This window comes from Microcebus murinus, chromosome 10 (genome assembly GCF_040939455.1).
Source record: "Microcebus murinus isolate Inina chromosome 10, M.murinus_Inina_mat1.0, whole genome shotgun sequence".
In the NCBI taxonomy this organism is placed as follows: Eukaryota; Metazoa; Chordata; class Mammalia; order Primates; family Cheirogaleidae; genus Microcebus; species Microcebus murinus.
Window position 1 is genome coordinate 33,310,246 of NC_134113.1, and position 72,089 is coordinate 33,382,334.

General features: G+C 34.7%; 1 protein-coding gene across 3 annotated transcripts; it reads left to right on the forward strand.

The window, feature by feature from the left end:
- The first annotated feature begins 2,783 nt into the window (after window positions 1–2,783).
- On the forward strand, window positions 2,784–53,645 carry SLC6A15 (solute carrier family 6 member 15). 3 transcript variants are annotated; one of them, XM_012740823.3, is made up of 12 exons: window positions 2,784–2,870; window positions 21,022–21,492; window positions 24,511–24,668; window positions 24,990–25,116; window positions 26,134–26,315; window positions 32,613–32,723; window positions 37,374–37,615; window positions 37,923–38,115; window positions 39,681–39,873; window positions 45,002–45,161; window positions 48,307–48,469; window positions 49,598–53,645. In XM_012740823.3, exons 2-12 carry the CDS (start codon window positions 21,204–21,206, stop codon window positions 49,967–49,969), a joined length of 2,190 nt encoding a protein of 729 aa, XP_012596277.1. In that variant the 5' UTR covers window positions 2,784–2,870; window positions 21,022–21,203; the 3' UTR covers window positions 49,970–53,645. The 3 variants fall into 3 exon arrangements, with proteins under 3 accessions (XP_012596277.1, XP_020143537.1, XP_075863244.1); XM_020287948.2 differs by lacking the exon at window positions 2,784–2,870 and adding an exon at window positions 12,857–16,835; XM_076007129.1 differs by lacking the exons at window positions 2,784–2,870; window positions 24,511–24,668 and having other exon boundaries at window positions 21,405–21,492.
- The last annotated feature ends 18,444 nt before the right edge of the window (window positions 53,646–72,089 follow it).

Below are 72,089 nucleotides of genomic sequence, written 5' to 3' on the forward strand. Positions count from 1 at the left end.
TCTCTTTTATCAGATTTTTTTCAACTGATAAATGTAATAATAATTACTTAAAAGTTGAGATCAAATTCAAAAAATGATTTAAATGGGAGCCATTTTTAAAAAACAATATCTAACAGATGCCTCCTGATTGTGTGATCTTGGACAATCGAAGTCTCAGTTTTTTCTTCTGCAATGTATGGCAATAAACTAGACCTATTTTATAGGGTTGGTATAAGGATTAAGAAATATACAATATATAAATTATTGTGCACACTGCAAATATACATAATTAACATCAAATCAATACTTGCTAATATTAATAAATATAGTGTGGCCAGAAAGACTAGTCTCCCTTGTGAGCTGAAATATTCTTCCAAGTTCTGTTTTTTCCCTTTGGTGTGCTACCTCCTTCTTCTATACCAATACCATGTGGTCATTTTTTGACACTGTGACAGACAAAGCACTCCATAATCACTAACCTAAAGGATATTAGCAGTTGAAATTTAAATCGTTGAAGACTCGTTGTTTAAATTTAAAAATGGATACAATTCACCATGACTGGAGTTCCCAGCCACTCTGTTTTGGGTCTTTCTTGTCCCTCTCCACTTATTGTTTTCAAAGTTGCCAAGTCCTTGTATTGATATTCTACCCTGTCCTCCTGTTAAAAATCTATACATTCTTTAAAGGCTTACAAGATATTATGAAAAATCATGAACTCAGGCCAGCAGATCTGAGTTTAATTCTCCATTCTGTCATTGAAATAGCAGTGTGATTTTTTTACAATTTTTTTCCCTGAGAATCACCTCTCCCTAATCTCTAAATTAGGAAAAATTCACCTCATTAATTAGCCAAGAAGATTAAATAAGATATTATAAAACCCCAGGTACTTAGTGGGAAGCTTAATACAATAGTTGCTTTCACCTACTTCAGTCCGTAGGCATCAAGACATAAATTAGTATCAGTCATTATTGAGGGCATCACTCTACAAATATTTTGAGAATTGCAGCTGTGGGTATGCATTTGAGATAGGGGTCAGATATTAGTGAAAAAGTGTAAAAGGGAAATGCCTTTCATATTAATACTTCTTGGTACTACTGTAAACTATTCCTGCAAGTGTACAGATAACTTTGTTTCCTACAGATAAGTCTAATCCTGACTGTGGAGGAGATACATAGCTGTACTTATGTTCTTAAATTATTGGTAATATATGTGCTGTATTGCAGTTTCTATATATATTTATGTTGAGATATATATATATATATCTCAACATAAATATTTGCCTGTCCCAAAAGTGAAGTACAAAGCAAATTATGTAAGATATTCTGTAAGAAGTTTATTGTAACTGTTTTTACTTTTTCCTGTGGTACATCAAAGAGCATTTATTTACCTGTGGGGGGGGCATCATAATTTATTTTTTCGACTTTTAATTTTTTTTCAACTTTTAAATTTTTAAAGATAAGATTGGAAGAGAGGCTGGGCAAAAAAAAAAAAAAAAAAAAATCTTTCTTGGCTGCTTTAAAAGCTAAGGATTAGTAGCAATGTTCTGACCTGAAGTTTAGGTCTTGTGATTTCTTTCCAGGAGATTTTTCACTGCCTGTGAAACCTGTCTGCAATGGCCTTATTATTTAATTCAATCTTAATTGGATACAAACTGTCAAAAATCTAAGGGATTGTTGGAAGGCCTCAAAGTGCTTGTATTTTTCAAATGGTAATATAAATTAATCATTTGGAAGTGAAAAATGCACTTCACCTTTCTGCTGTAATATGTTCTAGGATCATTTCGCATTTCTTTCAAATTTTGAAAGTTTCAAGGACGGGAAATTTAATTCCTAGAGTATAGTCCTGTTGAGGGGACAATTCAGCCATTTTCAAAAGGAGGCTAAGCTTTGTGTTTAGCGATGTATATTTTAGGAATTCTCCACGTGGCTCAATTATGCGCACGCCTTAATTGCCAGAAGTCAGTCAGGCTTCATCTCGTAAAGTGACCCGGTGGAGAAGAGTGGGATGCTGAGGGATCCACATAGGGTGGGGGAGGACCAGCTCCCTAAAACCGTCTTTCATAACCTGGCCAGAATCACCGAGCACTATCAGGCCACCGCCTGAAGAAGCCAAAGCCCGGAGGCTTTTCTTTTGCAAGGGATGTAAATGGCTGGCTTGGGAGAGGACGCTGGGGGAAAGGGTTCTTTGAGTCACCCACTTCTAGTCCCGTTCCTGACTCTTGGAGAATACGCGAGGACGCGAGGTAGGACCATTCCTATTGTTACTCTCTCTGAGACAAAGGCTGGGCCGCCAACTGGTGCCCATCCTTCCCACTGAGTGCGCTGGGGGAAGATCGGGTGGCAGGGGGAATTTATTTTGTTTTGCTTTGGAGCGGGCTTCCCCAGGTCCATCCAGCATTTCCCCGGCCCAGCCCCGGGCGCGGGGAGGACGCGGCGGGGCAGCCGCAGCGGCCTCTGCGTCAAGGGGTGTGGGGCGGGGAGGTGCGGTGCCCAGCCCGCGCACCCTGCTCCCTCCTCCGCGCCCCGCCGCCGCCCACAACCTCTCCTCCCTCGCAGCTCGGCGGCGGCCGCGGCGCGGGCGGGCCGGGCACGTGGGCGCCTCCGTCACACCCTCACTCACACACACTCACACATGCGCGCGCACACGCGCACCCGCGCGCCCGCATCCCGTGCTGCTCCCCTGGCAGACACACAGGCGCTCACTAGTCTCTCCGTGCCAGGCTGCAGGGCAGCGACCTCCTAAACCCAGCCCCGGGGCCCGCCCTTGGCAAGCAGCTGCTTCTCTCCAGATAGCTCCTTTGGGGCCTCGGCCACAGCCACCTGGACCCTTTCGCGACTGCTGCAGCCAGGACGTGGAAGCAGCGAGAGGCTCTGGGTCAAGACACACTCACGGTAATGACAAGCTCCTACGCTAAAGGCACGGCTCGGGGCGAGGTGGGGCTCGCCATTAGCCACCTGGGATCCCGGGGACCCAGACTGGGAACGAATTGACGGATGGATCCCGTGCTCCGTCCTGGGGCGGATGGAGGGAGAATGGCTCAAAAGCCCTGGGAGGGAGAAGCTGGGCTCGGCGAGCGACCCTCTAGTCTCCGCGTTCTGCATCCGTGCACAATCGGGGGCGGGGGGGTGCAGAGGCTGCACATCTAGGAGGAAGCACATGGGTCGAAACGTGCCGCCATCCTCCCTTCCTTCCCGTCGTGGAAATTACCCACGGCATCCCCAGAGACCTACTCATTTCCAAGTCAAGTCGAGGTTGTAGGGTGGGGTCCGACGCCCGGGAAGTCCGAGAGGAAAGTTGGGAGGGTCAGGGTGGAAACAGGCGCTTTCGAGGTGATTGGAAGCCGAGCCTCGTGCAGGTGGGCGGTGGGGCGGGGAGAGCAGCGAGCCTCATTCCTCATTCGCTTCTGGTTGCTTTTGCAACTGCAGAAGGCGACCACGGAAGGCAGAGTGTCTTCACGTGACCACCATTCCCTTTTTGCTTGGGGCAGGCATCCTGTGATAAAGGGTCCGAAAGTGGGCCTTTCGCCGCGCACCAGGCACGTGGCTGCTGGAGAAATCGCGGCTTGCGTGTCTCTGCCCATCCTGGACTGTGAGAGTGGGACGGCGAGGGCGGTGATGCTGGGGCTTTAAGGAGAGGATGGGAAGCAGTTGGAAACTTAGGTGGTTTCTACCTTCCATTCGCTTGGCTGGTCTGTGCGTGGCGGGACAGAAGGCGGTTTTGAGCACAGGCAAAGGCTTTCAGTCTCAACCTGCGCACCAGCCTTGTTGTGCATATGAATGAATCAAAACGCCCGACGCGTCCCGGGAGTACGCGAGACCCACCCAGTGGCAGAGGCCTCAGTGGCGGGAGTTCTTTCCCACTGAGCCAAGAAGCGGCGCCTGACGTGCGTTCTAGGAGGGCGAAGCCCCCAGGTGCCAGCTCTCCAGCGTCCCGCTTTCCCTTTCCACCCTCCTCGCTCGCGGGGAAGGGCTGGAGTAAGACGGGGCGGGGTCCGGACTCGGGCGCGGTGACGTCGGCAGTGTTTGGGTGCTTATGCAAATGAGACTGCGACCGTTTCTTCTGGTCCGGCCGTTTTCCCCGCCAGGTCTTAAAGGTAGACCCGATCTTAGACTGCACCATCTTGGCGGTTCACTACCCTAAGCAGTACGGGAGGAATGAAGGGGGTCTGCTCTGTGTGCTTCATGTGGGCTCCTCATCGCCCCTTCTGCAAAAGCGATTTTATACCTGTCAGTGCCAGCTTGCTTTTCCGGGATGCCGGGCACGAGATGTTTGCTGTGGGGGATTATTCTCTGCAGACGCAGCCCCACGAAGCTCTCCGCCCCACCCAGCCGCGTTTCTGCGAGAACAGTCCTGAAATACAGACCTACTTATGTCTCAGGCGCCTAGGACTCGACCTAACTTGTACATAATACTTGATGATGGGCTGAATTTTCTTTGAACAGTGTATTTCTCTCCTATTAAATTCGAGGTATTTTGACCATAGAATCAGACGATTTTATTTTTGTGCGTTGGCTTTTCCATGTACATTTGTTGGAGTAAACTATATTATACCAACAAATTCAATTTCAAGTTAAATTCATTGACCAATTTTTTTTACTGAAGAAAACTTTCTATGCGTTCTTTTCTCGGACAGAAATTAGAATTTTGAAAGAGTAATATTTTACTGTTTGTTGATAAGCTTTTCTTTTTCTGATTGCACATCATGTACTTGATTCAATATTATTTTATAATTCCAATCTAACTCAAGATGAAGTATTTTAATGGAACTAAGAAAGGTATTTATATATGTTTCTGGTTTAGGAGATAAGTACTCTGTCATTAATGAATAAGAAATAGTAAAGAATTTGAAAATTGGATAACTTAGGTATTCGGGATACCAATAATCAGATGAGATGCCTTACTTGTCAATTATTGAAACATTTAAAATAAGCCAGAATAGTTACTAAAACCTAAACTCCATATTTATAATCATTACTTTACCTAATGATCACAGTTCAAATTGTACTGTGTGCATGTTAGACAATATACTTCTCCTGTGATAAAATAAACTTTATATGTGAATAAGTAAGAAATTTACATTCCTTTTAACTCTGGGGTTTTCATTCAGGCAATCACAAGAACCATTGACTTAGAATGGCAGACCTGAAGGAGACCTTTGTGGCTATCAAAATCTCACATAAACTTTGCTTTCACTTCTTAATTTCTCTCTCAACTTCTTGTAGAGAGTATGTTAATTCTTTATTACCACATCCCTATGCATGATTGGATATATTAATATATTCATATGCAAAGTAGATTTTGAAATGGCTTCTGAGCAGATGGCATTATTAACAAAAGTCCACAGACATAGTCTGATACATGAAAAACATTCACGGTTACATGGCAGCAATTTTCAGATTTATTTCCAATTTGCTTATAGTACTACTCTTCTGGCAGTCTTTAGTAAATACTTTTTTGATATATTTATCTGCTTAAATATTAACTTTGACCAATAATTATCATCTTTTTTGCTGTGAATAAGAAGCCCTAAGGATAAACTGGGATATAGGATAAGTTTAAATGCATGATATCTCTTGATATAGGATAGGACTGTTTTCAGCCTGGAAGATCACATAATTTCCTTATAATTAATGTGCTAAGGTATTTTTTCACATAAGATTAATTGATTGTTGTCTTTAAATAGAATGTTTACTCTGGGAGCTTTTTCACCCAGCAGATTGGCAGAGATCAGAGATCACTTATTGTATTGAAGAGGGCAGAAGGAAACAGGCAATCCATATTGCTTGTAGTAGTGCAGATTGACACAGTTTTTATAAAGGGTCATTTGGCAGTATTTGTCAAAATTATGAAAGCACATACTCTTTGATCAAGCAATTCCACTTCTAGTGATTTATTCTACAGATATGGAAATGCAAGATATACAGAGTAAATTGTTGGAATGTTGTAGTAGCAAATTATCAGAATCAGATCTAAATATATGGTGCACTTACACCAATGAATACCATACAGTTATCTAAAAAAAATTAAGCTATTGTATTGAGATAAAAGGTTACTGAAAAAATTTTTGAGTGAAAAAACTGAGATATAGAATTATGTATATAGTAATAGTTGTGTAAATAAAGGCAGGTAGGGGGTGGGGAGAAAACACATTAACTTGAATATATATACAGTATATATATATATTAACTTGAATGTACATAAAAAATCTTTGGAAGACTTTGTTTACTTATAGCAAGCTAGAGATGGTACTGTATGTGCTGGGAAGAAGGGCAGGAAGATATTTTTCACTCTGTGTCCTTTAAAACCATATTATTGTGTTATTTATTCAAAATATACATTTAAAATATTCTAAAGTGAAAACAACAGCAAATAAGCACCCTTAGTATAGTAGAAGTCACGCATCAGATCCTGTCAAATTAGTAAGGTACAAATGCCAATGGGTATTTTGACTCCATTATTTTTGTTGTTGTTTACATATTTACAAGAAAGTTTCCTCTTTCAATATTTTTAGTAATAAAATTAGAGAAGTAGCTTAGTGGATTCACTAATTTGGCCAGTTATGTCAGCATAAAAATGGATAGGTTTCTGGTTTTTTTAATCTTAATTTTGAGATGATTGTAGAATCATGTATAGATGTTAAGAAATAACACAGAGAGTTCTTGTGAGCTGTTGACAAAATTTCCTACTAATGTAACACCTTGCAATAACTATACTACAGCATCCTAATCAGAATATTGACATTAATGCAGTGAAGTTACAGAACAGTTCCATTACTAAAGAATTCCCTGTGTTACCATTTTATAACCATAACCACTTCACTTTTGCTCTCAGGATCTCCTTAACTCCTAGTCACCTCTAGCCTGTTCTCCATGTTTATTAGTCATTTCAAGAATGTTATATAAATGAAAGGATATGGTATTTGACCTTTTGGAATTGTCTTTTTTTACCCAGCATAATTTTCTGTAGATTCATCTAAGTTGTGTATATCAATTAGTAGTTTATTTATTTTTCTGAGTTATACTCTGTGGTATGGATGTGCTAGAGTTTGTTTACCCATTCACCCATTGAATGACATCTGGGTTATTTATATCCACAAAGCCATATGAATACTCCTGTATAGGTTTTTATGGAGCATAAGTTTTCATTTATCTGGGATAAATGCCCAGGAGTGCAATTACTTGGTTATATGACAGTTGAATGTTTAGTTTTTTAAGAAACTGCCAAAGTCTTTTTAAAAGTGGTTGTAAAATTTTATATTCTCACCAGCAGTGAATAAATGATTCATTTTCTCTGTATCCTTGTCAGAATTTGGTAGTCACTGTATTGTAACCATTCTGATGATATATAGCAACAATCTTACTGTGGTTTTAATTTGTATTTCCCTGAAAGCTAATAATATTAAATCTCATTTTATATGCTTATTTGCTATTCATAAGTAATATTCAATGAAATGTCCCTTTATATTCTTAACAAATTTTCTAATTTTAATAGTTTAGTTTTAAGAGTTCTTTATATATCCTATATACTAGTACTTTGTGGTCTTTGAATATTTTCTCCCAGTCTTTAGCTTGTTTTTCATTCTCTTAATAGGTTCTTTCAAAGAGCAAAAGTTTTTAATTTTGAGCAAAAATAATTTTTTGCTTTGATGACTATTGCTTTTGTCATGTCTAAGAACTTTTTGCTTAGACCTAGATTTCCAAATCATCTCTGATGATTTTTTTCTAAAAGTTTTATAGTTTTATGTTTTACGTGTAAATCTGTGATCCATTTGAGTTAATTTTTGTATAAGGTGTGAGGTTTGGGTAGAGGTTATATTTTTGCTTAGGGATGTCTAATTGTTTTGAGAACCATTTGTTAAAAGAGCTATCTTTCTTCATTGAAATTGCTTTTGTACCTTTATAACAAATCAGTTGGACATATGTGTGTACACTTCTTTCTGGGCAGTATCTTCTGTTCCATTGATTTATGTGTCTCTCTTCCTGCCAACCCCATATAGTCTTTGTAACTGTAGCTATATTAGTCTTGAAATTGGGTAAAATCATTCCTCCTACTTCAATCTTATGCTTTAAAATTTTTGTAGCTATTCTAGTGTTTTGCCTGTTTATGTACATTTTAGAATAATCTTGTTTAAACAAAAATTTTCCTTGGATTTTGATAGGTTTTGTACTAAACCCATATATCAATTAAGGGGAATTGACATATTTACTATGTTGATCTTGAAATCCATGAATGTGGTATGTCTGTCCATATATTTAGATCTTTCATTTCTTTTACCAGTACTTTATAGTTTTCAGCAAAAACAATACTGTCCATGTTTTGTTACATTTTCATGTATTTCATTTTTTTAGAGATGGTAATGCTATTGTATTTTTAATTTCTGTGTCCACTTATTGCTAATACAGAAATATAAATGATTTGTATATGTTTATCTTGAATCCTATGACTTACTTTGTTGAAACACTTATTCTAGGAGGTATTTTTGTAGATTCCTTAGGATTTTCAACATCAGAATGTCTGCAAATGTGAAAAGTTTTATTTCTTCCTTTTTCATATATATGCATTATACAGTCAGCCCTCCCATATCCAAGGTTTCAGCATCTATGGATGCAACAAATGCAGGTGGAAAATATAGTATTTGTGGGATGGAGAACCCATGAATACAACTTTTTGTAGCCAAAGATTCCTCAGGGCTGACTGTGGGACTTGAGAATCTGAGGATTTTGATATTCATGGGAGGTCTTTGAACCAAAATCTCAACAATACTAAGGGATGACTGTACTCCTTTTTTCTTGCCTTTTCCCACTTATTAGAACTTAAATAGTATTTTGAATAAGAGTGTGAAAGTAGACATTCTTGTCTTTTCCTCATTCTAAAGGAAAGGCATTCAATCTTTCAGCAGTGGCTGAATTGGTCCCTTTATCATTATATAATGACCATTTTTGTCTTTTTTTACTGTTGTTGATTTAAAGTCTGTCTTATCTGATATAGAAATAGTTACTTCTGCTTACTTTGGTTTCCATTTTTGTAGAATGTTTTTACTCCTGCCTTTGCCTTGAATCTATGTGAATCCTTACCAGTTAAATGGGTTTCTTGGAGACAGCAGATATTTTGGTTGTGGTTTTTTATCCATTCCACTAATCTATATCTTCTAATGGGCATTTAGACCATTTATATCCAATGTTAATATTCGCATGTGAGATACCATTCTAGTCATCCTGTTGATGGTTACCTAGTGGCTTTATGTTCTCCCTTGTGTTACAGTTTTATAAGAGCAGTGAATTTTTACTTTTGAGTGTTTTTACTTTGGAGAGTGTTCAATGTTTAGAGCATGTCTGAGCATTTCTTGGAGGACAGGTCTAGTGGTGACAAATTCCTTTAGTGTTTGCTTGTCTGGGAACAAATTTATTTCTCCTTCAATTACGAAGCTTAGTTTTGTAAGATACAAAATTTTGGCTGACAGTTGTTTTGTTTAAAAATACTAAAGATAGGACTGCAGTCCCTCTGGCTTGGTTAGTTTCTGCTGAGAATTCTGTTGTTACTCTGATGGGTTTTCCTTTGTAAGTTACTTGATGCTTTTGTCTCGTAGCTTGTAGGATTTTCCCCTTCACTTTGACTTTGCACAGTCTGTGTGGTTTGGTGATAACCTATTTGCAATGAATCTTCCAGGAGTTTGATGACCTTCTTGAATCTGGATGTATAAATCTCCAGCATGACCAGGGAAGGTTTCCATACTTTTTGCTTTTTCTTCTTCTCTGTCGGGGATACATATAATTCTCATGTTTGGGCATTTTAGATAATCTTATATTTCTCAAAGACTTTGTTAACAATTTCTTTTAATTCTTTTTTTCTCTGTTTTTGACTGACTGGGTTAATTCAAAATCTTTGTCTTGAAGCTTGTAAAATTTTCTCTTCTTGTTCTAGTCTGCTGTTGAAACTTTCCACTGTATTTTGCAATTCTCTAAATAAGTCTTTCATTTAGGGAAGTTCTGTTGCTGTTTTAAAATATCTGTCTTTTCCATGAATTTTTCATTCATGCTCTGAATTATTGTTTGTTATCTGACATTTCAAATTTTTCCTTTTGTTTGCAGTCCCTTATGAGAGAGCTAATATGATTCTTTGGAGGTATCACTGCACTGTTTTTTCATATTGCCAGAGTTCTTGCACTGATTCCTTTTTATCTAGAGAGGCTATCACTTCTTGTTTTTGATTTTACTCTTGTTTAGATGCCACTTTTCCCCCCTCATAAGGACGTAGCTGTAGCATATGCTAAGTATGGATCTTTGACTTTGCTTGTGGGTACTTTTAGGGGGGTTAGGTTCTACATGACTACCTCAGTTATAAATAGCCTTAGTGTGGTGTTTTTCTCACTTGGTAGTTATTTGTAGGCTGTAGCAATGATGTACTATGTGTATGGGCAGATTCCCAGCTTCCTGTTGAGAAGAGGAGATGGAGGTCTCTGAAATCTTGTCATTTGCTGCAGCCCTGTAGACTTCTAACAGTATGAATGATATTGGGATGTCCAGTTTAATCTCCAGGTCAGTAGGTGGTGCTTGCAGGTACAAGTCAGCCAAGAAATGGACTGTGCAAGTTGACCTCCCTGCCAGTAGGTGGCATTTGCAGGAGAAAGCCAGCTACAGAAGTGTTTGTGGGACTTATATCTGGGCCTAGTCAATCAGGAGAAGCACTCAGGCAATGGACAGTGCCTTTGAACTCCCAAGGGCCTACCAACAGGAATGGGTGGGTGAGCCTAGGAGGGGCTGGGTGTGGAAGGCTTGTGTTTAGGCTCCCCAAAGGTGGTTGCAAGTGCTATCTCAGCAGGGGTCAGATTTTGACTCCTGGGCCACTAGAGAAAGCCTTCAGGGAGGTGTTGAAGAAGATCCACCATGCCAAAGAACCTGCTTGTGGAGGAGGGGCAGTCTGGAATTCACAGTCCAGCAGATGGAAGTGAGTTTCACTCTTCTCTCACACCCCTGGCCTGATGAATCTCCCTCTGACATCTGGCTACCTATAGCAGCCCAGTCTGGCCAGGAGAGTCAAAAGGCAATGACACTCACGTGGCAATGTCTCTGCAGATTATGATCCTCCCCACCAAGAATCCTAAGACTAAAAGCTTGCTTTCTCAGCTTTACTGCTGGGGGAGGGGTTTCTCTGTGCATTGGCTGCAGCACAGGTCCCACACCACACTCTCCTCTTAGTTCTGCCCACACAGGCTCATTCTTCACTTGAGATCTTCACACATCTCTCTTCCATGCCCCTTAACAATGCCACAGAGTCCTGAGAGCATGGGATTGGACCACAGGAAAAGTCCTCAGGTCCCTTGAGTTATGGTTCTAACCAAGACAGGTAGATGCAGGCTGGTCCCAGGCTGCCACAGAACGCTCAAGCAGGCCAATCATTGTTGTTCTGTGGATCAGCCATGGGGTGGGCAGGGTATGTCTCACTCTGCAGGAGCAGTGAGCTCAGTCTGAACACTCCTTGGTCCAATAATGGCCTACAGATGCAGTGGCAAAACTTGACCTTGAGGTGTGAGAGACTGCCCAAGTTCTCCCCTCCCTCTTTGGCTCAGCATGGGAGAGAAGCATTCTCAGGGAAAGATTTGAAGCATGGGGATAAGGGCTCCCCATTTTGCTTGGGGAGCAGATGCCCAGGATTCCAAAGCCAGTGCCTCAGTGTGATATCTCAGCAACTCACCATGCCTCTCTGTAGGCCTATGGAGGTTGAGAAGTTATGCTGTAGCACAAACTGCAAAGGTCCAAGACACGAATGCAGAGCCCTGAAGGTCTGTTGCTTGCTTCTTCCTTGGGTTTGGGTCCAGGGGCTGCTCAAGGCTCTCAGTAGCCCTGCACTGGAAGTCCATCTTCTGTCTCTACCCTTGGTGTCTCCTCGTCAGTTCTCTGCTACTTTCAAGTGTTTTATTTTTCTCCAATGATCTGTTCAAAATATGGGTATTTGATGAATATACTGATTGCTCTCTGAAGAAGAGACGAACACCAGCTGCTTCTAGTCAGCCATCTTGAAAACTCTCCAGGAGTTGTTTTTCAGTTGTCATGAATCCCTACATTACAAGTTATGTAAACTCAGCATGCCTAAATGAGCCAAGCATTGAACCACAGGCAGAATCTCAGTGCTTGGACCAAGGAATGGGGACTGAATTAGGAAGGTGACACCACATGGCATAATCCATGATCCAACCAGGTGGAGCCCTAATGTGACACCATGGCATGATCCAGTCAGATCACATCTCCTGGCATGATCTCATTGCAAGATCCAATCAGATCACGCCTCATTACCCTCTGACTATAAAACCTGTCCTAGCCCTTAACTCAGGGAGGCATTTGAGTCAGACTCCTTGTACATTTCTCTCTATAAAAAACCTGGTGCTTTGGTGTTTGGCTTTCCATTAACATGTTGGCAACCAGACCCAGTTTGGTTCCGTAACAAAAGTAACTGCCAACTTTTTTTTTTTTCAGGGTGGCTATAACTCTTTTACATTTCTACTAGCAGTGTATGATTGATTTAGTTTCTTCACGTCCTCTTCGATATTTAGTGTTACTACTTTTTATGAAAATTTTAGCCATTCTGATAGGTGTGTTATAGTTCACCTTTTTGGGCAAAATATATATTTAATGAAGTATAAATTATGACTTGATATTGTCATTTGTAAAAATTTCCCTCCCTTTTGATTAGCTCTGTGATTTTTATCTTTTTGCTCAATGCAAAAAGTTTATATAAAGAGAGATATAATTTACAAAAGAAATTTTTGTGTTAAATTTGATATTATTGAAAATATTTTGTACTATTTGTCAAGATCATTATTTTAGTTTTTCATCAAGTCTCCTGTCTTTTTCTTTTTGCAATTATTCCATAACTATAAACTAATTGACATGTTGTGCTAGTTTTTCTTCAGTGTTGCCATATTTCTATTTTATTCAGATATGCCTTACTTTCTATCCTATTGGAAATTAGAAATATATATTTTGTTTGCATCCACAATAAATTTAAGATTCAATGTTCAGAACAGTTCAAATTTTTTAAAAAAAATTTTCTTCAGTAAAATTTGAATTGTCAAGGTCATGGAGATAACCTTGGTGTTTTAGTGCTTTACTGGTGTTTTAGTGCTTTATTAGAGAATATTAACCTTATGGTAAGTGCCAAAACTTAGACAGCACAGGCAAGCGTGTTTGAGTCATCCCACATTTCTAAGATGCAAGTACCTGCCTGCTATTTCAGTCTTTGCATACTTTCACTGGAAATGTTAATTAAAATTTACTATAATATAATTTCAAAACAGATTATAACAATAGTTTGGGAACCAAAACATTTTGAAAGATGGAGCAAGAATTACAGAAAGAAAGTATTGTTAATTTTATAGTGAAAAATATTAGCAAGACTGGTCAAAACAAAATCAGCAACAAAAAGTGGGATATGACTACAAATCCTACATATATTTAAAAAAATGTGGAATATTAATGAAACATTTTGTGTCAGTAAATTTGACCCCTTCATGATGAAATAGAAAAATTACTCAAAAAAAGATAGCTTACCAAAACCAACATAACAAGAAAAAGAAAATCTAAGTAGCTGTGTATCAATGAAAGAAATTTAATTTTTAATTAAAAATATATTCAGAAAGAAAACTCCAGGCCCAGATGGCTTTATTGGTGAGTGCTGCCAACTATTTAAAGAAGAAATAAAAGCAATCCTACACATATTTTCTGAGAAAATAAAAGGGAAATCATTTCAAAAGTTTTTTTTTATGAAGTCACCCAAACCAGAGAAACAAAATACAGGAAAAAACATTGCAGATCCACATTCACATAATTGTAGTTGAAAAAAGTCCATAACAAAATATTAGATTTATTTCAGTGATATATTAAAAATGTAACACATTATGACTAAGTGAGGTTTATCCCATATATGAAACATTGGTTTAAGATGCAAAATTAATTAATATAATATGCTATATGAACAGACTAAGAAGTTACATAATTATCTTAATAAAGGCAGAAAATTATGTGTAAAAATTCAACAGATTCATAATTCAAAATAAAAACCTTGCTGAACTAAGAATTAAAAGTAACCTCACTAAACTGATATCTATGTAAAAGTTTATAACTAACTTTTTCTTTACTGAAATATTGACTACTTTCCTATCAACACTGTGACATAAATGAGGATGTTTGCTCTTAGCACTTCTATTCAACATTTTAGTAGATGTCCTAGCCTGAAAAATAAGTCAAGGGAAAGAAATTAAAGGTAAATAATTTGAAAAGTACAGGTTAAATTATCTTTATTTACTGTTGGCATGATTGTATAAGTGGAAATTCTAAAGAATCTTTAAGAAAATACAATACTTGATTTATCATCATTGTAGGAAAGTCTGTGATAAAAACAATCAATTTTATTCCACATACCAGCAAAATACAACTGCAACCTAAAACTAAGAAGAAAAGTAAATCATATCCAAGAACATAATTAAAACTAATTAGGCATATAAATTTAACAGAAGATGTGCAAGACTAGTATACTGACATCTTTGAAACATGTTTGAAAGAAAGTAAAAAAGACATAAATAAAAGCTATACCAACTACACAGATTGGAAAATTCAGTTTTTTAGATGTCGGTGCTCCCCAAATATTAATAGATCCATAAAATTAATGCAATCTCATTTAAAACTCCAGCAGGCTGGTTTTTATGGTTTTGTGGAAAATTGTGAAGCTTATTTCAAAATTTATGTGGAAAGAAGAGCCTAGAACAAGTGAAACAATCTTGAAAAAGAACACATAAAATGGTTGGGGTTGAAGACCACTGATTTAGAAATTTATTATGTTGATTTCAAAAAGTTTTGGATCTAATTTCAATAGTTTCAAAATAGATTCCTTTTGAAAAATACATGAAGATAGCTAAAGCAACACAAAAATAGGAGAATGCAAAGAATGTAAATATAAGTCCAATGTTAAATAATGTAAAGTTGTCAACATTTTTTGTATATTATTGTTCATACACAGAGATAGATGAATGAAAAGATAACAATGTTTTTTTCATTTATAATTGGTGTCTTACTTAGGGTTCTTTGTTTGTAGGCTGTAGAAACTGATGCTAGGCAAAAGAAAAATAACATTAGCAGAGTCACAGGCACTCAAAGAAACAATGAGGTGCTTGGCAATGAGACGGAAAAGGGCAAGAATGAAAATAGTTCTGAAAACCAGGAACCAGGATCCATGACTACGGTAGTGGTTGCTGGGCATAATACTTTTCATGGAATTGGATGAGATGCCAACTTTTGATCTCTTTGTTTCTTTCCTCAAGATTCAAACTCCGGGGCAGGGGGGAAACTAACTGGGCAAATGTGGAAAATTATTTGTAAAAAGGTTGAAAATATTTTTCTCTTTCCTCTACTTATGTCCTTTGCAATATGCCTTTGTTGCTCCTTCCATCAAGAAGTGGAGTTTATCTCTCTAGTCTTGAATCAATGTGGACTTGACTTTGAGACTTGCTTCGGCCAGTGAAACATTAACAAATGTGACACAAACAGAGGCTTCAATAGCACTAGTGTCTTGGGCTTACCTTCTTTTGGCTCCTGTTGGAAATCTATAGAATGAGTTTATGATGTAAAAAAGGTGGAGCTAACATTTTGGAGAGACTACACGTTGGAGAACCAAAGTGCCCTGGCTGATAGCCTGCCTTTTACCAGAATGTGAGCTAGATCATATTTAAGACAATATAATCTAGACAATATCATCTAAACCTAGCTGCACACTGCTCCTCTGCCTCACTTGCTTCTTGGAGATTCCTGCTTCATTTCTTATTCTACTCACAGATGTAGCAATTGCAATACACTTTTGGCAATAATCAACTTTTCTTCTTAATCTCTTTTTAGTTTATGATTATGGCCTACACTTATGGACTAATACCTAAGTTATTTAGGACATTGAAACTACTCTGTATGATACTATACTGGTGGATACATGTCATTATATATTTGTCCAAACCCACAGAATTTACAGCACCAAAAGTGAACCCTAATGTGAAGTATGGACTTCTGGTGACAATGATGTATCAGTATAGGTTCATCAGTTGTAACAAATGTACCACTGTGGTACAGGATGTCAATAGTGGGGGAGCTTTGCATGTGTGGGGTGACAAGGGTGTATGTGGGAACTCTCTGTATTTTCCATTCTCTTTTGCTGTGAACCTAAAAATGCTCTAAAATAATTAAGTTTATTGATTTTTTTAGAAAGCACTATGACATTCAAATAGTAAAATATGCCTGATTAGACTTTCATGTCCTGTATTTATAAAAATGTTGGTGATGTATTTCCTCAGTGCAAATTATCTTTGGCTTTTATTTATATTTATGAATATAATACAGTCCATATGGAAAAAAAAAAGAAATAAAGAGAGCCCATGAACTTCAGAAAAAAAAAAGGCAGTTCTTGAAAATTTGAAATTAATTTGGCTTCCAAATTGTCTCTATACTAAGTTTTTACAAATATCACTAGAAACTCAATATATTAATATATCTTTACTTTTGGCTATATGAAGCTGTGTATAAGAAACAAATGGCTCTGATCAGTGGGTGCAGGGTCTTGAGGCAAAAAGACAAACAAAACCAAAAAATACATGTTTAGTTATAGAATATTATACTTTTAAATTTCTTTGTTTGTTCATCTGATAGACAAGTTTAAACTTTGAGAATATGAGTGTAAGATAAAGTTATTCTCCAGGCAATGACATTTCCCCCCTTGACTTACAGGTTATTGTGAAAACTTCATTGTTTATTTATGTTCCTTCCCCACATCTCCTGAAAACTATCCCAGACAAGATCAGGAAGTAGGAGAAAGTAAGAAACACAGTAAGCAAAAAGAGTTTAAATTATTTACTTATAACATTAATATTCTGACACATTTTTTTGCTTATAATAGTAAAGGAGCTCTAAATTCATGCAAAAACATATTTAAAGTCCCTTTTTAGTATAGTTATTTAAACTTTATAAAGATTTCATAGGGTTATTATATGATATGAGTGTATGTATTTATGTATATTTATTTATAAATATAATGTTGCACTTAAATTGTTTACATTAGGTACTGATCTTTTAAAATAGAATATATGACCTTCAGGTAGTATGATCAGAATTTTTAAGTGTAAATGTTGCCAAAGGATGTCTTATGCAAATCTTATGTAAATTGACAATGATTATTCATTTATATGTAAAAAACTTATAGTAGTATCCAAAGGTGTTATTTTTCATTTTGAGTTTTTTGTGTATCTTTTTCTGAAAGGGCAAAAATGTATAGAAGAAATTGTATTTCTTGTATAGAAGAAATTGTTGTATTTCTTGTATAGAAGAATGTATAGAAGATAATGTGATACTTAATTTGATGGAGGTTCATGTTTAACACTATTTTTAAAAAGCTTTTCTCTATAAAATGGTGTTTTTACTGTGATAGTCTCTAAACTTGGATATATTCCTACCCTTTCTATTTGCATGAAAAAAAGCAAAAAGAATAAGAGATCAATGTTTATTGTGGAAACTGAGGTAAAGAGAGATTTAATTACCAGCATTAACACAGTTAATAAATAGTAGAGCTAGGACACAAACATGTTCTTATCCATGTATCATTTGTTACTATGCCAATGCCTTTTATATTTAGATAATTCAATAAATGTAGACCTTTAGTTTGGATAATTCACATATCACAAACACAACTTCTTATATGTCGGGTTGTTTTCTTCCAGGAAAAATTGTTACAAAATTAGCTTATTTCAGTTTTTCAATGATTGCAATGATGATTCATTTATTCCACTAATATTTACTGATCTCTAAAGGAAAATAATGCAAATTAAACACATACAATTTCAAACCTTATAAACTATTTTCTTATCAAAACCTGGTTGGCATTTTAACTATACTGATTCTACCAATCCATGAACAAGGTAGATTTTTCCATCTGTTTAAATCTTCGGCAATTTCTTTTTTTAGTGTTTCATAGTTCTCCTTGTATAAATCTTTTGTATCTTTCATTAGGTATACTCCTAAATATTTAATTTTCTTTGGGGCTATAGTAAAGGGTATTGCGTTTTTGATTTGAGTTTTTGCTTGATGGTTCTTGGCATATATGAATGCTTCTGATTTGTGTATATTGATTTTATAACCTGAAACTTTACCAAATTCGGTTATCAAGTCTAGGAGTCTCTTGGAAGAATACATGGGGTTTTCTAGGTATAATATCATATCATCGGTGAAGAGCGAGAGTTTGATTTCATCTGCCCCTACTTGAATGCCCTTTATACCCCTCTCCTGCCTGATTGCTATTGCTAGGACTTCAAGTACTGTTGAATAGGAGAGGAGATAGCGGGCACCCTTGTCTAGATCTGGATCAAAGGGGGAACGATTTCAATTTTTCTCCATTTAGAATGATATTAGCAGTGGGTTTGTCATAGATGGATTTAATAAGTTTAAGGTATGAGCCATCTATGCCTATTTTGTTAAGAGTTTTTATCATAAAGGTGTGTTGGACTTTGTCAAATGCTTTTTCTGCATCTATTGATAGAATCATATGGTCTTTGTTCTTGATTTTATTTATGAAGTGAATTGCATTTATAGACTTGCATATGTTGAACCATCCTTGCATCTCTGGAATAAAGCCCACCTGGTCATGGTGAATTATTTTTTTGATGTGCTGCTGAATTCTATTCGCTAAAATTAACAAGAAAAAAATCAAACAATCCCATCAAGAAATGGGCGACAGAAATGAAAAGAAACTTCTCCAAAGAAGACAGAATAATGGCATGCAAACATATAAAGAAATGCTCAACTTCTCTAATTATTAGAGAAATGCAAATCAAAACCACAATAAGATACCACCTAACCCCAGTAAGAATGGCCTATATCAAGAAATCCCAAAACAACAAATGCTGGCGAGGATGCAGAGAGACAGGAACGCTCCTACACTGCTGGTGGGACTGCAAATTAGTGCAACCTTCGTGGAAAAGAATTTGGAGATACCTCAAACAGCTAGAAATAGAAATACCATTCGACCCTGCAATAGCATTGTTGGGCATCTACCCAAAAGAGCATAAGATACTCTATTATAAAGACATCTGCACCCGAATGTTTATAGCAGCACAATTCACTATTGCACGGTCATGGAAACAACCCAAGAGCCCATCAATTCATGAGTGGATAATTAAAATGTGGTATATGCTCACAATGGAATATTACTCAATCCCAAGAAATGACAGTGAGCTAGCACCGTTTATGCTATCCTGGATTAAGCCTAAGCCCGTTATCCAAAGTGAGGCAACACAAGACATGGAAAATGGGCTGTACATCTACTCGCCATCAAATTGGTACTGACTGATTAAAACCAGGGATTCGGAGGGGGGACCCAATCTTAGAGAGGTGGCGAGTATTTTGGAGGGGAAGGGCATAACTCTAACCCTTCTTAGGGAGAGGCAAAGATATACAATGTAACCAAAATGTCAAAAAAAAATCAAAACAAAATTTTTTATCAGGTGGTGGGCAGGCGGTAGGGAGAGAGGAAAGGGGTGTATGCTTCCATAATGTGTGTGATGCACACCACCAGGGGATTGGACACATCGGGGGAGGGAGGGGGGCAGGGGCAATATTTGTAACCCTAACAATATTTTTACCTCCATAATATGATGAAATAAATAAATATATATAAAAAAACCTGGTTGGCTTCTTTAAAATAGTCACTGTGAGAAGTTTTTCACTTATTCTAGAGAGAGATATGTCTATTACTCAAAATTTGGGAATGCTTCTTTTTCATATTTCTTTCACAGTTTACTCTGTTACCAAATCCTGCATAAGTAAACATTTGCTCTTAGGGTATATATTTTAATTTTGAAAACAACTAAACATCATCCAAATCTAAAGGTCATAAATTAATTAGTTATGTGGGTAAGGTTTTTTTCATTGTGTTACCCAGCACTGTCTTGCTCATTAAGATTAAAGATTGAAGTATGACAGTTGTTTTCTTTAGCTTTTAATGTAAATCTAATAGCAGTTCTATCAAGAAATTCCATTTTTTTTTAACAGCAATCAATTGCAGAATGCTTAGGTTAAAATTTCTAAAGCTTCCCAATCCAGCTTTGAAGAAAAGCACTCATATGTTTAGTCACTTTTTAAAATAGACAATGTATTTGTTCCATAGAACATGCGTTGTACACTTAACTTGGTCTGTTTCTGAATAGGGAAAAGAATATGAGATATAACATACAAATAAAAAGAGAAAAATCTCAAAGTGATGTTAGTGTTTTCCTTGAATTGCTTAGAAGAATGTTCTCATGTGTATCATGTTTTTTCCCCCCCATTTCCTGCTGCTTTTATAATGTTCCTTGTATTTGGTGTGGCCTCATTACATTTCTGCCCAATTCTAATTTTATCTAAATTCCTGATATTTCCTATTGTAATGATATTAGATCATTTAAATTCTGCAATGTAGCATAGTTATTTGAGATGTACCTTTCTCTCTATTAGATATAAACTTCTTAAAAGCATACAGTATGTGTTTTAGTAATGATTTTATTTTATAAAGTCCCATAATAGTTAATCAAATAAGTGAATGGATGAATATGTGAGCAGAAAAGGTTATTTATAAGACAAATTTACAGAGTTGGCAAGCAATTGTATATATAATTCTCTAAAGAATAAAATAAGGTATATATAAGAAAAGATCTACTTTAGTCAGGGAAGAAAAGAATTAAGAAAAGGGTCACAAAGTTTTAATTACTAATGAACAAAATATACATTATGCATTGGGGTATAGCTAAGATTTTTGTAAGAAGGTGGAAGTTAGCTAAAAGAAAATGTGTATGAAACTTATATGTGCTTTACAGTTCTTACACTTCTGAAAATATTAAGCTCTGAAAGACCAAAGACAATTGTATGCTTTATACTCTCTAGAAAGAAACCCTTGTTCATCATAAAAATTAACAAGAAAGGGTGATCCAGTATTTTAAATATTTTTTCATCATTAAATATTATCACATTTCAACTTCCAATTTTACAGGTACCTACAGAATATTGGTCATACAGACCCAGGATCCATAAGACTTTATCACCTTGAATCAAGGATTTATTTGGTATCATCCTCATTCTTCATTCATACCAAGTAAAATTTTTTTGTTTAGAAAAAAAAGAACTAACAGTTGCTAAAAGAGTTTTTAAAAATAATACTTCCTGTACTTTCCAATGCCTAAGAATAGCAAGGTGGTAAAAAGAGAATTAGACGATGAGGTTATTGAGTCTGTCAAAGACCTTCTTTCCAATGAAGACTCAGCTGATGATGCTTTTAAAAAGAGTGAACTAATTGTTAATATCCAAGAAGAGAAAGATACAGATATTGAAGAAGAATCTGAAATCGAAGATGAAAGACCAGCTTGGAACAGTAAACTACAATACATCCTGGCCCAGGTTGGATTTTCTGTAGGTTTAGGGAATGTGTGGCGATTCCCATACCTATGCCAGAAGAATGGGGGTGGTAAGTTGTTTGTTTTTTTTTTTAAGTGATAAATTACTGTCGTAAATTGCAATTGGTTTTCTCAAATTGCTCCTATTGTTGCTGCCAGTCTCATTAATTTTGAAACTATGAATTCCATTGTATAGCTAGGGAGACTCATTTGGGGGAAGTGAGCCTAGCTCTGTTTTCAGATTAGGTTTCCATAGGAGCAGATTGGCTTGCTAGGAATCCTCAGGGATTGCTTAAGAGTAATACATTCTTCAATTCTTTCTGTGGATGTTATAAACATCTCTGAATTACTGACTGGAAATTTTCTAACATATGTTGCATCCTTTGTGTCTATCAGTTATTCCATTTAAAGAATGACCAAAAGTTTCTGATATAAGACAATACTGGTGAAGGAAGACAGAATTTTCTCTCCATGACTTATTAACTCAATTTTAAGTTGCCTCACTTTTCCAAAAAAGCAAAAATGACATGTAATTATTATGATTTTTTATGAATTATTATGGTTTTCAAATGAATTGTTATCATTTTCAAATGCTGTAATATTTTGGGATATGTTCAGCTTCAAAGTTTTTATTCCATAAATTACATTTCAGCACACAAAGAGTAGAAAAAATATTTTCTACTAACAGATAAAAGGCTGAGGTGTAATAGTGACAAAATATGTTTAAGATATCTTTCAGTTCATTCAAGCAGGCGCAAATGAGAGGTTTGGAAATAGTAGCCTGTTTGACAAATCTGTCTGAGAGGGAAGGATCAATGCATGAAGTTGGTGATGCACTGCCCATCACTCTATTGACAAGCTCCTCAGCTAGTCAGTAACATTATATATGAATTATTTATCAAATGGACTATACACAACTATGCACTACCCTGCTGTTTTGTCTGTCACAAATCATTCCATTTACCAAGACTGGCAGAAGATAAATTCTGATTTTGAGACCTGTCATCTTGGAAATAAACCTTGTTGGCTATACTGTTCTGGTAGAAGGCTGTCTTCACTGAAAAACCAGGTTGACTTTGTTTAGTACAATTTCTTTCTGGAGAGCTCTAAAAGATTTTATATTTAGTAATTGGGTATTAGCAAAAAAAAAAAAATTGAAGCACTTTCTATTAATAAAGTAGAAAAAAATGATAGAGTTGATATAAGTTGATTTGTCTAAAGATATTATACTTAAAGCACAATGGTTAACCTTAATAAGTGCTAAAGTATAGAGGTTACCAGGTCACGTTTTGAAGTCAGTTTGACTGTTTAAAGCCTGGCTCTTTTCCCACTAGCTATGTGACCTTTCACAAGTTACAAGTTACCTCACTTCTTCAGGTTTAGTTTCCACAACTGTAAAATAGGGTTAATAATTGTACTTACTTCACTGGATTCTTCTAAGGACTAAATAAATAACTACATGTAATGTGCTTAGATATGTACTTGGCAAATAGTAAATGCTCGATTATATTTTAGCTGTGATTATTTTTACTATGGAGACTAATGTTGAGTAATTTGAGTTAGAAGAAAGGGCTAAGTATCCAATAGCATGTCATGCATACATAACTGAAAAAAGATTGCCAATGAGTCAGTCTTAATACTGTCTCTCTCTTTTTTTTCTTAGTCATTAACATGCATGTAAACAACCCATTCATAATCTAAGATTTGATGCAGGTGTTAAAATTCACTTTCAGACCTTTCGGAAACACTTTTAGGTCAGCAGTTCCTGAATGTTACTAATCATTTTAGAATTAGAATTTCAATACTTTTATAAGCTAATGCATCAATGCTTTACATACTCTTTTGTAGAATCAACTAAGTGTGAAAGACTGAAAATCAAACATAGGAAAGTAGAGAATATGTATCAACCACTCTATAAGGAGAAATTCTTATATATTGTCATTATTACAGACATATACAGATACTGAGATAAATAATTTGAAAAATATAGTACTATTTATTTCTTCAGCTGAATAACTATCAAAACAATTTGAATAGCTTCCCAAATTTATTCCTACTTTTAAAGTAGGGAAAAGGAAAGTAAATGGCCTCTTATAAAAAAAGAGAATTAGTACCATCCATTACTTAACTGCTACACAGAACAGTATCTAGTTGGACAAAACTCCAGATTAGAAATCTGAATGTAAAATGCTCAGCTCAGAGGTTATCTAATAATAATTTGCATATGTATTCTCATGTGGAAATGAAGACAGGTTTAACTTTTATCTTTTTTATACAATTAATAGAATCTGGTACTAACATTGTCAAGTTGTTCAGGTTCATTTTTAAATCAGTAGTCATCTGTCTTCATTTGTGACTCAGCTGAAAAATATTTTTTTAAGTATGGAAACTATTATAAGGATAATAGCATATATATTTTTACAGTAGACATTAAATATTTTAATTTCTCAGTCACTCTCACCACCTTTTCTCAGAATTTTGGAAAACAAGTAATTATTTGATTCATGAAGTGTACTTATATGAAGGATTTATGGGAAAAAATGACATGTGTCACTGGTAGAAGCTATTTTTCTTTATTTTCTTTTTCAATCTATGCAGCCATAGATGTTATTTTACTTAGGGAAAAAAAAGTCAGTGTCAGTACCATAAAATCTCATTCATTCTAATGTGTCAGATTTAGAATGTGTGATTTCAGTGAGTTGGGATAAATTCAATGAATGACTTCATAACCATTGTGTGAATAAGATTTCTAGGAGTTTGTGAAACATACTCCAGAAAACAGCTAATTTTAAAGAATCAATTATTTTATGGAAAATTGAGCTGTTTTACCCTTTCAATAAAATTAAACTACAATTATTTATATTCTTACTTTATAATAATTATTATTTATCAGAAATTCTTCATAGCAAATTTAAGTTTCAAAATCTATAAAGTTTAAATTAATGAAATTGCATTTTCTTTAAAGTTTTCTGCAATTATGCTATACAGAAACTCAAATATTATCTTTTAATTAATTATCTTTTAGTTAATATATTCTCTACTGTAACTATTGAAAATATAATCTATTTTATTTGTTCTTGTTTCTGTAGGTGCATATCTTTTACCATATTTAATACTACTTCTGGTAATAGGTATTCCCCTTTTTTTCCTGGAACTTTCTGTGGGTCAAAGAATTCGGCGAGGCAGCATTGGTGTATGGAATTACATAAGCCCTAAACTGGGCGGGATTGGATTTGCAAGTTGTGTAGTAAGTTCCCTGGTGTGGTGTATGTTTGTAATCTTTACAGGGTTTGAATAATATGATTCACATTTAAATAAAACCTCTGAGTGTGTGTTTCTATACAACTCTAGCAAAACAAGCTATAAATATTGATACAGTGCAATCTTGTTAATGGATGTTCTATGGCCTAGGAGAGATACTAGCTTTAGACAAGATAATGTGTTTCAATAAAAAAGTAAAATAAGGGGGATTTTAAAAATGTTAAATGGAGTTTCATGCATTTCATCTCATTGTTTTAAATGACAAAGCCTGAGAATTTTAATGGCATCCCATTATTTTATTTTGCAGGTGTGTTTTTTTGTGGCTCTCTACTACAACGTCATCATTGGCTGGAGTTTGTTTTATTTTTCTCAGTCTTTTCAGCAACCTCTACCTTGGGATCAGTGTCCTCTGGTGAAAAATGCTTCACATACTTGTAAGACATATACAATGTAGTGTGTTTTTTTTGTATTTAAAGATCATAAGAGTGGCAAAGGCACATGCTTTCAAGATTTTTTTAAGTGATATGTGAAAATTATTCAAAATTATCATCGTAACAGACTTTCCTCACTTTTAGCATTGGCAGACCCTGAGAGATAGACTTTTGGGACCATCTAAGTTTTCTAGCTCTTTCCAGATTACTTTATTGTGCCTTATGATATTAGGGTAAAATATTGCAAGGGTTCAGTTATTAACTTTTGACAATCTTTTATTTTGTACACTCTGATTGATGCCTTATATTTTCATTAAAGCCAACAAAATGGGGGCAGAGAGAAGAATTTAAATTAAAATAATTGCTTTTATGTCTTGGTTCTGTTGCTTTATAGTTTTCTCATCATTTTTTAACATCCTATGATGTAAATAAAAATTTCCTATAGTGTGATGTCCAGTAAACATAGAATGCAACTCACATGTGTAGTTTAAATTTTTTTAGTAGACATGTTTGAGAAAAGTAAAAAAAAGAGGTGAAATATTTTACTTATTCTAATATATCAAAATATTATTTCAACATGCAATTATTATAAACATTATTAATATAGTAATGTACATTATTTTTCTTGTACTAAATCTGAAATCCAGTGTGAATTTTACATTTGTAGCGCATGTCACTTTAGACTAGCCCCATTTCAAAAACTGCATATGGCCAGCAGCTAGCATACTTGACAATGCTACCCTAAGGAGTTAATCAAATAATTCCTCGGGTGGGAAGGGTGATAAACGTGAATTTGTTTTAATTACTCACATATTCTTACCTCAGAAATGCATGATAAGAAATGTCAAAGAGGATACATGTTTGTTGGTTTTTCAAATTTTTGTGTAGTTGAGCTTTTATATTCTTAACTGTGAATTTAAATGCTGTTGTAGAATGGTATTAGTGTTCTAGGAAATGTTAAGAATTGTATCATTACTCTTTATAGTCTGAAATTATTGTGTGTCACCTTTATTTCTATAGTTGTAGAGCCAGAATGCGAAAAAAGTTCTGCCACCACCTATTACTGGTACAGAGAAGCACTGAATATTTCCAGTTCCATTTCTGAAAGTGGAGGCTTAAACTGGAAGATGACCATCTGCTTGCTGGCTGCCTGGGTCATGGTTTGCTTGGCTATGATCAAAGGCATTCAGTCTTCTGGAAAAGTTAGTATGTTAGAGCCTCTTTCCATTCTGCTAATCCCCATTCCTGGGTACCACGCCCTACTCAAGTTCTGTTAACAAATTTCTGTGAGCAAACTGCATGTAACACTTCATTCTGGGTAGAATTAAAGATTGGTAAAAAGTGATGCTTTAAAAAATGTATTTAAATTAAGAAAAGGTCATAAATAAAGATTAAATGCTTTACAGTGAGATCTAATGTCATTTATAATCTTTCCTTATTTCAACATGATCTTTAAAATTTCTGCCAATACTCAAAATTTCTTTCTTTTTGCTGTTTATTCAGTTTAATATTCTAGTTCTCTGATTTTAGCTTCAATTATGGAAGTTGGGGAAAGTGGTAGATTGAAGAATTTATTCATTTTGTTTGTTTTATACCATTCATTTCTCTCTGCTGTAAGTTTTCTAAGGAATAGTTGCATAAAGAATTTTAAAATAGCACAGTGTGGAGTGTTTCTTAAAGCTCCTAACATCATTATGTTGTTATGATAATCCCAAAAAGGAATTCAGAGTAATGTAAAAGACTAAAGATCATCCCTGCTGGGCAAATTGAAAATTAGAAAGGCTGTAGTTGAAGAAAATATTAAATGAATTCTAGGTACCTTGATTTTTTTAAAAAGATGCATTAGGAAAGTGATTGCCATTCATTATTTTACTTTCATATTGCATTGTTTTTTCATTATCCCTGCCACTGTTTTAAAGCTCTCTACATCTCTTTGCTGGACCATAGCAGAAGTTATTGACAGCTCTTCTCTCTGTCCCTTTAACAGTCCACCTCTACTATTTTTCTTTCCAAACCATAGCTCTGATCATATATCTTTTCAAGCTAACTTATTACCACTCATCATCATATGCTAGCAGGAGTGGAAATAGTAGTAGTAGTAATGTTAATAACAATAATTATAAATGATAAAGATGATTCTGACAATGGCTAGACCAAGAACAGTAATGGAAGCCAATATTTATTACATACTTATTATTCTCTGGGCACTATTGTGCTTTATATACTTTATCCCATTTAATTCTAAAAATAACTCTAAGAAGTAATTGACACTTTCTGGCCCATTTTACAGATAAAAGAACATATTTGAGAAATTAGGTAACTCACCCAAAGCTTCATGGCCAGTAAATCCTAGAACTGCAGCCTGTGTAAATGTAGAACCCATGTTCTTGTACTGCAACACTATAATGTCTCCTACTGTCATATTTATTCTAAACAATGAATCTTTTAGGGCATAAGTCTGTCTAATTCACTTTTGCTTCCTGTTATTTCAAATTTAATTAAGAATTTGATAACTTTTAAACTTGTAAATTATAGCTGATTTTACATTTACCTTCCTGGCAGAACCTCCTTATCATTTTTACTTTTGAAGAAGTGAATATGATAGATAACACATCTGAATATCTTTAAATCTTTGGCAAATGTCATTGTATTGCATGACTACATAACTTTAATGAATGGGTTCAATTGAGCGTGTCTTAAAACTATGTCTGAGCCATATTACGGACAGATTATAAGTAAAGGAATAGATTCTTAAACCAGACCTAACCACATTATGTAATTTCTAAGATAATGTCATTTGTTAGAAATAGAACCACCTGTGCTCAGCCAGAGACGTTGTTCAAAACCTTCTTGTACTCAAGTTTTCTTACTACCACATCTTGTTTCATCTTAGTCTGTCGTATCATCACTTAAGCAATTATTCATCCTTTTCTTATTACAGCATTTTGGGGTTGTTTTTCTCATGTCATGTAACATAACTTTAACTAGAAAAATGTAATACAACTTTTATTTATTATATGTAAACCTCTATATTTGCCTACCAAACAAAAATGCTTCTACATAAACAGACAAGTTACAAGATAGAGAAATATGATGACTTAAGGCCATTATGTGTAAAACAAATCTTAAGGGATTCAGCAGCTAAAAGAAGAATATGAGTCAACTTGTGATGTGCCTTCCTCAACGCACACACCCAACACACACACACGTGCAAACCCTCCATCCAAAAATGCTAATTGGAAACTGCATGAATTAAAGAGGGGTATGATAGCGTCATGGTCCTTTGAACTAGGTAGGCACACCTCAGTTGGACCACATCTACAATACTGGTTTTTACTGAAATCTTTTATTTCCTGCTTTATTATGAAGAAGAGAGATCTCAGCCCTGTGATCACAATCTTCAAATAGTTGAATCAAAAGAAGGATAGGCTGTTCTGTGTAGCCACAGAAAACAGAGCTGTATCAAATACTGGGGATTATGGTGGGTGGTGGGGTGGCAGTAAATCTTCAAAGAAAAGGATATACCTTTTAGGAATCAAATTGGGGACAATGAAATTAATTGCCTCAGTGGTAGAGAACTCAGCGTCATTGGAGGTGGTCAAACGGAGCTTGCATGTCCCCTTGTTACAGCATCTCTGGGGGGGATGCCTGCTCACAGATGAAGGATAGAAATGAGATGCTCTAAGCTTTCTTCTAATTCTAAGGTAATATTTTCTACTAATACTATTTTGCAATTGTTATTTCTACTGTGTTAAGTATTTTGCATACATTAGCTTGTCTAATCTTTATAGTAGCCAGACGATTTGCATGTTTTATCTCCATTTTTCTATAAAATTGACAAACTTAGGAAAAATAAATAATTGGCCAGAATTAAACAACTGATGAATGACAGGCAGAGCTAAAACTAGGCTATGAAATACTAAAAAATAGTGACTCTTTCTGAATGTATGCTTATATTAAACATTTAGTTCTGGACATAAAGCAATAAACAAGGTAGATTACATGCCTGTCCTCATGGAGTTTCTATTCCAATGGCAGAGACAGCAAATAATAAACTCAGTTTCAGGTAGCGTGTCATAAAATAAAGTATGGTAAGGAGGAAGTGTTTAGGGTGCAAATAGCCAGTTAGGTTGAAATTAACCCATTTTTTAATAATATTATGTACCTATTTTGGTATAAGATTACAGCCATATGAGTAAATGCAAAGAGTTTGTGTTTCAAAATGACACAGATATATCTATAAAGTGGTGACTTTTAAGATACATCTTTTTAAATATTAGGATTTAATAATTAAATATATTGTCCTTTTCCATGTGCATAGAAGAATAAAATTGAGGTGTGACCTTCTTATACCACTTAAGTAGCTAAAATCTTGACTGTTATTTTTCTCCTTGTTACATGATTGAAATGTTCCTGCTCCTTCTTAGGAAGCTATGTCAGAGTCTTATTGAATCAAGATCAGTGTCTTTAAGAATTCAAATATTTGTTGAATTAATAAATGAAAATTGAAATAAGCCTGATCATATAATTAGTATATAATTTTTCAAATACTGCAGAATAAATATTTTTAGGAAATATGTACAGGAAAGAAAACAAATTCCTATAAATCCTCTCTTAATACATAATATTTTTGAGTATCTACTATGTGTCAGGCACTGGTGGACATGCAAATATTAATTAGGCCACAGCCTTTGTCCTCATGGAAGCCATAAATAATCTAATTGGTAAGACAGATAATTACAACATATCAAGTGCAGTAATAGAGGCATATAGTAATTCCATGGTAGCATAGAGGCAACGATTGAAATTAACCTGGATTTGTAAGAAAGCTTCACGGAAGAGAGAACTTTTTGGCTAGTGTTTGATGGTTGAGCAGGAGTTCACCAGAAATTTCAGGGAGAGAATGTTGCAAGCACAGAAAACAACAGGTGCAAAGCTCAACGATTACTGAGTACTCCTGTGTGACTTTTAAATAGCATTTGCACAGCTGGTGGGATATGAAGCACAAAGTGTAAGTTAATTGCAGATATCAAAGGACTCTGGTAAAAAGATTGGGCTTTTACCTAATAAACAGTGTGGAATATCTGAGGATGTTTTTAGTAGTTCAGTGACACCACCCGGTCCTTAGAAAGATCACTCTGGCAGTAGTGTGGATGATGAATTTCTGGGATGCAGAGGAAAGCTGACAGAATCTGGAGGCAAGATGAGCAGGAAACTATTTTCATAGTGAAAGGCAAACGTGTAATTGAGGATGGAAACAGTGGGACAGATGTAAGATGTCTTTGATAGAATCAATTAGGCTTGGTGATCAGTTGTTTTTGAGACATGGGGAAGAGGAACATATTAAGGTTAGGTTAGAGTTGTTTAGCCTAGAAAAATATAAATCCAACAAGAATCTTTTCTTCTCTTAGTGTTTAATTTGAAGCTAAATTAAAAATACCAAAATAAAATAAAGTATAAGGAAAAATATAAATGCAAAATAAAAAGGATGTATTTTATTGGAAAAATCATAATCAACCTATCCAGACTTTTAATGTGTAAACCTTCATTTTCACTTTTGATATAAGTAGGATTAATGGAAGTCATTTAAGTCACTTATAAGGCAGCAAATTTGAGTTCTGTTAAGAAAAAAACAAAACAAAAAGATAAGCTAGTGCAAAGTGAATCCATACTTCTGGCTAGCGTTACCATTTGTAAAGAAGACTCATAAAGAGGATAACTTTAATATAAGTGGGATCAAGGTAACTGACAAATTTAATAATGTTAAAAGTAGGAAGGGAGAATTAAAAAAAGGTACTTCATCCAAAAGCATCCTTTAAAAAAAATGAAGAATTGTGGGTGAAGGATGTAATCAAATAATTAAACCAATTTGAAATGATTGAAAAAGGTTATTGCAACTACTTAAGTTAAACTATAATAGATTTTTAAAATACTGATTTTTAAGTATACTGAGGTTTTAGCCATAACATTAACTTTTTCCATAGGGCGTTTCACATGTTTAAATGTGATTCGTGAGTGTGTAAAACTATAGAGGAAGTATAAATAGGTGTATTATGTTATATGTTGTTTGTAGTTATTATTGCATTCAATATCTCTTACCTGCCCTGAGCCATCCTCAGCTATGGCAGTTTTTACTCTATTTTTCCCACCCTCTTTCCATTCCTTCCTTCCACAGATACATATGTAGCTACTATGTGCCAGCAATGGTGTTAAGTGTGAGAGACATGGTAGTGAACAGGAGAGAAAAAGCCCTTGCCCTCACAGAGCTTACATTCCAATAGAGGACAATTAAATAAATGGGGAAACATACACATAAAAAAAATTCCAGCAGTGCTAAGTGCTGTCAAAAAAACAAAACAAGGTAATAATATCACCAAGGGTTCATGGACAGATAGGACAGAAAAAGGCATAGCCTTATTTTTTGAGTGGTCAGGAAAGACCTCAGAGGGAAGATACAGCTAAGACTGAAATAACAAGGTGGAGCAAGTCAAGTGCAGGTGAGGGAGAGGTGTTTCTGAGGGAGGCTGCAGCCCTGCTTTGCCCCTGAGGCTGGCTGAGCCTGGTAGTCTCACTGGATAGCAAGAGCCTGAGGGGCTAGAGCTCAGGAGAGGGAGAGTGGTGGGCAGGCAGGCCAGACGGGAGAGTTAGCATGTTAGTTCAATGGCATTAGAAATTCCTGAAGTGTTTTAAGCAAGGAATGACATAACCTGAGTGGGAGCCAGAAAACCAGTTAGGAGAATATTATGAATAGTCCAGGACTTCTAGATGTTTGACTTTACCAACTGAAAGGAGGGCGTGGCCATTTTTTGAAATGGAGATAAATGTGAACAGCTTTGGGGGAAATTCAGAAGTTCTCCTCTGGACCTGAAACATTTTAGAGACCTGCTGGGCCTCTATATGAAGATGTCAAGGATGCAGTGAATGTCTGGATAGGACAGTTCCTTTTCTCTGATAAATGTTTTCTGAACTGTTTAATGGAAAAAATTGCTGAAGCAGCAGGCAAAACTTTCACACGTTTAATTATTCAGGTTCTGAAGGAAACTTTGTATAGAGACTATATTTTGGAAGTTTTACAGAATCATAATATAACTTTGGTTAAAAGAAAAAAGGAACTACTTTTTTTTATTGCTACTTAAAGCAATAAGAGTAGGACTGTGTTAGGAAGTTAGTGCCTGTTTATTTGTCTTAAATAATACTTGTTTTATGAACTGTAAGGAATCAACACTATTCAAGCTATACCATACCTATGGATTATTTCAATGGAGAATAAATAAACTTTTCTTACTTTTCATTATACCTCTAATAGGATCATGAATAAGACTGAATCAAGACTAATAAGCCATTCTTAAAAGATAGCTTTAGAAGTTATTAATAGTATTATTAATCGTACTATAAAAACAATGATTGTCAATGTATAGAACAGAGCACATACAATCTTAACTATAAGAAAAAGAACATAGTTATTGTGTCTCACTTATTTTATTTTTCTTTCTTTGCAGATTATGTATTTTAGTTCTCTGTTCCCATACGTGGTACTTATATGCTTCCTAATCAGAGTACTCCTTTTAAATGGTTCAATTGATGGCATCCGCCACATGTTCACCCCGAAGGTATGTACCATATTTCTGTTGAAGGCTTATGATCATGAAAGCAGTATGTTTATTGTTGAAATGTTTCTACAGTTATATTTAAGGGATAGTTGTTCTAAGATATGTGTATTGAACTTTTAAGTTATATTTAATAGTTATGTTAACCAGCTTAGAAAAACCAGAGCTTATATATATATATATATATATGTATATGTAAAATACATAGTATATATTAATACATAAAATTACATCCATCTATCTCCATTTTTAAACATCCCATCCTGGCTTTAAAGTAAGACTATAAGCATTTCAACTTCAAAAATTTCTCTTTCATAATAAATTAATCCCCAATTTTTACACTGACTAAATTTTAGAACTTTTAAATCTTCATTTACTTTTTCCCTGTGTTTCTGTGGTTCTTAACCTTTTGATGTCATGAACCCCTTTGAAAAATTGACAATCAGATGTTCTTACCAGAAAAAATAATGAACATATTAATTTGCTTAGTGTGTCAAGAGGTTTACAGACCACCTAAAATCCATGGACCCAGAAAATCAGTATTTTCTTGTTTTAGCCTTGTTTTGAGGTTTTATTCCTTATGGAATAATATGTGCAGTGGTCAGTTTGGGAAGTTCTGTAACTTTTATAAATGTATATACATTTTAGGAAAATACTTAGTAGACTTTATAGAGAGCTCAGAACTTACACTCTCATTCAAGTTAGTAGAGCTGAACCCAACACTGGGTACATTGAAACTGGTTAATCATAACTGTGGACTTAATTATAACTTGTTACATTGATTTAACAGGAAACAAAAATAAGTTTTGAGGTATATGTATTTTTTGCTATTCACTAAAATGAAGTTGTACTTCACTATCCGTTTGCTGATACTATCATAGGCAAACATAAAGATACAACTGTATAAAGATATAATTTCAAAATTAGAAATGGGGAGTTATCTGAAGGGTGAATGTGCAGCCAGCATTGTGCTGTGAGATTTGGGCAGAAGGGATTAGCTTCTTTGGAATTCTTTGTCACTCCTGGCAGCTGCCTTGATGCTGCTAAAAGAAGCTGTGTTCTTTGTGTGTCTGGTTTTGAGTTGGTATTCATTCTGTAGTAGCAAAAATGCTGACATTGGTGTCTGGTTTTCTTGGTTAGTTCAAAAGTCCTGTTTAACATTTAGAGTTGTTGGGACTTCTTAGTGAATAACTAGTTAAGATTTATAAATTTCAGCCATGTTATAATTTAAATCTGCTTCAAATGAGCCATACTGAATGACCAAAATTTATGCATAATATTGAAAAAAATATTTTCAGAGTTCAGGATAATGAAATGCGGTGTAAATTTCTGGAATATATTCTCTTTCCAAATTGGCAATGACTTGTGACACAATTCTAAACATTTTAATTTAAGTAGATATTTTAGAATTTAAATACTTTGATACATAATTTTCATGGCCCCAGTATTTAAAACTGCAGCATAAATTAACATTTTTACCTGACCTAGGGATCACTGTTAAAATATTATTTTTTAAGCCAGACATGGTCTTATAATCCCAGCAATTTGGGAGGTCGAGGTTGGAGGATCCCTTGAGGCCAGGAGTTTGAGACAACGAAGTGAGACGCTGTTTCTACAAAAATAAAATAAAATAAAATAAAATAATTAAAAAAATGTTATTTTTTCTTTAGCCCACTTTTCATTGAGGGTTGATAAGATGCTTTGTTAGATCACTGTAGGACATAGCAGCTAATATAAGAATTAAAAGTAACTGTAAATTACTTTTTAATTTACATTGTTTATATAGGGGAGAAGGTACCTAAACACCCCAGATACTCCTGAAACAGCTAAAGGAGATTTAGTTTAGAAATTAGATGTAACTTGAATAATGTCTTTAATAAGTAGGTGTTTTTCTGCCATCTAGTGGGTAAAGTAGAGATAGACGGTTGAGTGTATTTTAGTAATCAGTATTAGTCATAGAATGGTAATGTAGTTATGGTCAATAAACAATATGCGTATCTTGGTTAATTGTTCATAAATTATAATCATGATTATGTTTGATAATAATATTTCATAGATCTTAATAATAACTAAAATTAATTGAAGCAATAAATTCTAATATTTGATCCTAGTCAATAAATGATGCTGGGAAAATTGGATAGCCACATGTAGGAGATTGAAACAAGATCCATATCTCTCACCAACACAAAAATTAATTTAAGATGGATAACATTAGCTGACAGCCGTGATATGACTTTTCTAATTTTTCGTTTATCAAAATAAAATTGTGAACATTTAAAATTAATGTAATGAAAACATATATTTATATGCTACCTATTCTGATTTACATTACAAGTAAAGCTGCCTGTAAAGTAAAAAAAGCTTTCAGTGCTTTAAAGCTTTCCTCATCACACAAGAGCAAAACAGATTCATCGTCAATGCACAGCACAAACTATCGTGCGGACTATGAGTGCCGGCTGTGGGCAAGATTTCACTGCCGGTGAGCACAGTACCAAAGCGGTTAATTATCAGAGAAATGCAAATCAAAACCACAATGGGATATCACCTAAGCCCAGTGAGAAGGGCTTTTATTAAAAAGTCCCAAAACAATAGATGCCAATGTGGATGTGGAGAGAAAGGAGCACTTACACACTGTTGGTGGGACTGCAAACTAATGCAACCTCTATGGAAAATAGTATGGAGATTCCCCAGAGAACTAAAAGTATACCTACCATTTGATCCAGCAATCCACTACTGGGTATATACCCAAAGGAAAATAAGTCATTTTATCACAAACAAAAACTAAAACCACTTGCACTAGAATGCACATTCTCAATTGCAAAGATGTGTAATCAAACCAAGTGCCCATCAATTCATGAGTGGATTAATAAAACGTATAGGTACACCATGGAGTATTATTCAGCCATAAACAATGAATTAATACCTTTTGCAACAATGTGAATGGAACTGGAGACCATCTTTCTAAGTATTACAAGAATGGAAAAACAAACACCACATGTGCTTACTATTAAATTGGAACTAACTGATCAGTACTCATACGCATAGATGGAAGTAAAATTCAATGGAAATCGTGCACGTGGGAGGGAGGAGGAGGAAAGTGGTGAAATCATACCTAACGGGTACAATGTACACTGTCTGGGTGATGGACACACTTATAATTTCGAGTCAAGCAGTACAAAAGCAAACTATGTAACCAAAACACCATACTGAAAAAAAAAGTTAAAAAAACCTTATATATCTAATCTCAAAAAAATGTATAGTGATCAGATTAGGGTAATTAGCATATCTATCATCTCAAACGTTTTTCATTTCTTTGTGACGAGAACATTCAATGCCTTCCTTGTAGCTATTTGGAACGATATATTATCATCAACTATAGTCATCCTACAGTGTTATAGAACAATAGAATTTATTCCTCCTAAAAAAATATTTGAGAGAACATGGATTTTGGAGTTTACATGTGTTCATATTTCATTTCTACCCTAGAACTACTGTCTAGCCTTAGGCAGATTACTTAACCTTTCTAAGACTCAGATAATAATAGCAACAACTTCACGGGTTGGTGTGAATATTGAGTGAGATAAACCATATAAAGTGCTTATCAGTGTGTCTGCCACTATAGTTCATATATGTCATCAATTACTGAGCATTTAAAGTATGGTAAGCACTATGGTAAGTAATACACTCCTTGTTACTTCCATCTTTCCTTTGAGGAAGCTGAAAGTCAGGGAGGATGTATCATTTGCCCTAGGTTGCACTATTTTTAAATTATTAATTGGCAGAATCAAGATCTGAAATTCACTGTGGAACTTGTGTTCTTAGCCACATTTGACATTGCTCCCAATAAAGGCGATTGTAATGGTGAAAAGAGATAAAATGATAATTTAAACACTATTATTACTGAAATTGAACTTAACTATTTATTGAGGTCAGTGTCAGGTGTGATTAATGTTAATTGTTTCAGTTAACAGTTTTGATTATATACAGTGATAATTATCTAAAAAGTAAAGCACAGTTACTTGAAATATGCGTTCACCACAGATTCAGTACATTAACACTTTGGATCTGAAAGGTCATCTTATATATTATAGAGCTACATTTCTTCTATTGTCAAAGAAAAGCCTTTCAGTGAAGTTTTGAATAAATGAATAATACATATGTTAATATGCAAAGTACAAATAGGTCAACTCTACCAAGTTCATAATTGTTATCTCTTTCATTCATTGGATTGACATCAGAAAGCACAAAACTTACGAGCATTTGTGAAGTAATTATTTAACTTTTATTGGTAATAGATTTATTTTGCTTTGGAAAAAAAGATACAATGGGAATTAGTTGAAGATAATTAATTTCTCTTTCATATAGTCCTTTGATGAGTTGTCTTAAAATGTTTAAAAATTTCTATATAAGTAGAAAATCTCCATGTAAGTAAAATCTCCATGTAAAATCCTGATAGTCTTTATTATTCATATGGTTTATTTCTGAAATAAATGTTTATTTCTGTTTAAGAAGGATTATCCTTCAGATTTAAATAACCTTTGGGTACATAAATATCATTGTAATATATTTAAACAATAGGATTAATTCTATGTAAATGAACTATCCTGAAATATTATTTTTTAACTGATTTCAATTGTGTTTATTTTTAAACAGCTTGAAATAATGCTGGAGGCCAAGGTTTGGAGAGAAGCTGCTACTCAGGTGTTCTTTGCCTTAGGTCTGGGATTTGGTGGCGTCATTGCCTTTTCAAGCTACAACAAAAGAGACAACAACTGCCACTTTGATGCTGTCTTGGTGTCCTTCATCAATTTTTTCACTTCTGTCCTGGCAACATTGGTGGTGTTTGCAGTTCTGGGATTCAAAGCAAATGTCATAAATGAGAAATGCATTGCACAGTATGGATATTAATTTCCATTAGCTTTTCCCCCTTATTTTAATTTTTAGAAACATTTTTAATTTTTAAAACTTTTTATAGATACGTAATAGTTGTACATATTTATGAGGTATATGTGATAGCTTAATACGAGCATACAATATGCACTGATCAAATCTGTGTAAGTGGGATATCTGTCACCTCAAACATTTACCATTTCTCTGTGTTGGGAACTTTCCACATTCATTAGCTTTTGATGGCATAATTGTGTAGAAAATATACGCCAAAGAACTCTTAAGTGCTCATTCATATGTCGTTCTGTTTTTCAGAAATTCAGAAATGATCATAAAATTTTTAAAAATGGGAAACATTAGTCAGGACATTATTCCCCATCATATCAACCTTTCAGCTGTTACTGAAGAAGATTATCATTTAGTTTATGACATCATCCAAAAAGTGAAAGAAGAAGAGTTTCCTGTTCTTCATCTCAATTCCTGTCAAATTGGAGATGAGCTAAATAAAGTTAGTAAACAATGTTTGAGCAATAAAATAATTGTCACTTAGTTAAAATATGCATTATCCAGCAGATTTCTTTTAGGAAAATGACCTTTAAAATGAGGAACATTATGCTATTTCAAAATTCACATGCTTCATTTTAGAGAATGTGTTTTCTTAAATCACAACAATTTGATTTACTTTAAAAAGTAATTTCATTGATTGAGCCACAATAATTTAAAATATGAATATAGATAAAGTGATTTAGAATGATGATTAGTCTGATACTTTTCTTGGTATACTGTTTAATACAGAATTTGAATTATGACTCATTAACATGCATCGCATAATTGCTTTGATGACTGACTAGAATTTGAAATGGCCATTTTAATAGTCATGTTCAAAAAGTCATGATCTGGTCCTTTTTTTAGCCACTGTTATATATTTTATTAAACAAGAAATAGGTGAACATTAATAAATATTCTTGCATTAGCTACCACTGCCTCCTGTATTGTCAAAAAGGAAAATATAATGGAGAAATTGGGCATTTAGCATTAGCTTTAAGATGGCCAACTATACTTGAGAATAAGCATAAAGAATCATGTACAGGAAATTATGGGTACTGTCATCATTAATATAAAAACCTTGAATTCTATAAAAATATTTTATTAATCACTAACTTAACCTTTCAAAGTTTTTTTTTTTAAATATTCTGGTCTATCTGTTATCTTTGTAACATAATCAACTTGAAGTTTAGTTAGAGGTACAGTTTCTTAGGAAAAGCAAGTTGCTATGTTAGAACGCAATATTTGGGATACTCATAAAAAAATAAACTCATGCTAATATTTGCTAGTAATCCCCTTCCATTCTGCCAATTGGAATATTTGTCTTTTTATCCATTTTATTATCAATTTTGACTGTGTCTCTTGAATTATGAAAATCGGCATATCAGCCCAAAGTTTTTTAGCAGGAGGGTAGAAATATCAGAAGTAAAAGGGATGCAGATGTATTTTTTTAGATTAAAAATTGACTTTTCATAATCCATTCTATTCACATGCTTTTATTTGTCATTAGCATTTTTATTTTAAATAAAACAAGTGTATTATTCACAGTCTATATTTTCTTTATACCAATTGATTTAGCTACTTTGAGGCAACATTAAATATTTTTTATCTTTATATATGAACCAGAAATAGTTGTGTGTGTGTATATATATATATTTATGTATCTGTGATAATAAATTATTATCCACATTCATAAGCTTTAACAGAATCAAAAATATTATGTATTATTTAATATATCCTTCTAGGATCTTTGTGAGATATCTAGTACACAATACAATATAATTGTGTTCTGTATTTAATAATTCTAAACAGAGTTTTATTATTTGGATCTACTTTATCTAATTGAATCTGGCTTCTGAGAATAAACATGATCAATCTATCAGGTTAAAGGCTGATGTCAGCATGCTTATTTCCTGTAGCTCCTGGCCATTTCTTCACAGATTTGTTTTTTCCCCCTATGTAAGTGATATATAGAGCTATTACTTAATATTGCTCTGTATTCATGTTGCTATGTTGTGTATTTTTCAGGCTGTTCAGGGGACTGGTTTAGCTTTTATTGCCTTTACAGAAGCGATGACACATTTCCCTGCATCTCCCTTCTGGTCAGTGATGTTTTTCCTCATGCTGGTAAATCTAGGCCTTGGCAGCATGTTTGGAACCATTGAAGGGATCATCACGCCTGTTGTGGACACTTTCAAAGTGAGGAAAGAAATTCTTACTGGTGAGTTTTTACGTATTCGACTTTTCTGATAACTGATATGGCCCATTTTATTCTTGGTGAAAGATTAGAGACAGAAACGTGAATGTGTTCTGCTTTGGGTTTTATTAAGGTCTATTATTATTATTTATTATTATTTTATTTATATACCTATTTATATCCCGTGGATATGTTTAATTAAATTACATTTAATTATCCACTAATGATCATTTATTCTTTTACAATTTAGTAATAGTAATTACTGACACTAGAATAGTTATAAAAATGTTCATGTATGATTTTGTATACAAGTCAAATAATTATAAATAGAGCAGTTCAGATGCAATACTCTTATCCAAACAGTTGAAAATGATGCGCCTAAATCCATTTTTCATATACAATAGCAATTGTGATTTACTCGTAATTAATGTCTCTATGTAGAAAAGAAAACAATTTATCAATGTGGATGATTGTTAATATGTCCAATCTACAAGTAATTATTAAAGTACCAGTTTTGTACTGCATCATCTTTGAATTTATAAGATATAAAAGATACAAACAAAATTATAATAATGATATATTAATATATATTAATAATAATATATAAATATAATAGTGCTAAAATTAAGATTTAGCTTATGATTTATATCATGTAAAATACTGATAGACAGCATAATAGAGATTTTGCATGTTATAAGACTTCAGAAAAGGCTAAGTAATCTAAGTATATGATGCAGCCATCAGAGAACGAGATGGAGATTGAATTGGAAAGAGGTAGGGTTTTTTCAGGGGTCAGAAGACAACTTTAGTAAATATATGTAAATAGAGATAAGGGAAACAGTAAGGAAGCTAGCCAGACCAGAGTACAGGAACAATACTGTTAAGTGATGTAAAATAAGATTGGATGAAAAATACATTGGTGATCTTGATCACTGGGCAGTGGTGTGCAAGCTCCCTAAGGCTCTTTTATTATTGTGAAAGATTTAGTAATACTTTATGTGTAAATAGATGCTCTGCTAAGGGTGTCTGTTTGTGTGTGTTTGTGTGGGTGTGTGTGTGTATTTAAAACAAGTTTTAACTTCAGCAGTTTGTTAAATATTCATAGCTATTTGAGGGCTGTCTGGAAAGTATCCAGCCACATAATCATTCTTGTTATATTAACAATGGCTGGATACTTTCTGGAGAGCCCCTGTATATCCTCCACTTAGCCAAACAAAAATGAGAAGCTTCTTTATCTTATTCCAGAAACCAACTTCTACTTCTTCATATTGTTATCAATATCCTGCCTGACATGCAGGCTAAAATCATCTTGGCATTCTTATATTTGCCTCCCATGTCCAAACCATCTCCTCTTGTAGCAAAGGGCTTGCAAAATTTTTTTTCATTTTTTAAAACTTTTAAATTAACTTTAATAATGTAGTTTATTCAACCCAGTGTGTCAAAAATTATCACATTTACATTTACATTCTAGTTGTTATTTTTAATATCGATGTGTAACAATTGTACATATTTATGGGGTACAGAGTGATATTTTGATACAAGTATATGATGTGTACTGATTAAATTAGGATCATTGCAATATCCAATACCTGAAACATTCATCATTGCTTCATGTTGAGATCATTCAAAATCCTCTCTCCTAGCTATTTGAAACTATACAATAAATTGTTGTTCATTACAGTCATTCTCCAATGTTACAGAACACCAGAACCTTTTGCTCCTATCAAGCTGTAATTTTTTATCCATTAACCAACCTCTCCCCGTCCCTCCTGAGAAAGGTTTATGTATGCAATAAATATTGACAGAGCCTCTCCTGTGAGCTATGCGTGGCGCCGGGGGCTAGAATGCCATTTCAAAAAGCCTTCCCTATCCCTTTCTGAGGAAGGGGTTCCCTTTCATCCCTCAAGGCATCCGAGATCACAGAACAGGTCTGACTTTCCTATTTGCTCCTGAATCCCAGCTCAGTTCCTGCTACAGTGCCTGGTGGAGTGAATACCTACTGGCTAAAATTAATGCATGAATATGGGGCCATACCCAAAGGGAGCTTGAATGCTCTGACAATACCCTTAAGGCTTCATTTTATATGTAATCGGAGTTTAGAAAGGACACGAGGAAGGGTTTAGATTCATGTAAAAAGCACTAATGCTGGGACATGTTAATCAACAGTTACTGGCCACCAGCTATGAGCCAGCCCCAGCGCCTAGGACTCCCTCATATCTCTCATTTATTCTTCCCAAACACCCTTGTGGGAGAGAAGTTATAGCACCATTATTGGAGAATAAGCTTCTGGGTGTCCTATGGAAAGGTGTCTGTCTAGTCCATGGCATTCAGTGTCTACAGGAGGAAATAGATGTGATTGAGCAAAACTTAAGTACAACACAGTTTTTGTTCAATTACAACCAAATAGCATAGACAGTGCAGGGCGACAGTTGCGTATGTTGTTTCCAGCAATCGGGATAGAGAATCTGAAGGTGATATTGGAAAGGAGACCTGGAGGAGGAGAATGGTGTGACAAGGCCAACAGTTCCAGGGAGCAGAACCGCACAAGTGTTCAGGTCCTGGGGTGAGAAGGAAATGTCAGTTGTCATGGACAGTGAGGTTGTTGGAGCTGGACTTAGTGAGTTTTTGTCTCCTGTTACTCTGGGAAAGAGACTCAAGAATTTATCAGACTGGCTGGCCGCTGTGGCTCATGCCTGTAATCCCAGCACTCTCGGAGGCTTAGACAGGAGGATCGTTTGAGGTCAGGAGTTCGAGAGCAGCCTGAGCAAGAGCAAGACCCTGTCTCTACTAAAAATAGAAAAATTAGCCACATGTCATGGTTTATGCCTGTAGTCTCAGCTACTTGGGAGGCTGAGGCAGAAAGATCGCTTCAGACCAGGAGTTTGAGGTTGCTGTGAGCTAGGGTGATATCATGACACTCTAACCCCTGGAAATGGAGTGAGACTCTATACCAAAAATAAAAAAAAGAATTTAATAGATGGATTTTTATTGTGCACCTGCTGTGTGCCAGGCACTCTTCTATGTGCCATAAGCACACACACAAACCAGGTAGAAAAGCTCAGTGAACAAGCAAACAGCAACTTGAGCATGCTTTGACAAAATCCAGATTTTGTTGTAGTGACTGATGTGTGTGTTTGGGGAAGGTCGCTTTAAACAGGGCCACTGGGAAAGGACTCTGCAGAAGAGGGCTGACTTAGCTGACATTTGGGGGAGAGAAGGAAGCAGTGATGTAAACATTGCAGGCAGGAGGATCTCAAGGGGAGAGAGTGGCCAGTGCAAAGGCCCTGGGGTGGACAAGCCGTTGTGTATGGAGCTCAGGGGAGCAGCGATAAGTGAAACGGCAGAGGCCAGGCCAGCAGGGGAGTCATTTGATTTCACTCCCGTTCACCGGGGAGTCCAAGCGGGGTCCTGTGTGTGGCACGGCCTGGTTTGCTGGTTTACAAGGTGCCCCCAGCACTGGGCAGCGGGCACTTGGGACAGAGGCCAGGTAGGCGCTATTCTCCACCTCACCGGCTTCTCCCTCCTGCTTCCTTCCCCAGAAAGGCTTGCAAAATTAAATGAAAAGTAACAGTGTACAGGTAGTATTTGCTGACCTCTATTGGAAGACTTATTTGGAAAGAGCAAAGGGGAATGTACTGTCTTGCCTCATTTCCTGTCTTACGGAATCATACCTATACTTCAAGTCATAGTCATATTTGACTTCAATGAAATGTTGCCTCATCATCTTTGTTAGGTGTGTTTTTCTTCTATAGAACAGTAAGATCAGTGAATTACTAATTATCTTTTTCTCTCGCATCTCCAACAAAACTCTTACTGTCTGTGCCACCTAGAATATATTTTCCTCATTTTTACCTTATACTACAAAGTAATTAGGAGACAATGAAAGTTACATAGACTATTATAGAGTCAGACTTAGGTGCAAATCCAAGCTCTGTTACTTACAACCTGAGACTTATATTCCTCGGGGTCTTTTCTGTCATCTGTAGAATGAAGATAGCAATACATTGTTCAGTTGTGATGTTATAAAATCAAGTGAGATAATATTTATTTATACTGTGATAAGCATTTAAATCTAATAAACAGTAGACTCCAAGTAAATGTTACTTTTCTTTTTCTACATTCTGTGTTTAGATGTGATATTCATTTCTGTATGATGTAACTCATAGCACTAGCATGGTGCTTAAGAGACAGAGGTAATGGCTTAATGTAACCAATACTTAACTGAATTGTTGGGGAACCCTTGTATGATTGAATTCATGGATGTCTGTCTTCTCTCCTGACCTGCCACCACATACTCTTCTTCTTTCAGTTTTACTCATTCAGTTAAAATGTGGTTGAAAAATAGAATGCAGTCATCTTTTACTTTTGAGAACTTCTTTGCTAATAAGATGAGAGACTAGAGAGTCTACCAAAAATATGGGAATATTATATGGATTCCAAAAATCTCTCTAAGTTTTTATGTTAATGATAGCCAGTCAGAAATATACACAACTGTTTCTTAAATATTACTTGGGAAACTCCTTTTAGATGACTCTTCTTAGATATTGCTTGGATAATCAGATTGCTCAACTCTGTCATAATAACTTTCCAAACTGATCTGTTCAGGCAAGATAAATATTAGTATATAAATGTTGAATGGTGGCATAGCTAGGTCTGATCAGATTTTTTCAGTTACACTTTAAAATAACCATATTCCATAAAATATAAAAATTTATGTTTCACAATCTTATAAACCACATTAGTCTCATTAATTTAAATATCCTATATGGATTCCAACTTCTATAGAATGTTATTGAAGTAGAAATGACCTATGAATATTTACTGCCTGAAAAAGTATGTTTGCTATTAAAAAGAGAAGCAGGGTATGGACATTTACATTTTTAAAATTTTCTCTCAATTTTGCTTCATTTGCGCTTGGCAAATAAACTCAGGGAGATGAGTTACTGTCTTACAATAAATTTATATTAAAGATGGTCTAACCCCAGGTAACTTAACCTCAAATATGTTATATTCCATAGTACCAGAAAAAGTATTGCCTATTTATATAACTGACATGTTATAACATGTTTGAATATAATAATTTATAATAATAAAGGTTTAAAGACATGACTTTGAATAAGGGCTAATTTTTTAATTTATTCTTTTATTCCAGTTATTTGTTGTCTTCTGGCATTTAGTATTGGCCTGATATTTGTGCAGCGTTCTGGAAATTACTTTGTTACAATGTTTGACGATTATTCTGCTACATTGCCTCTGCTAATTGTAGTCATTTTGGAAAATATTGCTGTATGCTTTGTTTATGGCATAGATAAGTAAGTATATTTGCTTTTATGCATTCATTTTTCATCTCTATTTTGAAAAGACCAATTATTGATATCTATTTCATTTAGAAGAAGAGGAAAATGAATAGAAGGAAAAATTCTTTATAAAATCAAATCCTTTGCAGGCTCTTGTTCATTTAACAATTTTAGTAAAGTATATTCTTCTGTTGAGTGAGTAATTAGAATTGTGTAGATTATAATGGCTAAGAATTCTGCAGCTTTGGTTTAATTCTGGTTATGAAATAGTAACTTCCAAGATCTAATGAGTATTAGCTATATTCCAAGAACCTTAGGTTCTTATGAGTCATTATCTACCTTTAACAGATGGGGAGAATCAGGTTTAGAGAGACGCAGACTGACTTGCTCATCACGTACCTGGACATCAGCAAACCTGGAATTCATAGCCCCATTTCTGTTTAACTTTAAAACCTATCTCCTAATTATTTTGCCAAATTGTTTTATGAGAGAAATGTGTATAATTCCTTATGTAGCAGGAAAATTTAGGAAATGGAAATGACATATTCCATCCTGAGATGTGTGTGTGTGTGTGTGTATATATATATATATATAAAATTTACTGTATACAAACTTCTTATTAATATTTATATGGAGTCATTATTTAAATTTACTATATACCCTAACTTCTGAATTATGTGCCTGATTGTGTGAAAATTATATGTATTTGATATTAAATGAAGCATCATAGTAATATTGGGGGTGGGAAGACATTTGGAGGCTTTGTCCAATGGTCATTGTTTCTAATTCATATATGCAGACTGAAAGGCAATAAGATCAACAAGCTTGCACTAGCTTTGTGTAAAGTAGGAATGAGTACACATAGAGTGAGACTAGGGTCCTCTTAAGTAATATAGAGAACATTATTGGTATTGAATGAGCTTTATAACAAAGCTCAGAGAATTGTTTTCTTTAATGACTTTCAAAAGCTCCAGGCCAGGAAGGGTAGGGGAATTTAAATTTAATAGTCATGTACTATATAGCAGTAATAGTAATAGCTGTCTGACATGCATTAACTTTTAAGCCTTATAAAAACACTCTGCGGATGGCAAATGAGCACATGAAAGTATGCTCCACATTATATGTCATCAGGGAAATGCAAATTAAAACAATGAGATACCACTATGCACTTATTAGCTTGGCGGACATCCAGAGCACTGACAACACAAAATGTTGGCAAGGGTGCAGAATGGAACTCTCCTTTATTACTGGTGGGAATGCAAAATGGTATAGCCACTTTAGAAGATAGTTTGGCAGCTTATAATAAAAAGAAACATACTCCTCCCATATAATCAAGCAACCATGCTTCTTGGTATTTACCCAAAGGAGTTGAACGTTTATGTCCACACACACCAAAAAAAAACCCTGCTCATGGATATTTATAGTAACTTTATTCATAATTGCCAAAACTTGAAAGCAACCAAGATGTCCTTCAGTAGGTTAATGGATACTTAAACTGTGATACATCCAAAGAATGAAATATTATTCAATGCTAAAAACAAATGATCTATCAAGCCATGAAAGGACATAAGAGGAAATGTAAATACATTTTACTAAGTGAAAGAAGCCAATCTAAAAAGGCTACATACTATATGATTCCAACTATATAACATTATAGAAACAGCAAAACTATGGAGAAAGTAGGAAGATCAATGATTACCGGGGGTTGGGGAGAGGAATGAATGGGTGGAGCACAAGAGGATTTTTAAGACAGTGGGACTACATTGTATGGTATTATAATGGTGGGTAGATATCATGATACCTTTGTCCAAACCCACAGAATGTACAATACCAAGAGTGAACTCTAATGTAAACTGTGGACTGAGTGATAATGCTGCGTTAATGTAGGTTAATCAGCTGTAACAATTGCATCACTCTGGTGGAAGCTGTTGCTAATGGAGGAGGCTGTGCATGTATGGTGGGCAGAGCTGTATAGGAAATCACTATACCTTCAGCTCAATTTTGCTGTGAACCTAAAACTGCTCTTGAAAAATTAAAGTCTATATTAAAAAAAAACAAACCTCTGTGGTAAGTAATGTCATATATTACAGATGGGAAATTGGCCTTTCTTGTACAGGAGAACACATTTTTTAGTTGCAGACCAACTATAATCTGGACCTTGATTTCAAAGCTATGTTTCTCTAAAGGCTACCAAGCTATACTCATAGCTCCTAACCTGCACCATGATGGAATTTGATATTGTTATTGGACTGATCTGTGAATCAATACATTCATAATTTAAATTTTCATTTAGACAGTGCATAATTTTTGATAGGCATACTAGAGAATATTTATTTTTAGTAGTTAGCATTCCTAAATAATAGTTATAACAACAGTAGGAAAAATATCACTAATTCATCTATTGAATTCCTACTGCATGTGAGGTAGTATGCTCTGCATTCATTGTTTATGATTCTAAAAATAACCCTTCAAGGTAGGTATTATAGTAACTTTTTTGAAAATGCCAAAAATGAACCTCAGAAAGACTAAAATATGCATTAAAAGATAGTAGAACTATGATTTGAAATTAAGTTTTCTGGTCTCCAAAGCTCATATTTTATCTGAGAAGCAGGTAAGAATTTTCACATAGAAGATGCTCTCATTTAATTAGTTTTCCCTCCCTTAAGGTTCTGAAGAAGCATAAAAAGAGATGGAGGAGGAACCTAGAGATTAAAAATAGATTTGAGAGACATATCAATTAGTCACTATATGTAGACCTTTTTTCAGTTGAAACCACCATACTGTAAAAAGAAATGTGAGTTCAGAAAATACAGACACTGATTATGGACATTTGATGATACTAAAAAACTCTTACTATGATGAAAAATGAGACAAGGAATTTTTAATGTATTGCAAATATGTGTTCATAGAATATAAAATTATCAGTAGGAGGAGACATTTTAATATTGGCTTAAGAGGGTTTTCACTAAATAAAAATTATAGTTCCTAACTGGTTTCATTTTACTTTATAAATTTTCTTAGTTTATGTCATCTTTAATGTGAATTTTTGATTCAGTGTAAAATATATTCATGGCTCAGTTTCTGTCAAGCTGTTGATATAATCCACATTTTTAAGGTATAAAATGTTAACTTGAGGAATAATTACTTTCTTTACTTTTAGGTTTATGGAAGACCTAAGAGATATGTTAGGTTTTGCTCCCAGCAGATATTACTACTATATATGGAAATACATTTCTCCTTTAATGCTATTATCATTGCTAATAGCGAGTGTGGTGAATATGGGAATAAGTCCTCCTGGCTATAATGCATGGATTGAAGATAAGGTAAAATACAAAATAAAGAAGTTAGATTTAAAAGGATATACAAAAAGCCATTTTAGAGGGATTTGTCTTTTGTTTTCTTCACAGTATTTTTTGCTGTTTAATGAATGGTGTTGCTTTTCTGGAAGGATCTTGAGATGTTTTGTACCCCAATCATCTATTATTTTTTTAATACATTATGAATGTCCTTAACACATGGGAAATACTGACCTTGTCCTTATTAAAGCAGATTTATTCATTTTAACATTGATGAACCAATAAATTACTGGGTCTTTGACTCTAGAAAATATTAATCTAAACTCCAGAGATATTGATAATATGTAATTTATTACATTGTATCCCAGATACTATATAACAATAAAAATATGTATTCACCATGTAAACATAATTTTAAATAAGCAAATATTTAAGTAAAGTTGTATTTTAACTGTTTTATATTAGCTATGACTATTTTTATGTCTGTCCATGAACTGCATTAGCCACATAATATAATCATGAGATATATATTAGTTGTTATAAAATCACAATACCTATTGTGATTTTAGAGATACCTTTGACCTTCACCCTGTGATCAATTATTCTATATAATAAAAGACACAACTGAGGCATAAACTAGTCTGATATCTCTTACCAAATCTCTTGGGTCTGGATGTGCTTCAAAATTAAGATTTTCAGAGTTTAGAACGATATGGCACAAGTTAACAGTTTATCTATTGCTTAGTAACAGATTACCCCGAAACTTAATGACTAAAAGCAACACTGATTTATTATTTCTTAAGAGTTCTCTCTGGGTGAGCTGAGCAGTTCTTCTTTTGGTCCTGCCTGGGCTAACTCAAGCAGTTGAATTCAGCTTGGAGACCTGAGCTCGCTGTCTCTAGGTCGTCATTCATTCTTGGCTTCTTCCAAGCATCATGGACCGAAGGCAGCATTCTAAGAAATTGCAAGGCCTTTGAAGCTTAGTCTTGGAAGTTGGTGAATGTCATTTCCACTGCTTTCTATTGGTCAGAGCAAGTCACAAAGCCAGCCCAGTCTCTTGGCTTACAAACCTGAGACAAATATACTATTTTTTGATTTGTGTGCAGAGAAAGGCAGATTATTGATAATTATTATTATTTTTTTTGCCTTTAACAGGCATCTGAAGAATTTCTGAGCTATCCAACGTGGGGAATGGTTGTCTGTATCGCTCTGATGGTCCTTGCAATACTCCCTGTCCCAGTAGTCTTCATTGTTCGTCGCTGCAACCTCATAGATGACAGCTCTGGTAATTTAGCATCTGTGACCTATAAGAGAGGAAGGGTCCTGAAAGAGCCTGTAAACTTAGAGGGAGATGATGCAAGTCTCATTCACGGAAAGATACCGAGTGAGATGTCATCTCCAAATTTTGGTAAAAATATTTATCGAAAACAGAGTGGATCCCCAACTCTGGATACTGCTCCCAATGGACGGTATGGAATAGGGTACTTGATGGCAGATATGCCAGATATGCCAGAATCTGATTTGTAGCTGGGGGAAAACCAGCGTGTTTTGTTTGGTTCATTTTCATCAATGAACATTGGCTCTATTAAGAGAAGCATTAGGCTTCGCTTATCAGAGGGCGATCTCAGGTGTTCCATGGCTGTGATCTTTAATACTAACAGTATATGTCAATTCAACTAGAGCATTCCTTTGGATTCTTGGGTTTACATTTGTGCAGAAAGGAGTACAGACAAAGCTTACAATAACTGAGGTCCGTGTATGTCAGGATTTTTAAAAGTACTTTTGGTGTATTTTTCAAGCATTTCTATTTCTAAAACAGGTATTACCTCAGTTTCTAATAATTTCTGGATTTAATAGTATTGGCAATTCAAAAATGGCATACCTTAAAATTTATAAGTTTGCCTTCAGGGTAACTTCCAATATTACAATGAGCAGATCTGTAATTTGGTGCCTCTCAGCACATTTTCATGAATATATTGTGTAGATAGGCTGTAATTATTTTGGTAGCATTGATACCTTCTTAGGCAATTAGCTGAAAAAAGCTGCAAAATATTTTCCTATGTAATAGTTGTATAGAGCAATAGTATCAAAGTATAAGAAGGCACTAATGCTGGGATGAAAGGTAAAATTCACAGGTGACTGAGAATCATGTGAGTGATGGCTGTATATTTTGTGTAACATATATGTGTGAAAATGATCTATGAGTGAGTCACTCAGCACTCTCAAGAATTATGCGGATTCTGCATTCTTCTTATGCCGTGTGCCTAAAAATCTACTTGATATTTATTGTGGCTTCAAGATTACTCATAGTATATTTATATAATATACTTACAATGTATATAGATGTATATTAGTACTTTAAGTACTGATTTGAAAACTTGAAGCAAGATGGCATTTTATTTCATATACTTCGGTTTTGCTTCTGTTTTATGCAAATATAAATCCTTTTTTAAGTGATTGTTAAAATTGTATGGCATTACATTTTAATCTACAAATAAACAAAATTTAAAAATGATGTTTGTTTCTCACATTGATTTTCCTTGTATCTCCTGAACTGGATTATCTTGCATTTCAGTCATTTCATAATAGTTAATCATCACATTCCATGTGGGATTAAGAGAATGATTAATAGAGCTACCACCACTTTAGAGACAAGGGAAACAGAGTATGATGGTTAAATGGTGTTCTAATGTAGTCTCAAGATTCTGGAAAAAATACTTCTAGTCTCCCAAGAAACCATGTATAATGTTGACTGCTTGCTGGGTCAGTAATGTCTTTGAGGTGCAAAAAAATGTAATTTTTAAAAAAATGGAACTGTTGCATATGTGAAATTATATAAAGCAGAGAAACTCCACTGGGTGATACCTAGTTTAAAGTCTTTTATTTATAATTATCCTACCACCAAATCAGTTATATTTTTAAAATGATGATGGAAACAACAGAAAAATACACCATATCCATTGATTTATTTTGGCCAAATATTCTTACTGTATAGATAAATTCTAACAGACTGAATCATAGCATTTAAATATTAATTCTAGTGATTGGAGTTTTTAATTATTTTACATATTCATGGATATTGTGTTTTGTACAACGTTAAACATGTTAAAAATAGATAATACATGCACATTATACAAAACTCAAAAATTATGACAATTCAGTGAAAGTAAGTTTCCCACTCAACATTTCTCTTAGTCACCCATTGCAATCCTTGAAGGCAACCACCATTACTAGTTTGTTATGTATCCTTCTGGAAATGCTGTATAAATATACAATATAATACATAAATGACAGCATTCTATATTTTCTGCACCTTATTTTAATGAATAATTTATTTTGGGTAGTATTTCATATGAAGACTCATGGATCTGATTTCTTATTTCAGAAGTTGAAGTAATGTAAGTTTTGTTTATTTTTGATTTTTTAATATTACTTTTTTTCTTTTTAATTATTATGGGTACATAATAGTTATATTTCTTTATAGGATACATGTGATGTTTGATACAGGTATACAATGTGAATTAATCAAATCAGGTTAACCGGGGTATTCATCACCTCAGGCATTTATCATTTCTTTGTGTTAGGACCATTCCAATTCTACTCTTTTAGTTATTTTAAAGTATACCCAAATTTATTGTTGATTATAGTAGCACTGTTGCATTTTCAAATATTTTTATTCTATATAACTATATTTTTGCACCATTGACCATCCCCACATTATCCCCACTCCCTGCTACCCTTCCCAGCCTCTGGTAACCATCATTCTACTCTCTTTCTCTATGAGAACAATTGTTTTTTTAATATTTAGCTCCCAGGTATAAGTGAGAACATGCAAGATTTGTGTGGATTCATCCCAGGGATGCAAAGATGGTTCAACACATGCAAGTCAATCAATGTGGTACATCATATCAATAGAACAAAGGACAAAAACCATTTGTTTATTCTTGTGTTGAAGCAATATTTTCTCTTATAAGCTAACCCAATATTGAAAGGTTTCTAACAAATAGTTTACCTGCCAGCCTTTAATGTAACACAATAATGCATTGCCAAACAGCATTATTCCCCCCCTCTCTCTCTCTCTTGCCATGAGTAATCTTTTAAAAAAATTGTATATATTTATGGTGTATAACATGCTGTTTTGATATATACATTATTATTCCTACAGTTAAGCAAATTAACTAAGCCACCTTTTTCCATAGTTTCTTTTTTGTGTGTGGTAAGTGCAGCTAAAATATACTCTTTTAGCAAATTATCAGTTTAAGATATAATATTATTAACTGTACTCCTTATGCTTTACATTAGATCTCTAGGCTTATTCATCATACATAACTGTAAATCTATACTTTTTGACCTTCTCCCCATTTCCTCCTCTCCCAGACCTAGATAACCTTTTGCTCTACTTTCTATTTCTATGTATTTTGACTTATTTTTTTAAGAAAGTTTTTTTTTTAAGAAAGATTTGTTTTAAGAAAGATTCCACATACAAGTGAAGTCATGCAGTATTTGTCTTTCTGTGTCTGGCTTATATTACTTAACATAATATCCTCCAAGTTTATCCATGCTGTTGGAAATGGTGGTACCTCCTTTTTTTTTTTTATAAGACTGACTGATATTCCATTGTGAATATATATCAAAATTTCGTTATCCATTCATCTGTTGATGGTGACTTAGGTTGTTTTCATATCTCAGCTTTTGTAAATAATGCTGCAATGACATAGTGCACATATCTCCTTGAGGTGCTGTTTTCACTTCTTTTTGGTATAATCTACAATTTAGGTATTTGCACTAGGAAATAGGTTTCCATCTTCCTATTCACAGAGTAATAATGCAAAGAATGCAGGAATCCTATTTTGTTTTTTTTGTTTTTTTGTTGTTTTTTTTTTGAGACAGAGTCTCGCTTAGTTGTCCAGGCTAGAGTGAGTGCCGTGGCATCAGCCTAGCTCACAGCAACCTCAAACTCCTGGGCTCGAGCGATCCTTCTGCCTCAGCCTCCCGAGTAGCTGGGACTACAGGCATGCGCCACCATGCCCAGCTAATTTTTTTCTATATATATTAGTTGGCCAATTAATTTGTTTCTATTTATAGTAGAGACGGGGTCTCGCTCTTGCTCAGGCTGGTTTTGAACTCCTGACCTTGAGCAATCCGCCTGCCTCGGCCTCCCAGAGAGCTAGGATTACAGGCGTGAGCCACCGCGCCCGGCCAGGAATCCTATTTTTTAATTTGAAGAGAATTTAAACCCCTTCCTATGCCTTCACTTGGCAGATGAGGAAAAATATGTCAAAGAAGTTAAAACAAAATTAATAGGGGTTTTCTTCCTTCTGCTTTTTTCATGCAGTCAGTTCTTCAGCTGGTCATGCATTTATTGATTTATTCACACATTTTTTTCAGCATCTAACTAAAATTCTACCTCAGTATTAAGCCAAGGTACCATTATATTTACATTATGGAGTATAAATTTTATTCATCTTTTCCTCATTTTATCTCCTCTCCCGGTGAGGCCCTACCTCCCCTTTCTCATGCAATGTAGTATTTAATCAATACATAGTAATTTGGAATATTCTTCTCTATACTCTAAAATTTGAGGCTCCTTATCTTTATATTATTTTCCACTATTCTGTAAACTCTGGCCTAATTTTGCACCTAGATGTGAGGTAGCCAAGAATTATCCACCTTTAAATAGAAAGAGGCTGAGGAGTGTGACACGAGGGCTATTTCAGTGTTCTGGAGTGAAATAAAAGAAAGCTGGAGAAAGTGTACTCAATATTAGGTGTTAGAGACATAATGAGGGAGGAAATGCGGTGGTCTTAGGGTGTGATTTCATGAAAGTATATTTGCATTTCCATGTGTTTATGCTTATGTGCATTTTTTTATGCAGAAGTTATTTTTTTCATCAAATCCTCAAATGAGTATGTGATCCCAGAAAGTTCAAGATCAAGTCATAGTGTTTCTTAACTACAATTATGCTTTCAATCACTTGTGTCTTTTTTAAAGCCAAATTTCTCAACCTACTGAATTAGAATCCTTTTGGGTTTGGGAACAGGAAATGAGTAATTTTTTGTAAACTTCACAGTTATTTTAATGTGCATTCTTGGTTAAGAATTGTGGGTACAGAGAAAATGAAAACAATGACGAGTAAAATATTAATCTTGCATAATCCTTTGGATATGGTTTGTCCCCATCAAAACTCAATTTGAAACTTGATCCCCAGTTTGGCAGTGTGGGGACGTGGGGCCCAGTGGGAGGTGTTTGGGTCAGGTGAATGGATCCCTCCTGAATGGTTTGGTGACTTTTGTTCTCAAAGTAGTGAGTTCTCACTCTTCAGAGACTGGATTAGTTCTCATTCTCATTCTTATGATAATGGATTAGTTTTTCAGGGTATAGATTAGGGCCCAGAAGAGTGGGTTATTGGAAAGGGAGGTTCCTCTTCCTGTTTGGTTCCTCTTCGTACATGTCTGCTTTGACTTTCCACTATGTTGTGACCATCACAAAAGCCATCACCAGAAGCTGAGCAAATATAGCCACCATGCTGCTTCAACTTCCCAACCAGAAGAACTGTGAGCTAAATAAACTTCTTTTCTTTATAAAGTACCCAGTCTTGGGTATTTTGTTATAGCAACACAAAATGAACTAAGACAAATCTTATTTGTCTTCTCTCAAATAGAATGAAAATGAAAGTACTATAACCATGATATTGAGGGAGGGGATTATTTTGGTGAGGAGAAGGTGAAATTAATGACAAAAAAATCCTTCAAAAATTAAAATACTTTTCAATTTTTGACCTTATTCTGTGGCTACTGTGTTTCCTAACACTCCCCAAAGAAATTCATATCTATATTGATTAAGCATGAATAAAATCAATATCAATTATAGCAATTACATGGATTTTTTTCCCATAAATTTAGTTGTAAACTGTTTTGAGCCTTAACGTTTTGACAAAATGGGAAAAATCATAAAACTCTAGGAAACTATTAGAAATATTAAAATAATATTTTCCATAGCTACCTATTACTGAATGTAGCAAATTTTTCCCTTCACAATTTGGAACTGGAATGAAATGCTCCATATGTTATTTTGCCTCAAACAAGTGACTCAAAAATTGACTCAGCTGCTAGTTATTATGACATGCACTTCTACCTAAAACTTTGTCTTAAGGATGCTTCTCATGTGGCAGTAAAAAGAAAAAAGGGACTTAGACATTATCTTGTCCCAAATTCAATGCCCTTTGGATTCGACTATTGCCTTAAGACACCACAATCATTCTTAGCACGATGATCAAAGCACCCACCACCACCACCACCACCACCAAAACCCAAAACACCTGCTTTTCTTGAACGGTAAGAAGTGTGTCAGGTGATGCCTGTGCAATATGTGTGGTACCATGTAAATAAAAGAAGCCATGCTCCATAGATGAATGATGATATCGTAGCTGCTATTCTTTTTCCATCATTACCTTTTCAAAGTACATTCAGTTGCATAGTAAAAAGGATAAAGGCTCTTTAGAAGAGATTGACATTTATTTTTCTAAAAATAGAATGATACTTTCTCAGGAAAGTATCATTATACTAGTTGCAAAAATATATTGTTTCAGTGTTCAGTATAGGAATGCTTATAAAAAGCAAAAAAAGTAGAACATAATACCCCAGCATATCCTCATCTGAAAATACAGAATAAACCTTAACATTTTCAAGCATGGTAGCAATGTGGCATTTATTTGATCCGTTGCCACATTGCTACCCCTAGCCTCTATCTACATTACTGACAACATCAACAGAATTCATAGCTTCAGATGTCTGTTATACTCTCTCTCTCTGTCTTGTCAGAAATATTTTCCCACCTTCATTCTAAAGATTTGTTTTAATTTGAGCCAATATTAAAAGGATCAGCATTTGAAGATAGGAGATCAGTTAAATCAATATCTGAAAGAACTGAACAATGAAGAAAGCCTCTCTGAGCAAGAAGGGAACATGGATGTCCAAATCTCTGCTAAACAAATCAAATAAAAGTTTCATTATTCAATCTATTACTTTCTTGAACCACTTTTGAATAGAATCATTTGAATTCAGCCTTTTTGTAAACATTTCTACCAGGAATTTAGTCATAACAATCCTTTTTTTCTGAGTGACTATATGAAGTAATGCAATGTTGACATAGATAACCAACTAACTAGCCAACCAACTAGTGGTTCTAAATAAGGATGTCTACTCTTCGTTTTTGCCTTTTCTTTCTTTCTCTCTCTTTCTTCTTTTCTTTCTCTCTCTCCCCCTCTTCTCCAAAGTCTCACTATTTTGCCTACATTGGAGTACAGTGGCTATTAAGAGGCATGATCTTAGCACATTATACACTGAAACTCACACTGGCCTTAAGTGATCCTTCTGCCACAGCCTCCTGAGTTGGGACTACAGGCACACACCACTGTGCCCAACCTTGCTCTTCATTTCTTTTGACAAATGAGACCACTGGCAAACTGGTTCTAGGACTTAGTTTCAGTAAGATAAATCTGATTATTTATGTAACATACACTTTGATATCACAACATGGAATTTATTTTCTATTTTTTTGAGACAGGGTCTTGCTCTGTTACCTGGGCTAGAGTGCAGTGGAGTCATTATAGCTCACTGCAACCTCAAGCAATCCTCCTGCCTCCTCTTCCCAAGCTCTGGGACTATAGGTGCATGCCACCATGCCCAGCTAATTTTTCTTTTTTTTTTTTTTTTTTGAGAAACAGGGTCTCACTCTTGCTAAGGCTGGTCTCAAACTCCTGGCCTCAAACGAACCTCCCACCTTGGCTTGCCAAAGTGCTAAGATTACAAGTGTGAACCATCATGCCCCGCCTCTATTATGTTTTTACTTTGCAACTCTTAATCACAATAATTCATATCCATAAAGCACCAAAAGTATTTTCTCATCCAAAACTGTTTCACTTTTATTTTTCCCCAACTCTTAATAAAATATTTATATTCAAACAAATCTTAACCTAACAAGTACATAAATCTACCTTCTGATTAACTTCTATAGATTCATTCCAATAGCAAAAACAACACAACCATTTTTTATCACTTATTGTTTATTTACCTTTCTGTGCTCTTTTAGACAATACAGTATAGTTCGTATAGTGTTAACTATTATTTTCAACCTATATCCAGTTTTTCTGTGTTAATCAACCATAGTTTAAACATTAAAATGAGCATTTTACCCACCCTCAAATTTAATTGCTTAACTATCATATTTCAATTTTGCACTGAATATATAATTGTAATTCTGACAGGTTTAAATTGAGGACACTATATGAAAAAGAAATTTGTAAAACTTATATGCTGATAGGCTTAAAGAAAAAAATTATACAAATAAAAAATTTAAAAATATTTTGTAGTCAGGAAATTAACAAAGAAGAAAAACAGTAAGTGAACAGAATAATGAATAATGAATTTAATCATATTATTTAAATCTTATTTCTCTTTCCACCTCAACCAAGAATAAAACAAGAAGTAAAACAGGAGTGTCATTTTTGTATCTTCCATAAGAGGGCAGTAGCACATTTCTATATGAGGTTTTCAAGTATTTTCATTTCTGCTTGTCCAAGTGACAATTGGTGCTTTGGATGGTGCATGTTTATGTAAAATCTTTATTTTACATACCTCTACTACCATGTAATTTAAAAATAAAATGTATTTTTATTTCTATGTAGAAATAAAAGCTTTATAAAATATGGAAAGACCAACATTACTGATTGTTAAAAATAAAATATACATAAAAATTATTAAACAAACATGTTTTCTATAATGAGAGTAAGTATCAAGAAAATTGACATAATGTACTGATGTTCCATTAACAATTGTAGACATTAGTAAACTATTTTGAAAACACTTTTATTGAATATAAGTACTTAAAAAGTACTTATAAGTACTTAAAATATAAGTACTTAAAAGCCAGTTTTTCTATTATTGTGTATGTATATGTGTGTGTATTAGTGTATGTAAAGTTCCATGAATTATCTTTGAAAATAAATAGAACCTCTTTCTAATAGGTAGGCTAACAAATTTATTCACATCAGTTGAATAATATACTTCAAAATATGCAATATTTTTCATTGCTGTGAATTTATCATGTTTCTCAAGAAAAAAATCTCCATATAGTTTAATAGTAACTGTACAGTGTATGATTATGATTTGGGGGATACATAAATTCTTTTAGAAAATAAATCTGAAGAATGCTAATGCTAATATTAACATGAATTGAACTTGATAGCAACAATACTACCCAAAATATATTTCAGCAACAACAAACATTTTATGACTGTTTACTACATGCTAGATAAAGCTCATGCCAAGAACTTCACAGTTCTGATCTCATTTGTTCTTCATACAATTTCTGTGGGTTAGCTATCTTCATAGTATGACTTCCATTTTATACTTGAGGATTAAAATCTTTTCCCCAAGTTCACAGTGCTAGTAAGTGGCAGAATCATGTCTCAAAGAATCTGAGACCTTAATCTGTTTGCTGGAGAAATGCATCAAAAATTGACACATAAAAAAAATAAAACATTATAACAACTAGGTAGTCAATTTTCTTATATTTTTCCTTAGGACCTATATATTACTATATGAAAAGGGCTGATTTTAAAAGGTGATTGTATTTGAGCTAAGATCTCAAGAATGAAATTGAACTAGCTAAAAGACATGGTGAGGCTTCCTCTTTCTTTCTTCCTTCCTTTTCCTTCTTTTCCCCCTCCACAGATGTTGAGCTTTTGCCAGGACTCTAAGAAGATTGATACATACAATATAGGAGGATCAAGAAAATAAGCAAATAAACTGAGAACAAAGTGAACCAGGTTTCAGAGTAGCTGTGTGAAATAATTATTTTTAAAAATAAATTATAGATAAGTGGGTTAGAAATAGAGATATATAGGTATGTATGTATATATGTATGTATATACACATATTTTTTTCAAAATCTCTCCACAGACCAGCCAATATATAATGATGCTCCATTTGAAATGAGGACAACTACAACCCCGACTTTGGTTTATAAATTTCCTTTAAGAAACCAGGGTTCCTTGAAGAAGTGGCTGACTCCAGGACTTGGACAGGAAAAATATTGGATGAGCTCATAACAACTTATTGGGCTGGAAGTAAGGAAATGCCCAGAGAATGATAGAGATGTGTTAAAGGGATACAGCAACAGCTTTGAATGGGCTTCCACTGACCACATATGGGAGAATTTGAGCAAGAAAATAAATAATGATAGTAACAATTATATAACTTTGAATAAAAAAGAAATCCAAAATCTATACAGATATACATAGATAAATAACTATATATTAAATGGAAGGGAGGGCAAGTTGTCCTTACATAGAATACTAATTAATGGGTGTAAAAGGAATGGTGAAATTGGAAAATCAGCATTTGATAACCATAATAGTAATAATTAATTCATGCGTGAATCATAAATGGATAGAAAAATTTATGGGTGAAATTTTGATGAGGAACAGGATGTTTACAGAGTGTCAAAGCATATTCTACAAAATACCTATATATTACTTAAAAATACTTTAAAATACTTTAAAATACTTATGAATTAATACATACATACATTAATTAATTCTACACTGGAGAAACCGGGCACTATCTTAACCAAATGATAAAAGTTGACACTGCCAGTAATGTAACAATTAGCCATCCCATACTTTCTGATACAATGTAATGAGAAGAACACAAATCAATATAGAACATTTTATAAAGTAACTGGCCTGTACTCTTCAATCTTGTCATGAAAGATATGAGATACATAAGGGCCTGAGAAATAGTTTCAGATTCTAAAAGACTAATGAGACATGGCAATTAAATGTATCGTATAGTCCTGGACTGGATTCTATTCCTTTAAAGTATATTGTTGGGACCATTGTGAGATTTGAAATATTTGAATAGGGTTTATGAATTAGATAATAATATTTAATCACTATTATTTTTTTTAGTCCAAAGGTTTTATTGGGGTTTCAGTGATTGAGTATATCACTGGTCACCTGATTGAACTCAGTCTCCAGGCTCTCTTTCCAGAGGTTGAGCAGCTGAAAGTCCCAACTCTCTAATCATGTGTTTGATCTTCCTGGTAGCCATGGCCAGCCCCCATCATGAAGGGATTATTTGATTAATGGTAATTTCACAATTGTGATTGTTTTACTTTGGTTATGAATGAGAGTATCCTAATCTAGAAAAAGTGTCTATGGAAGTTCTTAATGCTATCTGGTAACATTTATGTAAATTTGAAATTATTACATAATACAAAAGTTTTTCAAAAAGGCACAAAAGAAGTATTTACCAGGTAAAAAGAACAACAGATGCCAAGGTACTAAAGCACAGGAGGGAAGGAGATGTAGAGGGCAGAGTGGCTGCATTGTATTAAGGAGAAGGGTATAATATTATGAGATAAGGCTTGAGAGATAAGCAGCAGCCGTATCTTGCAGGGCTCCCCTGGACAAAGGTATTTGGAATTTTTAATAAAAGAAAATGAAGCCCTGAAAGTTTTAAAACAAGTGATTCAGGTGATCCTAATTTTGTTTTCAAAACTATACTTTGTATGCCGAGTATAAATTGGATTTGTGTTGGTGGAAATGGGGAGAAGTATAAAAGGAAGAGTGAGGAGGTAAGTCCATAAAAGATGAGACTAGTTTAGCTAGTGTGACCATAGTGTAGATGGAAAGTGAATCTTTTATGAGAAAATTATGCATCCTGTACCTTGAAGCATTTTTAAGTGCTAATATAAGTTAGCAGTATGTTTACTGCTATTATTCTATCATATTTTAGGTAATTTAATAACAATTCTATAAAGGTTCAGAATGCCCATTCCTTCGTTGCTGCCCAATGGTTCACAGAACTACAATATTGCAGCATTAATTTTAGATGTGATCGCTAGATTCCTAAAACAATACTGTTTTCAAGTATTTTTTGGCAAATGTTTACCTGACCCATCCCTAAGGATCCCTAGGACTAGGAAATTTTTGTATTGATTTCAAAGAAAAAATCAACATATATTGATCTTTTCTGCCTTCTTTTTGCTTATTCCTCCACCTTATTCATATCACTTATAAGAAAAAAGTATGGGACAGAATGGTGTGTCATGCATAGGTAATCACAGATAAACATGATACAGGAAAGAGATATAAACAGAAAACTAGAAGCTTTCCAAACCATTGCAAGACATGAGAAAAAGTTACTTTAAGGAAATTGAGAAATGAAAGTAGAGCAGGGAGTTTGTCACCAGTGACCTCAGCTGCCTGCAGTACCAATGTGGGTCATTTTCAAAAGGACTCCTGAAAACCTCAGGAAACCTCCACTAATGATCTCAAGCCACAGAACACTGAAGTGGATACTTCTCAGAAGGAATCCCTGTGGTTGCCCCAAAATACCCTTCATTTATTGCTTTCCTGCTGTTGCCCACACACCTGCCCATATCTGTGACAGAATTCCCCTTTTCTCCCACCTCCCAAACTTACAAGTGTGTTTGCCACTCCCTTACTGGCAACGGATTCTGGTAATGTGTCTTTTAGCTTGTTTCCCCTGCAGTTTTTGGGAGGGCTTTGACAGTAAGGGCTGATGCTGAGAATCAGTAAACAATGTATACTACATGAGGATTTGTGTTATTCTTCCTTTAATCTCAGTATCCGAATTAACAATTTATTATTATTCTGCACCTGCTATTCAAGTCAGTTGAAGATGAATGTTTTATCTTTAGTTTTCCAAAATCCCTCATATGAATAAAATGAAAAGCAAAGTGAGGAACTTGGGAATCTCTAATCAGGATTACTCAGAAGATTTTTATCAGGATGGCAAAGTTCATTTAGTCACTTTTTGGTTATATTTTGACATACATATATTGGGAAATAAACAATGGGAATTGCAAAACTAAAGTCATTAATGTAGTTGATAATTTAATTCAGAAAGTACCACTTGGTTTAATGACAATTTAGATAATTATCTGGGTAGACAAATTTTATTCTGTTGCCAAATATTCATTGAGCAGTTAAATGTGTCAAAAACACTATTCGGTGTTGGGGACACAAAAATTACAGTCAATGATCTTTACCTATTATGCATTCCATATGCCCTTTGCTTTCTGTTAGGGTCTTAGCTGGTTGAAAGTTTTTACTTGGTAGTGATTTCAACTTTCATTTCTGAAAGGTCTGAATCAGATGTGGACCTGCCCCATCTGTCTGTTTGTATTTTGGTTTGTCTATTTGTTCTTCGTTTTGCTGTAATTTTTCATTAATTTTACCAATTGGAATGGAAAAATGAGAGAAGCCCCTAGAGAATCCCATAGGTTTCAAGCACAAGTCTTTCTTGTCCCACTGTTAGCAGCACCCCCAGTTTATCCTTGTTGATAGGATTCATTGCCTTAGCTGGTATACTCTCCTCTTTGCATCTTATTTCCATGGAATTAGGAGTGCAAAATGGCCAAATGCAAAATGGGAAGGTGCATTTAACTTCCAAGACTATGAAAGAAGAGACATGCTAGAGTAGGCTCATATGGATTTCCCAGAATCACTGATGTGCATTATTTCCCAACTCCGTATTCAGTGACATCACTTTGGGAGCTTGAAATCAGCCTTTGTGGGAGTATTTGCATCATATAAATCAGCAAATTCTACAAATCAGGGCCTGATATCAGCTATGGCTTCATGACTGGTTACAAACACAAGTATTATAGCAGCTAAGCCAGCATTCCTCCTAGCATGTTGTAATGTAATGTGTGTATGTGCCAATTACTTTGTCCTTCATTCTTACCTTTATTATTTTATTAAGGATTTTCATGAGTGCTCAACTTTATAAATTAGTCTTTCCATTACAGAATTCTTAGGTGAGGACTAATGAAGAGTATCTGGGGATGGAATCTAAGACTGACTGAATTTTGTGTCTGCCCATTTTAGGGAATAAATGAGAACATCTTCATGTGTATAAATGATAACCAAATACTTTTAGGCAAAAGGATAAAATAGTTATTATTGTTATATGAGTATTCTCATATATGGATAAAGGTGTATATAGGAGATGAGTAGCAGAAGGGATTCATTGTGCTGGTAATTTATTTTATCTCATCTCTAAACCCAAACTTCTGTTCTCTGTTCTGTGATGCTAGTGATATTCCTGACAGTGTTGCCCTGATGATAGTTCCCTTCCCAAAGCGGTCTCATTATATCCCCTTAGAGCTTCCAACTGGATAGAATACTTTCTTTAGAGATCTGGGTCCCATCTTTGCAAAGCACTGGATTTGAGCTTCTGAAGTACCAGCACCAGGCAAGCAGCATCTTCCATTGCAAGGCCTAGCTCCTAGCTCAGCTGAGCTCACCTAGAGCTCCTCCTCCAGGCTCCTAAAACATCACCACCAGTTGGCCTGCTCCCTTTCTAAGAAGACTGAATCTTAGCTCTACAGGGCTCCTCTTCTAAACTTCTAAGTTCTAATACTTTCAACCTCTTCCCTTTTCCCCTGACCTTAAGAATGTGGCCACTTCCTCCCTTTACGTTCTTTGTGATACCTTTTTTGTATCGAGCCCACCAATACTTCTTAAAGCAATTACGTATATTAGATTTTCTCTGTTAAAGTAGCTAGTGTGGTTTCTGGCTTTTTTTTTTTTTTTTTAACTAGACCTTTATAAACATACTCACTATCACCCAACCAACATACCTCTAGAAAAATGTCGGACATAAGAAGTTGAAAATCGTTTATTTCCTTCATCATCTTTTCACTGCTGCAAAATGGAAGATCCAGGTATTACTTCTACATATTATGCATTTTTCTGTTTCACAAGCTTATAACGTGCTCATAGAAATCTTAGGTGATGACCAGAGTCAGTAGTGATTTAAAAAAAAAGGACAAGAAAGATATCTGTGATAGCATAAACTGCTTAACATAATGGGACTGGATGGAATAGAGAAGAAATATTATTATGGAAGGGAGAAATTGGAGAAGCAGATGATTAAAGCAAGGAGATGAAGAGATGGAATTGACAAAAAGAATATTAAACAAAAACAGCATTCCTAGATTTTTTGAAATAATTCCAAAACAATTTTGAAGAAAAATATGAAATGAGTTTTAAAAAATATTTTCCCATTCTACCATATGTTAGAACTTTCACTTGATAAAGAAAAGACCTCTTAAGACAAAATGGAGGAAGAACATACTATCAGGATTAAAGCCAATCCTTCCCAAGAAGAGACAGCTGGCAACTTACTACTAAATAAAACCACATACAAACATTCCTTAAAAATCATTCTCTACTACTATATTTGGGAAAGGAAGTTGTTATGTCTTCAATTAACCAGATCAGTTGGAAGATTTTTTAAGTGTTATTTTCCAATTCTTCCATTTCTAACATGGACTACAATACACAGCAACTTGTTTACTGATAATGGTCTAAAGTTTCAGGACCATCACCCTCCCCATTATAATGTTACAATGTTTTCAACAGAGGTGTTGATATACAAAAAGCCAGACTTCACCTTGGGGGCTAGGAGAAGAAAAAGAAATTTAAAAGGTCATTGTTTCAGAACTAAAGTCAGAGATGACACCATTTTCTGGGCTAAAACTCAATGTATTTTTTTTAATCACATAATTTTCAAGCATACATAAAGAAAAGTGAAGGTTAATAATAAATCTACATGTACTCCTATTCAGTCAACTTTAATAATTATAAAAGATTTACCAATCTCATTTAAATTGATTCCATAACTTCTTTTCTGGAATGTTTTAAAACAAATCTCAGGTTCATATAATTTTAATTTGGTTCTTATAAAAGAAACTAAAGTTACACAGAGGCAGAGGTCAATCCACTATGCTTCTTTATCATTTACTCCAAACCAGTATTAAACACATTCAGGTTGTATCTCTACAGGTTTCAGCCCTTAGTCATAATTAAAATGACTCTTTCTCTTCCTCCTCCTTTTCTAAAACTCTGAGCAGTTCTGGGCTTCCCATAGAGCATTCAGTATTCTGGGCTTCCCATAGAGTATTCCCATTGGTATTACTTACAACCAGGTGATTGTTGCAAGGTAAAGAGGAATTTGGCCACTTTTATGACTTCCACTTGGTCAGAAACAATGGGTTATGGTAATAGGCAGTCATAATTCTATCACCTCATTTGAGATGAGTTCAATGAACCCATCTTATTTTCTAAGAAGAACATTAAAAGCAATCAGTCATTCCACATTGCTTGCATTATGGTTAATTTTATCTTTTTTGGGGGAAAGTTCATGTAGACTTTAAGGCCAGTTGTCAACAATTAAAATTTCCTCATCCCACCTACACCCTGTGAGAATAAGGGAAAAAATGTCTTTCCTCTTATGATGAGTGTTAGGGAAACTCCCATGTTATTAATATTATGAATCATTTAACCAAGGGATTTTCAGAAGAGTGAGGCCCCTATGGAAAAACTTCCAGAAACTAGTCTTGCTACCCAATGTCAAGGATTCTCTGTTCTCCATCTGCTAACAGATACTTCCCTGTAAGTTTCATTTTTCTGTTTTAGAAAACTCCACTCAAAATGCAGTCCAGTCTCATTTTATAATCATTTTTTTCCCTCCATTACTACAATCTGGAGGATATAATAAATGGACCGAAGTAAATATCACAAATCTAAGTCATCCTGCTTAAAACAAATTGCCTAAGGAATGTAGGGAAGGCTTACCCAGAACTGTCTGGATGAGACCTGGGACTTTAGGTATAGCTCACATGTCTGGGTCAGATTTTGGCACTTCCACGTTTCAGTACCCTCTGAGGTTTCTTCACTACAATATATTGAAGATGTGTGGCTGTTAACGGGTATTTAGTGTAAAATGTATATGTGTACATATATACCCACACTTGACAAATAATTTTTAAGTTTATATTAAATATACTATATTCTCTAAAAGGTACTTTGCCTTCCATGTAGACTCCAAAGTGTTATCCCTCAACCTTGTGTCCCTCTTTCTAATTACAAATCCATACCCAAATGGCTATGGGCCAAAGAGAAATTATGCTAATTGCTATGCATTTTTCAAGCATCTGCTTCATGTGAGTACCTTCTCAAAAAGTCCTTTCAGAAAAAAAAAAATACCATGTTTACTTACCTTAGATTAGACAGAAGCAAATGGATGTAGGTGAATAGGGTAAGATAAAGATTCATTATCCTTCTGTAAGTAACAATCAGTTCTGTAGTAGGTCAAGAATTAGGAAAGGAAAAGGTATGGTGTCTTAGTTATATACTCACTGCATTCTCTTTGTTTTCTCATCTTATTGTGGACCAGAGAAGACATCCTCTCAGACTGAGTAAAGGTTGGAACATTTGCCCCTAGAATTAATATTAGATGCATGATGATATAATGAATGTTAGTTTCTGAATATAAAGGTCTTTAATAAACATTAATTTATGCCTTTATAACAACAGATTTCAAACTTTACTGTGATTAAAATGACTTATGTAGCTCATTTAAATTACAGCTTCTTAGCTCTCAGAAATTCTAATTTAATAAAGCTGAAAAGGGCTCAGTGACTAGCATTATGTTTTAACAAATATCTTTGGAGATCTTGATGCAAAAAATCAGTATCATTTACTGTGAGAAATATTCTTCCACACCGTATAAGCATATAAAAGAAACTTTAATTAGTATTTGAGAAGAGAAAAGAAAAGTATAATGACTATGTATCATATTCCACTAACTCAGATGCACAAATTATTTCACTGTACCAAGTGCCCTTAGCTCTGGCATACTGTGAAACACCTGGATCTAAAAAAAATCTGAGTCCCTTAAATCCAACACACAGCCTTTGACTCATTCTTTCCCCCTGCAAAGACAATTTTCTTGCTTGGTTTCTCTCTTAAACCCTCAGTACCTAAACCCTCAAAGAACTCAAATTTTTGAGTGGAAGAAAAAGTAATGTAGACTGGCTGCAAGCAATTTTTGCTTTGCTTCTGAGGCAATGAGGTCAAAGATACAGCTTGATAAAAAGGGAAGGAATAATATTAACAAGAATGAAAACACACAAATTAACTCAATGAATTATCTTGCCACTTGAATAAGACACCGGGTATAGGTATCTTTGATCATTTTAACAATATTCATACCACTTACAATTTTCATTTGATTTATTTTTGAAATTCTTTTTTCTAATTATGAAAGTAGTTCATAAACATTACAGAAGTTTACAAAAATATTGAAAAATTATAAAATTAAATAAAACAAGACAAATCCATCAAGCAGAATTTAATCTCAAAAAAGTTTTACAAGCTCCTTCTAAACAGCCCTAAAATCTCTACACCAAATACTTTATTCCTTCATTTCACAAGCAGAATCCTGAAATAGCTGTAGTTGAAGCAATCACACAGCAAGGACTGGTAAGAATAAACATAACATAATGGAGTGTCGAAAATAACTGCAGAGATATTAACTTGGTTTTACTCTTGCTTGAAAGGATTCTGTTTACTGCAGGACACTGACATGAGTGCCCAATTGCACTGTGTGGCCCATGTAGTGGATATCTGAGATAGATAACTGTTCGATCTAACCTAAGCAAGTTACAGAATTATCTATATTTTTCTATATTATAGAAAAAAACATTTATCTAAATCTTCTAGCAGTTCCACACTCAAATACAATGTTCCTAGATTTTTATGAGTTACATATTATCAGTTTTTAGTTTATTAGATCTTTAACATAATCCTATATAGTTGCATATTTTGGCATAGATTATAAATCTTCATATTTAGACTGGTCCTATCCAAGTCTGTTGGGAACTTTTAAAAATATTTTCCACTTCTAGAGCTCAATTGAATCAGAATCTTCATGGATTAACTTTAGAACTTTTCATTTTTATTAAATAACATGAATAATTCTAGTGTGTGGCCATGTTTTGGAAGTACTGAAATAGGGTAAAAAGATGTGCATTTTACTAAAAACTTGTTTTTCTTTAAAAATAGTTTTCCAAATATTTGAACTTCCTTCATGAACCATTTTTCCCCAGACAATAGCCTTTTGATTGTTAGTGACTCAAATGAATATATCTCTGGTTTTGCAATGGCTCCATTTTGAAGAAAGATTTGAAAACATTATTTAGAATTCCTAAGTATAAGTCAGAATTAATTAGTAAATTTCTTACCCCTGCAACTTCCACAATACTCAAGAAAACAGATACAACTCATATTTTTCTTTTACTGAGGTAATTCCGTAAAAGTCAGTTTTTTGACCTGAATTATTCAAACTAATTTAATACACTATTGATACACTAATACACTAATTTAATACACTATCCTTCCATGCCCTTTATATCACTGAATCTTTAGAAGATGAGGAAGGAACTAGAGAAGAGTTATTCACGGTTAATGAATGATTAAAGAGTACATTCTTCTGAGGAGCAACCATAAGGATTATGACTTTCTGAACTCATGGAATTATATTGAGGTTGAAATGAAATATTGTACATAAAAGATCTCTAAAAAAAATGGAAGTCTATGAATTGCTTTTAATTTTTTTCTTTCTCTAACCTACTTCAGAGGAATATATACATTGCTTTTAAATAACATTTTTATATGCAGTATATTTATCTTGCCAGTGATTTTTTAAAGTCTGTGATGGCATTTCAATGCTGTTCCCAAAGTATTTTGCTTTCCTTGCTCTCTTAAAACAATTACTTATTTTGCTGTTTTTTTTTTTATTCAGCTAATAATCTTTCATTATTACCAGTTGACCCTACCAATGAGTGATAATTTCTAGTGTACCATATTGAATTATGCTTTTAGGTTTAATTCATGTATATGTGAAACCCCAATTACTTTCTTCAATTTACTTTTTAATAAAAATATTTTATTTTGATTATAGGCCATTATTAATGATTTAAAAATACTTATGTGGAAAAAAAAATTCTGAGCCGTAAGTGTATTCCTATGTCTACTTATTAAAAGCATAGAGAGAAAGAGAAAAAAATAAAAAAAATTTACATTGTTTGCCAAACCCTGAAAAACACACCCTCTATTCTTCCTATATGAATTTGAACATTTTCTAATTTCAAACATGCAGAAGAGGCCACTCATATTACCTACCTAGAAAAAGAGATATTTTCAATTTCAGGAGTTTTCCAGAACAACTTTTAAAAGAGGTTTTAAAAAAGAATTAATAAATAATTGTATTATTATATCAAATTATACAGAATTAACATGTTAGATTTCTGGCCACATAAACATTTTACAAATTGTTTCCAGCTTATAAAAACATGGGTGAAAATGACAGATTTATATAAGAAGTCCTATGAAGAGTTTCTGTTGGGAAGATTATTTTGTTTCCTTGGTTTGCATTTACTTTCAGAACAGATTTTAACTACTGGACATATCCAGACTGAGCATAAGAGAATTGAGGATTGAGGCAATGATCTAGAGAAATGTATCTCAAACTTCAATGTGCATGCAACTCAGGTGAAGACTTTGTTGAAATATAGATTCTAATTCCATTGTTCTCTGACAAAGCCTAACATTCCGAATTTCTTACAAGTTTCCAAGTGATGCTATTAGATAATATTGCTGGCACACACTGAGTAACTGGGATCTAGAGCAGTGAAACCTATATGTGACAGCCCATCAGAGTCATCTTTTAAAGGCTTTAAATAAAAAAAAAAAGACCCAGGTGTTAACCTAGATCTGAATCAGATTCACATAAGTGGACCTTTGACATGTGTGCAATTAATAAGTTATGCCAGTGATTCTGAGTCTCAGCCAAGGTGGTGAACCACTGACTTCCACAAATGGTTATCTCTGCCAAGAGCACACATAGGTGCATGTGTGTTGGGAAGATAATATGGATAGGGCTTTTGGGTGGAATTTTTTTAGAGGTTGAGAGAAAAAGAGGAGGGTTTCATTCTGAGCAGGTGCACCTACTGCTCTCAAACTTTGTCGTCTACCAAACAAAGCAGTGCTGACTTGTGAAGCAAAAACAGTTTGACACACAGTCATGGACTTGCCATTCAAAACCAAACCAAGAGATCTTACAATGTTCTATAAGGTGCCACATGGCCTGGATTCCCATTGTCTCTCTGCAACCATCTCATACTACTTGTCCCCTCACTACTCTGCTCCAGACATACTGGTTTCTTTGCTATTTCTGATAGTCCCCAAGCAAACTACCCCAAGACTTTGCATTAGATGTTCCCTCTGCCCGGAATACCCTTACCCAAAATATCTATCTCATGGCTAGCTCTCTTACTTCCTTCAAGTTTTTGCTTAAATATTGTCTTCTCAACTGGCCTCCCTGATTACCTTATTTATTTTTTTGCATATTCATGATTTTTATTTGTTTCCTAAATAAGGATCTTAAACTGGTATAAACTTCAGGACCTGCAAACCAGGATCTTCCCCTGGAGCAATACCAGACAGGACCAGAGAGTATGCTATTATTAAACTTTACTTTAGCTCCATGAATGATGAAGGCATGAACCAAGGCGGTGGCCACGCAGATGGCGGGGGAGAGTTAAAATAACAAGAAGCATGCAGACAGTCCAGCAACCTACGGCACCTCGCTTTCCTGCCATAAGGCCACGCAACAGGACCCACTTCCTTGCCCTCAGAATTTCCCCGCGTGCCTGCTCGCTCCGGATGTGAAAGCTGCACTTCCGCCCCAGGGGCGCCCACTCCTGGGATGGAGGACGCAGGTGCAGTAGGGCTCTCACAGGGCCTGGCTGACATGGGGAGGTGCGAGTGTTATGCCTGATCACCTTGTTTAAATGACAACTTTCTACCAGCTCCTAGGATGCCACTTATATGCATCACCTTTCCTGTGGCGCATATCACAGTCTCTCATATTCATTATCTATTATGTTTACTTGGTCAGATTTTTGGTTCTCCTTCTTCCACCATCCCTAGAAAGTAGTGATGGTAGGGATCCTTGTCTGTCATTCACAGATATTGGCATGTGCTTACAAAACTTTCTATCCTACAGTATGTGTTTCATAAATAAATGAATGCATACAAACTCAGTTGTCACTTCAGGTACGTCTTCTGTGATAGTTCTAGTAAAAAGAAGTGCTCACCTTCAAACTTCCTTCCTGTCCCAATTTCTCTTAATTATATTAGCGTATTATAATATATTACATTATTATACAAGGTCTGTTTGGAAAGTATCCAGCCATGTGATAAGAAAAATAGGATACTTATTGAAGAAGATACGAGATACAGGAAACATTGTACATAGGACAATGACGCCTCGGTCCCCTTCAAGGTAGCACCTTGGCACCTAACACACTTTTCTCAGCGTCCTTCCCAGCAAAGGAATGTTCAAGCTTAATGCAAATGTTGGTGCAGATTAGTTGCTTTACTCGTTCAGTCATTTAGAGTGCAGTGGTCGCACAGTACACATGCTCACTCAACAGTGTCTAGTGCCCCACTGACTAGTACAGTGATGGGTGTCATTGTTCACACATGCGCATCCCAGTCCATTCGCCTTGGCTGCCAGGTTACATCAGTGTCGCACAGACTGTTCTTATATTAACTATGGCTGGATGCTTTCCAGATAGATCTCATATATTCTTTATGTTCTCTCTCTAGAGGATATTCTCTCTCTTTCTCTTTCCACCACCCCCACACAATTTTTATTTGTTTTTTAGTTTATTATTAGAACATAAAACCTTCAAAGATAGT

What these genes read in the sequence shown, in the direction of transcription:
- SLC6A15 (XM_012740823.3), top strand. Translation starts at nt 21,204, where the DNA reads ATGCCTAAGAATAGCAAGGTGGTAAAAAGAGAATTAGACGATGAGGTT. An exon ending in GAAAAATGCTTCACATACTT is followed by an intron (nt 25,117 to 26,133) that starts GTAAGACATATA and finishes TTATTTCTATAG; the next exon opens with TTGTAGAGCCAGAATGCGAA. An exon ending in GAGGAAAGAAATTCTTACTG is followed by an intron (nt 39,874 to 45,001) that starts GTGAGTTTTTAC and finishes CTTTTATTCCAG; the next exon opens with TTATTTGTTGTCTTCTGGCA.